The sequence below is a fragment of the Muscardinus avellanarius genome (assembly GCF_963383645.1).
Source record: "Muscardinus avellanarius genome assembly, chromosome: 4".
In the NCBI taxonomy this organism is placed as follows: Eukaryota; Metazoa; Chordata; class Mammalia; order Rodentia; family Gliridae; genus Muscardinus; species Muscardinus avellanarius.
The window spans coordinates 57,744,082-57,816,170 of NC_137789.1; the positions used below are offsets into that span (position 1 = coordinate 57,744,082).

Consider the following 72,089-nt stretch of genomic DNA (forward strand, 5'->3'; position numbering starts at 1 on the left):
GATAAATGGGATGAAAGAAATCTTTATACTATACTTACATTATTCACAAAGCAGAACATTTTACGTTTAAAATACTTTTTCATTCATAGTATCTTTGCCCAACTCATTTCTACTTTGGACCTTGCTAGAATTACATTTTACTCATTTGTCCAGAACACTGAGAATAAGCTGTACTCTCTAAACAAAAATCAAACCCAAACTATTCATCTTCCAGGTTTATAGTTCTGTAGAAAACTACAATAAAGTTTAGATGACGAAAGATGCATCTAACCATGTAATTGTAATTTGTTATCTTTGATTTATTTTGTCCAAGCAGAAATATCATTGTCTAATGTTAAACTATTAGTCTAACTGAAATAAGACAATAATAAAGCTTGTTCCCCCCCCCCAAAAAAAATCAACCTTTCAACTTTGATCAGACGGAGCACCAAAAGGATTGTATCTGTCAAAGCATCTTTGCAAATTATTCCACACAACAAGCATAATTTAGTTACCTGATATAAAATAGGAAAATATATTCAATTTTTATTTGAAAGAAAGCTGAAAATATGATGTCCTTCACCCTTATATAATATATATAATATGCTTCTGATAAATGCCATCCATATCAATAATATGTGAAATGTTGCTGAGAGATCCACATAACTAATCCATTTGTCACCAGGCTAAATAAATCTAATAGTTTCAACTTAATATATCACCCTTCATACCCTAAAAAATTTAGTTAACAGAATAAAACCTCTCAATATTTCATTTGCAAAATTTTTGCAGACTGTTGAGTGATGGAGACTAGAAAGACTATATGGAGGTGTAGTGAGACTTTAAAGAATGGTAAAATAAATTAACTTAATCATCAACCATAATTTCAAGACACTCAATATCCCGGTTAAGTATGAAACAAAAGAGATGCACATTTTGTGTTAATTTTAATGATAAAAAGGGCACAGGAATAAAAACCTGATATTTCACTTATATTGCATAACAAGCTAACCAAACTGGACATGGAGGATAAATCATAAAACAAATCATTTTACTTCTTGTTTCTATGACTTTTTTTCCGATCAGATTTCTGTCTTTCAAATAAGGCTGAGGTATAGTATACTGGTAAAAATAAGAGGCAAACAAGAATAGTGCCAAAGTAACAGATACCCAAAACCGAATACCATGTCAGAAAATGTCATATTAGTAACCATTTATCAGATTAGAGCAGCAGAAGAAAGTTACTTCTAAATCATAATCATTTTAGTGGTATTTGTCAACTTCGCCAAGGTATGGTACTCTGCAACATCATTCTTCATTTGTGAAGTAGTAAATTCATGTCGAAAAGGAAAGGGGGGGATGAGGGAAGTCAGTTCATTCCAATAAATTACCTCTTCAGTTCTTATAAACATGCCCATCAGCACAAAATTGAGAAATAATACTAAGACTAGAAGAGACTTGGTTTAAGTTATGAAGCAAATTAAAATGGAAAAATACAAGAAAATAGAACCAATGGGGTTGAAAAAGCCCCTCACTGAAAATCTGTATTTAAAAAAAATAAAATTAATAAAAATAAAAATAGAAACAAAACTCTACTAGTACAAACTAGCCTGAGTGGTTTGATGGACAGAGTTGATTGGGTCACCTGTCACTAACTTCCATAAGTGAATTTTCTTCATTCATGTTGAAATGGCACATGAATGTAAGCTCTATTAAGGACAAGTACTCTATTTTCATAGGACCCAAATAGTTACTGTATATCGTATAAATAAAAAATATTTTACTTTGATAACTGACTGAATATGTGGGGACTTCATGTAATCCAACCACATGGTTGTTTGCTGTACAGTCCTGTGCAAATATAAAAAAAAATTTTTTTTTTTGCTATAAGGCTTTGACCCTACAGTTTTCACAGCAACATAACTACCATCCAGCATGTACCATATTTCGCAAGCCTTCAAGTTCAACAATCCAAATTGTTGATTCATATGTCCAAATGCAGCATTCTTGAGGAGTATAGTAGGTCATTTAATCATCCAGAGACATACAAACATCTCCTGATTCATCCCATCGAGATGGATCATTCTGATCTTCACCATCATCAACCAGCTCTTCATCAGCGTCTCCTACTTCATTCTCCTCATATTCTTCATCCCGAGGGAATTCTGTATCCTGTCCCTGATCTACACCTTCTTGCCCTCCTGGTTGTGATTTATCTGCACAGTCTACACAAACACCGTAGCGTCGAGATCCATGTCTTATTCCAACACTGGCTGCTAACATGAAGATCTTCTTACACACCATACATTTGTATTTTTTATCCTTTTTATGTACCTAATTAAAGGGGGAAAAATCCAATATAAGGATAGTATAGACACAGTGGTTTTTTTTTTTTTTTTTTTTTTTTTTTTTTTTTTTTTTGCGGGTCTGGGGATGGAACCCAGAGGCATTTGACCTCCGAGCTACACCCTCTGCCCAATTTTTTTTTTTACTCTTTATTTTGAAACAGGGTCACAGTGAGTTGCAGAGGGCCTCACTAAGTACCTGAGGCTGTCTGCGAACCGCGATCCTCCGGTCTCAGCCTCCCAAATGCTGGGATTACAAGCGTGCGCCACCACGCCCGGCTCACAGTATATATCTGAACCATTCAAATGAAACTATGCATTTACTGAGTGAATATAGACAGGCATAAACAAAGTTCAGCATCAGTTCATAAATCACATTCTTTGCTTAAAGCAATTTTAAAGCTATCTTTAAATTTTCAAGTAACTATTAAAATGCTTCAAACTTCACTGACATAAACATAGTTTATCTCAAACCTAAGGTATATTTAAAGTTACTTACCAAGGAATGTCTTTTTACATGTTCTCTTCGAGTAAACAGCTTTCCACAAATATCACAGCTAAATGATCTTACTCCCGTATGAATGAGCAAGTGCCTTTTTAGTGTTCGTCTGTATTTGGCTACATAGCTACAATGAGGGCATTTTAACTTGTTCATGATTAGAGATGATTCACCTTTTAAAAAATTAAAAACAATTACATATTACTATAGGAGGCTTGCTATCAAAACTATCCTTATCATAAAGGACAGCAATTGATAAAAACAGCTTTTTTTTGGGGGGGGGTGCTTGGGATTGAACACAAGAACATGCTATCTGAGTTACATACCATCCCTATTTTAGTGTTATTTCGAAACAGGGTCTTCCTAGGTTGATAAAGAGTCTCGCTACTCACTGAGGCTATTCTTGAATCTGTGATCCTCCTGTCTCTGCCTCCCAAGTACTGGGATTGTACAGATGTGCACCACCATGCCCAACTATTATTACTTATTTTTAAAACCCACAGTGCAGAAATTTGTTTTGTTTTTTCCTTTGGTGGCATTGGGGATTAAACTCAAGGGCTTTCTACTTCAAGCTACACCCCCACCCCTATTTTATTCTTTATTTTTTTGTGGTACTGGGTGTGAAACTCAGGGGCTTTTCTACGTCCAGGCTATACACCCAGACCTATTTTTATTTGGAAACAGAGTCTAATTGCTGAGAGACTCACTAAGTAGCTGAGGCTGGCTTCGAACCTGTGCAATCCTCCTGTCTTAGTCTCCCATGCACGGGGATTCCAAGTGTGTGCCACCATGCCCGGCTTTTATTCTTTTTTTTGAAGCAGGGTCTCACTAAGTTGTGGAGGGTCTCACTAAAATAGCTGAGGCTGTCTGCGAACCACGATCCTCCAGTCTCAACCTTCCGAATGCTAGAATTACAAATGTGTACCACCATGCCCAACTTAAGTTTTTAATTTTAAAAAATAATTTAAGAATTTTGTTGCCGGGCATGGTGGCACATGACTGTAATTTCCACGCTTGGGAGATGAAGACAGGAGGATCGCACAGGTTCGAAGCCAGCTTTGCTGGCTTAAGAGACCCTGTTTCCAAATAAAAAAATATAAAATAGGTCTGAGAGTGTGTAGCCCGGAGGTAGAAGGGTTTCCAGGAACTCCAGTACCACAAAAAAAAAAAAAAAAAAAAAGAATTTTGTTATTTGTTTAATTGACCAATACTTGCCATTTTCCCATGTTTCTTGTTTTGGCCACGATTCTGGCAATAATCCATACTTGAAATCATTGGAAGCACCTGGTAGTAATCCATACTTGAAATCATTTGAAGTACCTGGTATCAATCCATACTTGAAATCATTTGAAGGGCCAGGCATCAAACCATACTTGAAATCATGTGAAGTACCTATATACAATTGAAAAGTGAGTTTGAAGTAATGATGTTAATAAAAATGTCTCTTTCATTAGCATCAGAAAATAGTAAATGAATTTATATCCTTTAGGCATGAATTGAACATCTTAACTGTGAGCTAACTAAATCTCGTTTCTTTATAAGTGTTTCACTATAGTAACAGAAAAGGAAAAACAAGAGATGCCTTTTTTTTTTTTTTGGACAATGAAAGATAGTCCATCAACTGTTAATTCTAGCCTCTGGATTATTTTCAGTGGCTATGAACTTGTCTCTGTTTTTACTGTTGCTATTCCATAGTTGTACTCTGCCCAGTAATTGGATTCTTTAAAACAGTAACTGGGAGCCCATTACAAGTCTACTCAAAAGGCTGCAAGGGCTACCCACCTCATTTTAAAGTAAAAAAAAAAATAATAAAAAAATAAAAACAAAAAAGCTATAAGAAGCTGGGCATTGTGGTGCACTGTTGTAATCCCAGTACTTGGGAGGCTGAGACAGGAGGATCACAGGTTCGAAGCCAGCCTCAGAAGCTTAATGAAGCTCTCGGCATCTTAGTGAGACCCTGTTTCCAAGTTTAAAATAAATAAATAAATATCTATATATCTATATCTCTATATATGTCTGTCTGTCTTTCTGTGGGTGTAGCCTGGAGATAGGAAGCCCCTGAGTACTATCACCAAAAAACCTAAAAGATTTTAAAAATTCCTACTAAAATTACCTGTTGAAGTCCTTGCTTCCAACTCTTCCCTACATATCACTCCACTCCATGGTACCAGCCTCATTGGCTGTTGATTTATGGGAAATATGCTCCCACTTCAAGTCACTTTTTCTGCCTGCAACACTCCTTTCCAAGATACATGTATACAACAACACAGGCTGACTATTCTAATATTTTATTTATTTATTTATTTATTTATTTATTTATTTTTGTGGTACTGGCGGTGGAATCCAGTGGCTGTGGCTTTTTTTTTTTTTATATCTGGGCTATACTCCCAGACCTATTTTATACTTTATTTGGAAACAGGGTCTCACTAAGTTGCTGAGAGCCTAACTAAGTAGCTGAGGTTGGCTTCAAGCCTGTGCAATCCTCCTATCTCAGCCTCCCAAGTGCTGGGATTACAAGCGTGCAACCACCATGCCTGCTCTGATTTCTAATTTAAAAATCAACACAATGTTCAACAAGTTTCAGATTTGGGAACTCTTCTGACTTTGAATTTTCAGGGTACTTTGAATTTTCAGATTAGAAATGTTAACCAGTAAAGTCCATGCAAATAATCAAAGGTCTGCAAAATCCTCAACATCTTAAATATGTCTGGTCCCAAATATTTATAAGGGTGAATAAGTATTTGATAAATAATCTGTAATAAAAATGAAGCCGGGTGTGGTGGTGCACGCTTATAATCCCAGCATTTGGGAGGCTGAGACTGGAGGATCACAGTTCGCAGACAGCCTCAGCTTACTTAGTGAGGCCCTCTGCAACTCAGACCTGGTTTCAAAATAAAGAATAAAACTTTGGGCAGGGGTTGCAGCTCGGAGGTCAAATGCCCCTGGGTTCCATTCCCAGAGTCGCCAAAAACAAAAACAAAAAAAAAACCCCTGTATTTGATAAGTAATCTCTGTAATAAAAATTTCCTCCCATGAACTGCATATTTTAATCAAAGAATGCTTACCAAAATGAATTTCATAAAATTTTGTTTCCTTGTTTTACCAGACACATTGTCCCTCTTTTAAAACTGGAAACAAAGTTAGGATATACTCTCTGGTAAAAGTATCAATACCCAACTAAATAAAATTTTCTCTAAAGTATTTTTTTTTTCTTCTTTTTCTTTTTTTTTGGTGGTACTGGGGGTGGAACCCAGAGGCTTTCTACCTCCGGGCTATACTCCCAGACCTATTTTATATTTTATTTGGAAACCAGGTCTCACTAAGTTGCTGAGAGCCTCACTGAGTAGCCGAGGCTGGCTTTGAACCCGTGCGATCCTCCTGTCTCAGCCTCCCAAGCACAGGGATTACAAGCGTGCGCCACCACGCCCAGCTTAAAGTATTTTTCTTTTTCTTTTTTTTTTTTTAATGGGTCTTGGAATGGAACCCAGGGGCATTTGACCTCCAAGTTACACCCCTGTCCTAATTTTTATTCTTTATTTTGAAAGAGTCTCACTAAGTTGCAGAGGGCCTTACTAAGTAGTTGAGGCTTACCAAAATCCTTGGGTCTCAGCCTCCCGAATGCTGGGATTACAAACCTGTGCCACCACGCCCAGCAGTAAATTACTTTTTAAGTGCACTTCATTACTAGTAATGTGTATCATTTTGTTCTTGAAATATATTCACCCATTTTTTGATGCTAAAAAAAAAAAAAGTCCTCTAGGCCTACATTGTTGCATATGCCTGTAATCCCACTATTTGGGAGTCTGAGACAGGAGGATTGACTTTAACAATTTAGTGAGACCTCATTTCACAATAAAAAAAATTTTTTTAAAGACTAGGAGTGTAACTCAGAGGTAAAGAGTTACCTCTGAGATCAATCTCTAGTAACACACATACATACACACCCTGCTAACCCCACAATTACATATAATTTAACTATAATGTATTATTATTAGGGAGATTAAAAGTTTTCAAAATTCTTAAGTGAGATATTTCCAAATGTGTTAGACATGGTAAGTTTGTGGAGCTCTCAATCAAGTTTCAGTTTCACATTCCTAAAGTTGGGGCTCATATTTCTTATCTAATACAAAACAAAATTAAGCTCTAAAAAAACAAAGGCAAGCGGGGTGTAGTGGCGCACAGGTGTAATCCCAGCATTCAGAAGGCTGAGAACAGAGGATTACGGTTCGTGGACAGCCTCACAACTCAGTGAGACCGTTTCAAAATAAAGAATAAAAAATTGGGAAAGGGGTATAGCTCAGAGGTAGAATGCCCCTAGGATCCATCCCCAGACCCGCAAAAAATAAATAAATAAAATTAAAAAGCAAAGGCTGTCATTCTCACCTTTTGTGTTTCTAATGTCTAAAACATATGCTGTCCAATTATTTGCTGAATAATTGTATCCAGCAAAAGTAAACATGTATTTGATTTTGTGTGTATGGTATACTGGAGATTAAACAAACCCAGAGGCATTCTACCTCTGAACTATACCTGAAGCCCTATATTATTTATTTTGAAATAAGGTCTCACTAAATTGCAAAGGGCCTCATTAAATTGGTGAGACTGGCCTCAAGTCTGAACCCTCCAGTCTTAGCCTCCCAAGGACTGGAATTATAAATTTGTACCACCACACCTGGCTTTATATGTATTTATTTATTTATTTTGTGGTGCTGGGGATGGAACCCAGGGGCATCCTACCTCGTAGCTACACCCCTAGTCCTATTTTTTATTCTTTAATTTGAAACAGTCTCACTGAGTTGCTGAGACTGTCTTCGGACTGTATGGTCCTCCTGTCTCAGCCTCCCAAATGCTGAGATTATAAGTGTGCGCCACCATGCCTGGCTTTATATATTTTTAACTTGTTCAAATTAGAAAACTAATGTCAGAAATCATCTTAGATTTGCTAATATCTTAAATTAAATATTTAATGCATATGAAGATTATCTAAATAATTTAGAAGCTGATAACTCAATGTTAAGAATTACGTGTGTGTGTGGGGGGTGGGGGTGGACTGGGGTTCCTGGAAGCCCTTCTACCTCCGGACTACACTCCCAGACCTATTTTTACGTTTTTATTTGGAAACAGGGTCTCCTAAGCCAGCTCGCGCGGCTTGCTGCGTGATCCTCCTATCTCTGCCTCCCAAGCGTGGGGATTACAAGTCTGCGCCACCACACCCGGCAAGAATTAGACTTTTTAACATATGCATGCACCACCATGCCCAGCTGGGTTCAATCTTTTTTTTTTTTTTTTTTTTTTTTTTTTGGTGATGCTGGGGATGGAAGCCAGAGTCTTTCTACCCCTGTGCTATACTCCCAGACTTATTTTATTTGAAAACTGTGTCTAAGTTGCTGAAACCCTCACTAAGTAGCTGAGGCTGGCTTCGAAACCATGCAATCAAATCCTCCTGTCTCAGCCTCCCAAGTGCTGGGATTACAAGCGTGCACCACCACACCCGGTTGTGTTCAATCTTAAATTAAAAAAAAAAAAAAGAAAAAGAAACAAAAAAAGAAAAGAAAAAAAACTAGGCCCCTAAATTTATTACATCTTTTCTAATTCTTACAACTCAAATAGGTTACTTGAGTGGCCTGGAAGAGGTTTTATCATTATACTCTTTAAGGATCATTAACGTCATTAAGGATCTACTTCAAAATTGCTTATTGTTCAATAATATCCTTCAGGGTGCAGTAGTCTGTGATGGCAAACTAAGGGAGGAATCAATGTTCTAAGACAAAAATTATAAGACCAAAGCTTAAAACAGAAGCAAGAATACTAATATGTAAAAAGTGTAAATGAAGTGAAAAAATCAAAAGTTTATTCTTTTGAGAATGAAGTAAATGGGTCATTTCATGCAGAAAAGATTTATGTGCATGATTTTTAACTTTGATAAAAAAATTCACATAGCCCCATTTAGCTCATTCTTGGACTAGATCAGATATCTAAACCAGAAAGTGAATGCAAAAAAAAAAAAAACCTTCAAAATTCAACACATCTGACCTACAAATTGCTAATTTCAAAGCTCTTTAAATAAATTATTTTCAACAGGAAAAAACTACCTTACAACAGTTTTATAAGTTTTTGTGGCTTAATTTGTAAGTGCATATTGTACATAGAATACTGACTCTTTTTTGTAAGCAGTAACCCTAGTTGACCTCCATCAGCTTTGAAAATAATTCCAAAGCTACAGAAGTTGAATAAGCATCTGTATCCCTTTACCTTTAATAAAGCTTGCTCTGTCACATGTTCTACTTGTGTACAAATATACACATATTTATTTTTGTGGTACTATGAATTGAATCTAGGGGCATTCTACCTCCAAGTCACATCCCAGCTCTTTTAATTTTGAAACCAGGTCTCACTAGGTTGCTGAGGCTGGCCCTGAACCTGCAATTCTTTTATATCAACATCTCAAGTAATCCTTCCTGGGATTACAGGTGCCCTACCACACTTGGCCCTTCTCTTTTACTCAAAACAGTTTTAGAATCTTTGTCTTTATATGCATTGAGATCCTCCCCCTAATCAGGTATACCTGACATAAATTTCATTATTTAAAACTAATCAATGCCCGGGCGTGGTGGCGCACACTTGTAATCCCTGCGCTTGGAAGGCGGAGACAGGAGGATAATCCTGGTTCGAAGCCAGCCCTGCTGGCTTAAGAGACCCTGTTTCCAAAAAAAAAAAAAAAAAAAAAAAAAAGCATAAAATAGGTCTGGGAGTGTAGCCCGGAGGCAGAAGGGTTTCCAGGAACCCCAGTACCACCAACCCCCCCGCCAAAAATACTAATCAATGTCTACAGACATCAGAAATTATACACTTATCTTGAATCAAAGCAAATTAAAATACACTAAGTCAACCACTCTGAAAATTACCATTCTTATTTACTTTACATACCTGTGGAAAGTCAAAAGCTTTATTAAATACCTCTGAATTCCCTAAACAAACTCAGAAACATAAATTTGTATTTACCAAGTTACCAAAATCATCATAAACAAAGCTAATATACGTGTTAAGGGAGAAAAAATTCTATAGTAGGCCCCAGTAAACACAAATACAAATGCTTCCCACTGTTCAAATCCTAATTGCTTTCTTCCTAAATTTTATCTGTACCTACCAGCATCTCCTCCATCTTGACCAGAGCAGGTTTCAGTCAACAAATTTGCATTCATATTCCTATCACCATCTGGCACTGAGAGTAGAGCACTGTCCAAATCTAAAAAGAAAATATAGAAATAATTTATAAACTACAGTACAGCCACTATCCCAAACATTACAATCTTGCAGACTAAAAAGTATTATTGGGTATGTACTAGGTACTATATGTTGAAAACTACATAATATGGACATTAAATCAGAACAAAATTAAGTTAGGTACTAGAATGGCCAGGGCTATTACAAGTCTTACTCATCTACCCAATTTCTTTTTCTTTTTTGGTACTGAAGATGGAACCTAGGGGCACTGTACTTTTCTTTTTTTCTTTTTTTGAGGTACTGGAGGTTGAACACCAGGGGCATTCTACCTCTGAGCTACACCCCCTTTTTTATACTTTACTTTGAAACAGGGTCTGAGTTGCTAAAGGGCCTAAGTAGTATGAGCCTGTCTGTGAACCGTGATCCTCCTGTCTCAGCCTCCCAAATGCTGGGATTACAAGAATGGGCCACCACGTTGGGCAGGGCATTCTACTTCTGATGTACATCCCAGCTCTATTTTTATTTAGAAACAGGGTCTCAATAATTGCTGAGTTTGCCTTCAAACCTATGATCTTCCTGTCTCAACCTCACAAGAACTGGAATTATAGGCATTTGTCACCACACCCAGCTTGATAATTTTTATTTATTCAAAGTATTTGGAAACTGATGTGAAAAATCATGCTAGATGTGTTAATATTGTCAATCATTACTCACTACATATAAAAATAAAGAGATAAAATAATGTACCTAAAACAATATGAACTGGTAATTCTATAGCCAAGATTCAGACATGATTTTCTACCATACGAATATGCACACACTGAAAACAGTAAGTAGTGGGTACTGGTTAGAAATGAACTTTAGAGTTATGTGAATTAAGTGCCAATCCCAGCTGTGTGACTATTTGCCTCTGGTTTCTTCATTTATATCCACCAAAGTCTCACTAAACTGCTAAGGCTTGTCCTCGAACCTGAAATCCTCCTGTCTTATTCTCCCCAAGTACTAGGATTATAGGCATGTACCACCACACCCAGCTGTGCCAAAGATTTGATGTAGGAATTTAATAATGCCAAGCCAGCCAGATGTGGTGGTGCATTCTTGTAATTCCCGCATTTGGAAACCTGATACTGGAAAATCACAGGTTCCAGGACAACCTCAGCAGGTCTCTCGACAACTTGAGTAAAACCCTGTTTCAAAAATATAAATAAATAGGGCTAGGGCTGGGTGGACGCACACTTGTAATCCCAGCATCTGGGAGGCTGAGACCGGAGGATCGCGGTTCACGGAAAGCCTCAGCTGCTTAAGTGAGGCCTTCCACAACTTAATGAGACCCTGTTTCAAAATAAAGAATAAAAAACAGGGCAGGAGATGTAGCTCGGAGGTCAAATGCCCCTGGCCCCTGGATTCTATCCCCAGACCCGAAAAAAAATAAGGGCTAAGGTGTATCTCAGAGGTAGAATACCTCTGGGTTCAATCCCCAGTACCATAAACAAACAGGCCAAGCCAAATGTTAATATAGTGGCTGACACCCAAGTGACAAACTGCTACTGCTTGTAGTAGTAAGTAAAAAAAAAAAATGTACATAACCGACTGGATTATTTCTGTATTGATTCATAAAATGAAGAGATTTAAGTTAAGAGTAGTAGAGAAAGAGTTCAGAAAAGAGGTAATGCTTAAGGAGATAACCTTGATATATAGAAAGCATGAAGAGAGGCATCATAAAAGAAAAAGAAGCATTTAATGAAGTGAATTTTTTTTGCTGCAATCTGTATATTTCCTGTAAATTTGTTCAATCCTACTGCCTTCAGTCAACCAGTAAACTAGTAAAATTATTAGTTGACTAGTAAAATATGTTCCTGGTCTCCTTTTATAGTGTTTACACTATAAAATTATAAATTACATAGTGTTTACACTTCTACTATTTTCCAATGAATGTTCCCAATACAAAAATCGTTAAAAATTTTAATCGTTTGTCACAGCTTTCAGAATAAACTTCAAACTTTTTTTTTTTTTGGTGGTACTGGAAATTGAACTCAGGTGCATTCTGAGTTACATTCCCAGTCCTATTTTATTTTGAAACAGTTTCTTATTCCGTTGAATAGTCTCACTATTTTCTGAGGCTGTCAGCAAAACTGTGATTCTCCTTTTTCAAACTCCCAAGTACTGGGATTATAGGCATGCACCACTATGCCCACCTAGAACTTTAAGTTTAGTTTAGTTTACTATCCAGGCTCTTGTTTCTTACTCTCATTATTCCAACTGTCCCCAAACCTTCTCTACTCTCCCAAAAAAACTTTAATATCTAAAAGCATTTTTAAAATGTCATTGTGAAGCCAAGCATAGTGGTGCACACTTGTAATCCCAGGATTTGGGAGGTTGAGACAGGATCGCGGTTCGCTGACAGCCTGAGCTACTTAGTAAGGCCCTTTGCAACTCAGTGAGACCCTGTTTTTATTATTTCAAAATAAAGAATAAAAAATAGGGCTGGAGGGGTAGCTCAGAAAGAGAATGCCCCTGGGTTCCATCCCCAGTACAACAACAACAACAACAACAACAAAAACCATCCCAGTGAACCTTCTCTTTATCTCCCATTTAGAAGGTATTTATAGTCGGTATCACCACCCTTGACTGTACTAGCTTCCCAGCCTCCAAGATTAAATCAAAAATAAAAACTCTTTGTACATAAGCAGATACTTATTAAAAAATATTTACAGCGGACAAGGAAACTATCATGTATTTGTACAATGGAACATTACAAAACAGTTGTCTTAAAGTTTTAAAAAAAAAAGTCCCAAATCATTGAAAAAATGTAGTTCTAGAACCAGGCATGGTGGCGCACGCTTGTAATCCCAGCATTCAGGAGGCTGAGACCGTAGGACAAGGTTCGTGGACATCCTCAGCTACTTAGTGAGGCCATACGCAACTTGACGAGATTCTGTTTCAAGATAAATAAAAAATATGGCAGGGGATGTAGCTCGGAGGTCATATGCCCCTGGGTTCAATCTCCAGACCCGCAAAAAATAAAAAAATAAAAAATGTAGTTCTAAAATACTGAGTCTAGCCAGGAATGGTGGTGCATGCTTTGTATTCCCAGTACTTGAGAGGCTGAGACAGGATGAGGACTGCAAGCTCGCGGCTAACCTCAGCTACTTAGTGAGGCCCTCCACAACTTAGTTGAGACCCTGTTTCAAAATAAAGAATGTATAGGGCTGTGGGTGTAGCTTGGAGATAGTATTTATGGAATAAATAACTGACCCTCTCATGCTTGTAAAAAAAAAAGTGTTATAAAATTTTGAGATTTTTTTAAATGGATAGAAGCATTTCAAACTGAATCGAATCATTTGCCTTAAAAAATGCTCTGTGCTATTATTGTTAGGAATTAGAAGAGGGCAGGTAAAGATAGACCATTAGAAAGCTATTCTAGCAATAGATGAAGGCTAAGGGTAGCTATGACTGTTGAACAGCAATAGCAAAGAGAGAAAGTAGATCAATTAAATACCTGTGGGAGTAGAACTGGACTTGGGGCAGACTAAATATTAGGAGAGTTGTTAAGGTAATGAGGGAAGTTTCTAGTCTATACTAATGGCAGCAAGAAACCCAGAGGGAGAGGTAGGGTGGACATGAATTTTAGTTATGAACATAATGAGCCTGGCATACCTAAAGAGAGGAAGTATAATATAAAGTGTAAGGTTTTGGTTTTTGTTGGCACTGGGGGTAGAAACCAGGGGCTTTCTACCTCCGGGATATACTCCCAGACCTATTTTATATTTTATTTGGAAACAGTCTAAGTTGCTGAGAGCCTTACTAAGTAGCTGAGGCTGGCTTCGAACCTGTGCGATCTTCCTGTCTCAGCCTCCCAAGTGCTGGGATTACAAGTGTGCACCACCATGCCCGGCTAAAATTGGTTTTTTTATGGCATCAAATTCTAATTCTGAAGTTGGACGAGGTAGCACATGCCTATAACTCCATTGCTTGGAAGTCTGAGACAGAATGATCCCAAGTTTGAATACAGGTGTGGCAATTTCCCACGGCACTCAGCAACTTAATGAGACCCTGGTTTTGGAAAAAAAAAAAAAAAAAGATAGGGCTGAGGGTGTAGCTCAGAGGTACAACATCCTTGGGTTCAATCCCCAGTACTCTCCCCCCCCCCCAAAAAAAAATCCAGTTGTTACCATCAGGAAACTTGTTAGGAATGTAAACTCTAAGGTCTCAACCTAGATATATTAAATCAGAAACTTTGGAGGTAAGGCCCACCTATCTGTATCTTAAGCCTCCTGAAAGATTCTAATGCTTACTAAAGGGTCACTTGATCCTTAATTATTATCTTTTCACTTCAGTCTTCCAAGTATAGAAATTGTGTAATAAAGTATAGATCTGGTGCTTGAGCTGGAAATAAAAGTTTGACTTGTCAGAATACAAATGGTAAATACCAGTGAATAAAAGGTGAGGCCATGAAAAAAAATCAAGTATGCTGAAAATCACAGCATTTAATGAATTAGAAAAAGATATGTCAGGTGTAATGGCGCAAGCTCATAATCCCAGTACTTGGGAGGCTAAGACATGAGGATCGTAAAGGTTCAATGCCAGCCTTAGCTACTTAGTGAGGCTCTCAGCAACTTAGACCCTGTTTATAAATAAAATATAAAATGGGTCTGGGAGTGCAGCCCGAAGGTAGAAAGCCTCTGGGTCCTATACCCAGTACCACACATAGCAAAAAAAAAAAAAAAAAAAAAAAAGGTATAAAAGACTTTAGAGGACAAGTAGTCTGCTTTGTCAATGATGCTACAATTTATTGGCTTCCAACCTGCGTGATCCTGTCTCCGCCTCCCAAGTGCGGGGATTACAAGCGTGTGCACCACACCCGGCTGTACAATACTTTTATTTCCTAAGAACCTAGGAAGTGGATCTAGTTGTGGTGGCGTATGCTTGTAATCCCAGCACGCAGGAGGCTGAGACGGAAGGATCACAGTTTGGGGCCAGTCTCAGCTACTTAGGCCCTCTGCAACTTAGTGAAACTTGTTTCAAAATAATAAACTAAAGCCGGGCATGGTGGCACACACTTGTAATCCCTGCACTTGGGAGGCTGAGACAGGAGGATCGCACAGGTTCGAAGCCAGCCTCAGCTACTTAGTAAGGCTCTCAGCAACTTAGTGAGACCCTGTTTCCAAATAAAATATAAAAAAAGGTCTGGGAGTATAGCCCGGAGGTAGAAAGCCTCTGGGTTCCACCCCCAGTACCACCAATATATATATATATATATATATATATATAAAAAATAGGGCTGAAGGTATAATTTGGAGGTAGAATGCCCCTGAATTAAATCCTCAGCACTACATCAATCAATCAATCAATCTAGGAAGTCACTATTAATCTTTGTGAGAATGATTTTGGTAGGCCAGTGGTGAAAAGTAGAAAGAATGGCCAGTGTTGTAAATATAAGATGACCAACAGAAAAAAATCTTGTAATCTTCTGAGAAATGTGACTTTAAAAGGGAAGAGTATGAAAGAGGACAAAGTGGTAGAAGGTGAAAGCAAACATACCTAACAGCTGTCAGAAAGGAGTCATGAAGAAAGAGAGAAGTTGATATTAAAATATGTCAGCAAAACAAAAAAATTACCAATTTTATAAGATTCCCAGAGAGTCTGGGATCCAAAAGAATAGGTCTTGGTATGTGAAAGGCAGCAGAGACAATCAGAGTAGAGAGGTATGAGAAAGTAAGGATATTCAAGGCTGCTAACTTCTATTTTTTTCTGTACAGTAGAATGCAGGAACAGTAAATAGATTCCTTCTGACTTTCCTTGAGAGCAGGGATATTGTTTATTTTTGTTTTCTCAATTATAACAAGCATAGTAAATAAAAACCTTGAAAAATATTATTAAATATTGACTTGAATATTCTGCCCTTTGCAACCTTTACTGCTAAACAAAAGTTTTATTTAATAGCATGTGAACAAAAATTTCTCAGCCAGACATGTTTCTCATGGACATGGTTGATACACTTGTATTAACAGTATATTTGATATAGGAGGATTTGAGGCCAGCAATTTATCAAGGCTTTACACAACTCAGTGAGGGCCTGTTTCAAAGTAAAAAATAAAACAGCTGAGGATGTAGCTCACAGGTAGAATGCCCTTGGGTTCAAACCCAGTAACCTCTCAGGAAAGAATATTTTCTCAATTTTTTAGCCTATAATTACAATCAAAGATGCTCATAAACTGAAAATATTTCACTAAAATTTAGTGGCTTTTTCTCTGAAGAAAAATGTATTTTACTGTTTTAAAAAATGAAACAAATTAACATGGCTGGCCTCAAATCTGCAATCCTCCTGCCTCTGTATCCCTAGTAGAGGGGATTACAGGTGTGTTCCACAATGGCTGGCATAATTCTTGAATTTTGGGAAAATATCATTATTCTAAAAATGTTTAGAGGTTATTACAGCTCTGTTAGGCAGTTTCTAACACAGGATTTTTCTATTTCTCATATTCTACAGTGGTTTGCTTAAGACTTTTCCTCAACTAGTGTTTAGAAGAGGCATTGCCACTGGGTGTGGTGGTGCACGCTTGTAATCCAAGCATTTGGGAGGCTGAGACAGGAGGATTGCAGTTCATGGACAGCCTCTGCTACTTAGTGAGACACTCCACAACTTAGTGAGACCCTATTTCAAGATAAATAATAAAATATAGGGCAGGGGTATAGCTTGGAGGTCAATGCCCCTGGGTTCCATCTCCAGACCTGCAAAAAAAAAAAAAAAAAAAGGCAATGCCTATCTTCTACCAGCTGCAGCTACTTAGTGAGGCCCTTTACAAATCATTGAGACTGTTTCAAAAAATAAAGAAAAAAAAGCTGGGCATGGTGGCACACTCCTGTAATCCCCGCACTTGGGAGGCTGAGAAAGGAGGATCGCACAGGTTCAAAGCCAGCCTCAGCTACTTAGTGAGCCTCTCAGCAACTTTACATATATATAGCTAGGGGTATAGCTTGAAGGTAGAATGCCCCTGGGTTTCGTGCTCATTACTGCAAAAAACCAAACTGTGCTTGACATAGGAAATGAATATATCAGAACTCTGTTGTAACCGTATTTTCAAGCCGGGCATGGTGGCGCATGCTTGTAATCCCAGCATTTGGGAGGCTGAGACTGGAGGATCACAGGTTCCCGGACAGCCTCAGCTACTTAGTGAGGCCTTCTGCAACTCAGTGAGACCCGGTTTCAAAATAAAAAAAATAGGGCAGGGGGTGTAGCTCGGAGGTCGAATGCTCCTAGGTTCCATCCCCAGACCCGCAAAAAAAAAAAAAAAAAAAAAAAAAAAAAAAGGCAATGTGGGTATAGCTTGGAAGTAGAACACCCCTTGATAAGGGGGCAAGGGGAACAACAACTCTTGGTCATCACCTTTTTTGTTAAAATGATAAGATTACATAATTACTTAGTACTTTGTTTAGGGACAGTCAAAACTCTGCTGCAGAAATTTTTCATTTAATTTAAACTTAGCAAAAAAAGGCTAGTATCTTTGTGTGTGTGTGTGTGTGTGTGTGTGTGTGTGTGTGTGTGTGGTACTTGGGGTTGGAACTCAAGAGGCTTTCTACCTCCAGGCTATACTCCCAAACCTATTTTATATTTTATTTGAAAAAAAGGTCTCACTAAGTTGCTGAGAGCCTCACTAAGTATCTGAGGCTGGCTTCAAACCTGTGTGATCCTCCTCTCTCAGCCTCCCATGCGCAGGGATTACAAGCGTGTGCCACCATGCCCGGAGGCTAATATCTCTTTACAAACAGTAAAATATCTTTCTAAAGACCTATTATGACAGTTTCACAAGTTGACAGCTATTTTTCTGGTTGGGAGCAGGTATATGTATGGCCGTAATATTTCAAATGGCCAGAACTCAACAATTGACTGAGTACAATTTCTCTCTCTCGGTACTGAATAAACTCGGGGAATTCTACCTCGGATCTACATACCCAGTCTTATTTTCAAACAGGGTTTCCACTTGCTGAGGCTGTCCTTAAACCTGCAATGCTCCTGTTTCAGCCTCCCAACTACTGGGATTACAAGTGCGCACCACTAGGCTGGGCTTTCCACAATGGCAGACAACAGTTTCCTCAAAACAAAATTAGACTTTTTACATCCAGCATTAAGTCTGTTCATTTATTATCTCATTTAAATTTCACTAAACATCATATAACAGTAAGAGTATTTTTATCTTCAACTTTAGGGAAGATACTAAGGTGGAATGAGGTTATGTAATAAGCTAGTTAGTAGCAGAGTTCTATACTGTCGATTAACTTTATTATACTGCCTCCAGATGTATTAGGAACACGAGTCCCAGGACCTGGCAGGCAGCAGGCAAACAAACAGGCATATTAATTTGTAACCCTGGAGTGAGAAGTGTATTCAAACCTTCTTTGTGAGTGATGCTTGCTACCCTTTACCAAAGTAAACCTTCTCTCTGCTAAACCAGCATTTATTTATATTACCTTCCCTGTAGTTAATAACGCAAGTTTCAAAATACATATATATATTTTGTGGTACTGGGGACAGAACTCAGGGGCTTTCTACCTCCGAGCTACACCCCCAGCTCTATTTTTTATTCTTTATTTTGAAACAGGGTCTCACTGAGTTGCAAAGGGCCTCACTAAGTAGTAACTGAGGCTGTCCTTGAACCACGATCTTCCCATCTCAGCCTCCCAAATGCTGGGATTCCAAGTGTGCGCCACCATGCCCAGCACTAATTCTCAATATTAAGGGTACCAAGATATTAAGCTATCATTATTCTTTATATTAATACATTCTTGTCTCATTTATGGTAATAGGAATTTTATCCAGGGTTATTCTACCTCCAAACTATGTCCTTAGCTTTTTTTTTACTTTTTATTTTAAAACAGGATCTTACTAGGCTGTTGAGAGTCTAAGTCACTAAGGCTGGTCTTGAACTGAGATCTTCCTTTATCATTCTCCCCAAGTACTGGGATTACAGGCATGTTCTACCACTCCCAGCTCATTTTTTCCTACTTTAAAGCAACTCCTCCCCCTTAGAATTCAGACTTATATTTCTGATTACCCACTTATTATATTTCAAAAAATATTCTAGCTGGGTGTGGTCAGCCTCAGCTACTTAGTGAGACCCTCCACAACTTAGTGATACCCTGGTTTTTTTGTTTTGTTTTGTTTTTGTTTTTGTTTTGGTGGTACTGGGGGTAGAACCCAGAGGCTTTCTACCTTCTGTCTATACTCCCAGACATATTTTATATTTTATTTAGAGACAGAGTCTCACTAACTTGCTGAGAGCCTAAGTAGCTGAGGCTGGCCTCAAACCTGTGCGATCCTCCTGTCTCAGTCTCCCACGCACGGGGATTACAAGCGTGCACCACCACCAGGCCCAGCTCATGAGAACCTGTTTCAAAATAGAGAATACAGCCAGGTATGGTGGCGCACACTTGTAATCCCAGCATTTAGAGGCGGAGAGAGGAGGATTGCAGTTTGAGGACAGCCTCAGCAACTCAGTGAGGACCTTCGCAACTCAGTGAGACCTTGTTTAAAAATAAAAATAGGGCTGGGGTGTAGCTCGGAGGTAGAATGCCCCTGGGTCCGTCCTCAGTACCACAAAAGAATAAAAAAAAGAGAGAGACAGAGAATACAATAGGGCTGTGGATGTAGCTCAGAGGTATAATGCCCTGGGTTCAATCCCCAGTACCACGGGAAAAAAAAAAGAAAAAAAAATCTACTTCTGAGTTTAAAATGCGACCTACAAGCAATGAATGAGAGGAAATAAAAGACTGGCATAAGTTTCATTCTAATAAAATAAGTTCATATAACTTTTCTTCAACTGTAGAATAAGAGCAATATTCACCAATATCACAAAGCTGCAATGGGAATATAAGAAAATAAAATACTAAGTAAATTGTAAAGTGCAATATAAAACCAAGTACAATTATTAAGTAAGGCTGGTCTTGAATCTAGGAGGCAATAAGTGTAGCACCTGCATATGAGTGCTAAATTAAATAAGACTGGGTTGGAAAGAAGGTCTCCCTGACCACTTGCTTCTGGCTCTCAGTATTCTCAATATTCCAAGAATGATGCAGGTGCAAACTCATCTATATTTTCTTAGAACAAATCCTCTTTAAAAGAATAAGATGAGAAGAAATCCGAAATGGAAGCCGGGCGTGGTGGTGCACGCTTGTAATCCCTGCGCTTGGGAGGCTGAGACAGGAGGATCGCACAGGTTCGAAGCCAGCCTCAGCTACTTAGTGAGGCTCTCAGCAACTTAGTGAGACCCTGTTTCCAAATAAAATATAAAATAGGTCTGGGAGTATAGCCCAGAGGTAGAAACCTCTGGGTTCCACCCCCAGTACCACCAATAAAAAAATAAATAAATAAATAAAAAATGGAAGTTTTAGATATAGCCAAACTTCAACTGTACAAAAACTCTTAGGTCAGCTGGGTGTGGCAGCACACACTAGTAATCCCAGTACTTGAGAAACTGAGATAGAAGGATCACGGATTTGTGGCCAGCCTCAGTTACTTAGTGGATCCCCCAAACAATTTAGTGAGACCCTGTTTCAAAACAAAGAAAAAATAAATAGGACTGGGGTGAAGCTCAGAGTTTGGATGTGGGGGTGGGGGGGTGGGGGGGGAAGGTTCAATCCTCAGTTCCATAAAAAGTTGTTACTAAGATCTATTCAACTTTATTTTCATATAAATACACATCAGCATCAAGTTTTCTTCTCTGCAAAGATTCAAAACTAAAAGCAAGAGCTGGGTGTGGTGGCACATGGTTGTAATCCCAGCATTTGAGAGGCTGAGACTGGAGGGTCGCTGTTTGCAGAGAGCCTCGACTATTTAGAGGCCCTCTGCAACTTAGTGAGAAGCTATTTCAAAATAAAGAATAAAAAATAGGGCAGGGGGTGTAGCTTGGAAGTTGAATGCCCCTAGTTTCCATCCCCGAACCTGCAAAAAAAAAAAAAAAAAAAATCGAAAAAAAAAAAACCACAAACACAACTAAAAGCAAGCTTTGTTTTTTTCTTTAGTACTCCTGCATGAGCGCGCGCGTGCGCGCGCACACACACACACACACACACACACACACACACACACACACACACACAGCACCTTTGTCAGTTCTTGTGGCACCCTAGAAACTTGATGTTAGTTTTTCCTTCACTCTCAAATTCACTAATAAAAGCCACTGTCCTTGCCTTAGAATGGGCTAAATTTCTTCTTTGCACTACTCAAAAAAAAAAAAAAAAAAAAGATTTATTTCTGCCATAAGTAGTTTCTCCCTAACAGGTCTCCCGAGTTTACTCCCTACTCAAGTTCATATATAAAACTTTTTAGTCTTAAAACAAAAATATATACAGAATTTGTAGTTAAAAACCTCTCATTGGGAATGGGGATATACAGTAATAGAACACTCGCCTAGCTTACAGGAGGCCTTGGGTTCAAAACAAAACAAAATTGTTAGTAAAACAAAAATTCACAATTATTGCATACAAAAATAACTGCAATGCAGCCCTAACCTACCTCTGCTCCCTATTAGACCCTCCTGTCTATTCTTTTACTCACTTTTTTTTTTTTTTGCAGGTTTGGGGATGGAACCCAGGGGCATTCTACCTCTGAGCTACACCCCCTGCCCTATTTTTTTTTTTTTTTTATTCTTTATTTGAAACAGAGTCCCACTAAGTTGTGAAGGGCCTTTATAAGTAGCTGAGGCTGCCCGCGAACCTCAATCCTCCAGTCTCAGCCTCCCGAATGCTGGGATTACAAGCATGTGCGCCACCGCGCCCAGCTTCCACTTACTCTTAAGTCCTAGCTAACTGCTACAAAAATTCAAGCTCATATTGCCCTTTCTATGAAGCTTTTTCTCTTCTGAGACCAGTTAGGGACCTACTACTGTTCTCTCTGACATAATTCTTAATATTATTTTAACATTTATCACACTGTACCAAATACTTTTCTACACCAAAGCCACCCGTATTATGAATTAGTTCTAGCTAATCTTACACTATCTGGTTACCCCTACTATATGGCTACTGGAAACTAAAAATTCAATATTACAGAAACTCTTATGGAATGACAGTTACAGGGTTTAGAAAATTTAATGCCCTCCTCAAGCAGAAGCCACAATGTTCTTATAACTGATCCACATAAGGTTTCTTCAGCTCCCAGCTCTAGTTGAGCTGCAAAGCCAACACTAAGTGGAGCAAAAGTAGACGTGTGTGTGTGTGTGTGTGTGTGTGTGTGTGTGTGTGTGTGTGTGTGTGTGTGTTTGGGCAGTCTACCTCCGAGACCCAGTCTACCTCTACAAAACCCAGGGGCAGTCTACCTCCGAGCTACACCCCAGGTCCTACTTTTTATTCTTTATTTTGAAACAGGGTCTCAACTGAGTTGCAAAGGGCCTAAGTAGTAGCTGGAACTGTAATCTTCCTATCTCAGCCTCCCAAATGCTGGGATGAGATAGACTATTTCTAGTACTACTATCATCCTTTTATTTTTTGGTGGCGGTACTGGGGATCGAAGTCAGGAATATTCTACCCCCAAGCTAAACTCCCAGCTCTTTTATTCTCAAACAGGGCCTCACTAGGTTGCTGGGTCTCTAAGTTGCTGAGGCAGTTCTCGAACCTGCAGTCCTCCTGTCTCAGCTTCCGAAGTACTGGGATTATAGGTGTGTGCCACTATAACAGGCTTTACTATAATCACCCTTTAAAAATTAAGCATTAAAGATTCTTACTTGATATATATATTTATAGCCCAATGACTATTGGACATTCCTCTTTTTTTTTTTTTTTTTTTGGGTGATGGTACTGGGGTTCCTGGAAGCCCTTCTACCTCCGGGCTACACTCCTAGACCTATTTTTTATACTTTTTTATTTGGAAACAGGGTCTCTTAAGCCAGTGCAGCTGGCTTCGAACCTGCGCGATCCTCCTGTCTCTGCCTCCCAAGCATGGGGATTACAAGCGTGAGCCACCACGCCTGGCTTGGACATTCCTTTTTGAAAATGAGCAAAAGGCCTCTGAACTCCTAATTATAAGTTTCTAGTAAAATAATTTAGTATTTTTGGCTTGTAGCTCATTTTCCGTAACATATTCTATACCAAAATGATGCCTGAAAATCTGGAATACCCTAATACAAAGAAAATGAATCTAGCTCCATGAATCTCCCACATGAAACCCTTGGGGTAACAATAAAGAATGTGAAACTTTTAATATTTTATAAATGTAAAATAACTATTATTTCTCAATAAGGTCTGATTATAATGCTCAATAACCTACATATTGTTTCTGCAATAAAACAAATATGTAGATTTTAAGACATATATTTAGAAATAAACAACTAGTTTTTGTTGTCAAAGAGAATGAAGCAGCAAATTTGAATTTTTAAAGACTCTATGATTTCAGGGTTTTTTTTTCCCCATTAGAAAGGTTGTTTAGGGATATACTTAGGGCTTAAGTGTCAGAATTGGAACCTACTCACCAATCCCAAGTCTCCTTTATCAAAGCAAAGTGCCATTTAAAACAGTTTATATACCAAAAAAGTGGGAGGTCTCAGATCAGATAAGTTTTTTTTGTTGTTGTTTACTTGGCAGTAATAGGGATTGAACCCAGGGGCATTCTACCTGAGCTACACCCCCAGCCCTAGTTTTTATTCTTTATTTTGAAACATGGTCTCACTAAACTGTGGAGGACCTCCATGCCCAGCTGGCCTATGTTTTCAAAACTGTAAAAATGCAACCAGGCATGATGGCACACGCTTGTAATCCCAGCATTTGGGAGGTTGAGACAGGAGGATCACAGTTCATGGCCAGCCTCAGCTACTACTTAGTGAGACACTTTGCAACTCAGTGAGACCCTGTAAATAAAAAATAGGGCTGTGGGTGTAGCTCAGAGGTAGAATGTCCCTGAGTAGCACCAAAAAAAAAAAAAAAAAAAAAAAAGCTTAATAATCCTAGAAATTTGATTGTTTAGAAAGCATTCCAGAAGCCAGGCGTGGTTGTACATGCCTGTAATCCCAGTACTTGGGAGGCTGAGACAGGAGGATCACAGGTTCAAAGTTAGCCTTGGCAATTTACTGAAGCCCTGTTTCAAAATAAAGAATGAACTGGGCGTGGTGGTGCACACTTGTAATCCTAGTACTTGGGAGGCTGAGACAGGAGGAATGCGCAGGTTCCAAGCCAGTCTCAGCTACATAGTGAGGCTCTCAGCAACTTGGTGAGACCCTATTCCCAAATAAAATAGAAGATAGGTCTAGGAGTGTAGCCCGAAGGTAGAAAGCCTCTGGGTTCCATCCTCAACACCAAAAATAATAAATAAATAAATAAATAAATAAATAAATAAATAAATAGGGATGGGAATATAAATTGGATGTAGACTACCTTTGTTCCATCTGAGTAGTCAAATTTAAAAAAAAAAAAAAGAAAGAAAAAAAAGAATTTCAGGATTCTCCAGTGCCCATAAGTTGTACCAAACACCAATTATCCAAAACATACTAAATAAAGTACGAATACTGGCTAGTGTGTAACTATAATTAAAGAGTTTGCTGTAACTAATGTAATAATTCATTACTTCAAACATAAGCCTTGTTAGGAATTTTTTTTAAAGCTATCTAGTTTGAAATTTATTTTCTCAAAATTACTTTCTAGATATTAAATCATATGCTTTAACCAAAAGGCAATTACACAAATTGAAAATGTGAACCTTGCTGTGCATGGTGGCACACATTTGTAATCCCAGTACTTGGGGGGCTGAGACAGGAGAATCACAGGTTCATGGCTAGCTATGGGTACTTAGTGAGGCCCTCCACAACTTAGTGAAACATTATTCCAAAATAAAGAATAAAAATAGCTTGAAGGTAGAATGCCCCTGGGTTTAATCGCTAGTGCCATTAAAAAAAAAAAAAAGAAAGAAAATCAATTGCTTTATAGAATAATCTATTGCCCATTTACTAGAAAATGCTTCAGGAAACCATCCATTATACTACTTGGTGTTGACCATGTAAAATCCCATTCAAAAAATTCCTCTTAGAAATCTGTACCAGAAATAATTTGCCATCCTTTGACAGAAAGAACTGTTATATTTCGTCCTTTTGAAAAAGGCTGCTTAGTATCTCAAAACCAATGAAAAACTAGGGTAAAAGCCAGGCGTGGTGGCGCATGCCCGTAATCCCAGTGCTGGGGAGGCTGAGACAAGGAGGATAGCACAGGTTTGAAGCCAGTCTCAGCTACTTAGTAAGACCCTGTTTCCAAATAAAGTATAAAATAGGTCTGGGAGTATAGTCCGGAGGTAGAAAAGCCCCTAGTAAAAAAAAAAAAAAAAAAAAAAAAAAAATAATAAGGTAAAGCCTGGTGTGGGGCACATGCCTGTAATCCCAGTACTTGGAAAAGTGAAGGACCACAGGTTCCAGGACAGTCTCAGTAACTGCTCAGCAAGACTCTCAAGCAGCCTAGTCAGACCCTGTTTCAAAACAAAAAATAAAGGGCTGGGCATGTAGTGTGGAGGTAGTATGCCTCTAGATTCAATCCCCAGTTCCACAAAGAAAAACAAACAAAAACTAGGGCAACCATATATATATATATATATATATAATTTTTTTTACCTACAACTGACACTCTTTAGCATCTTTGCTTATATAATATTTATTTATATTTTGCTAATTTTTCATCATTTCAAAATCTTTGTTCGAAATAAGGCATGTATAACACAATTATTTACAATACGTGGAAATTGCCAATATGACAGGCTTATAAGTATAAAAATCTAGACTCAAGATGCCAGGTGGAAGCTGGGCATGGTGGTGCACGCTTGTAATCCCAGCATTCGAGAGGCTGAGACCCTGTTTCATAATAAAGAATTAAAAAATCCTAGTACTTGGAAAGGTAAAATGGAAGGATCACAAGTTCAAGGCCAACATAACTCAGGGTAACTTTAGTAAGACCCTGCTTCAAAAGAAAAATTAAAAAGGGTTAGAGGTGTAGCTCAGCGAGAGAATACCCTACTGAGTTCAACTTACCAACTCCCACAAAAAAAAAAAAAAACCAACAACCCAAGTTCTATATCAGCCCACCACATCATGAGGTCAATAATGGGGTAATAGGGGAGGGGGGATGACTGAGGTTCATTATGAAAATGCCACATTGACTATGTATACATAAGTCAATATACCAATATCAATCTCAGTACTCTGTATCGGGGATGGAATGGAGGACATCACGAGGTACTATGTGCGTTTATGTCACTGTCCCTGTATCACCATGATTTACATTATCACGTGAAACTATAATGCTCCAATAAAAGCACATAAAAAATGGGATAATACCTAATTTTCTGATTAAATACAACGGCTTACAATCATAGGTTCCCAAACTTTTTTTGGTGTACTAGTCCCTTTTCAGAAAAACCAAAAAATTAAAAAAAAAAAACAACTCAGTGTCCTGCAGATTTTTTTTTTTTTTTTTTTTTTTTTTTTTTTTTTTTGGGCAGAATTGGGAGGTTGAGCCCAGGGAGGCATTCTACCTCCAAGCTACACCCCCAGCCCTATTTTTTATTTTGAAACAGGGTCTCACCAAGTTGCAGAGGGCCTAAGTAGCTAAGGCTGGTGGTGAACCTGTGATCCTCCTATCAGCCTCCAAAGTACTGAGATTACAGGTGTGCACCACCACGCCCAGCTTGAAATTTTTTTTAGACAAATTTGTATTCCTTTACATTATCATTTTGTCCCAGCAGCCCCTGGGAGCAGTTATCATCTACTTTAGAAGCCTAGGCATCTGTTAATGTAAAAGAACTTATAGTCATTAGTTATTTGTATTTCTACAACTTAATTTCTAACTCTAGATGTTTATCTATCTTATCTGGCTGTATTTAATGTTTCCTATTTTGAGATGGGCAAGATAAGAATTTAAAATTTTTACATATTAGAACTCACTATGACATCATTTTCCCTTGTATTTGATTATCCAGATTTTAGTTTTTGCAAGTTTTAATTATCCACAACCTCCAGAAGTTTTTAATCTTCCTGAGTTCTACATCTTATCAAAAACAATAAAAAATCTCAGTAGTGAGTTAAACAGACAATGCTAGCTTCAAGATTTTAAGGAGAAAAAAATCTGTATAAGATCTCTATCTTAATCTTGATGAGGCACCCAAATAGCAGCTTCAGTATAATATAGCAAGAAAAGCTGGGTATGGTGGCGCAAGCTTGTAATCCCAGGGCTTAGGAGGCTGAGATAGGAGGATGAAACAGGTTCGAAGCCAGCCTCAGTTACTTAGTGAGGCTCTCAGCAACTTAGTGAGACCCTGTTTCCAAAAAAATTATAAAATAGGGCTGGGGGTGTAATCTGGAGGTAGAAAGCCTCTGAGTTCTACCCCCCAGTACCACCAAAATAGTAGTAGTAGTAGTAGTAGTAGTAGTAGTAGTAGTAGTAGTAGTAGTAATAATGATGCAAGAAAGTATTAGAGCTATGATTTGAGTCACAATAACTTTTCAGATGTTTGTGATAAAACTCTAAATTTATTCTTTTTTTTTTGGTGGTACTGGGGGTAGAACCCAGAGGCTTTCTACCTCCGGGCTATACTCCCAGACCTTTTTATATTTTATTTGGAAACAGGGTCTCACTAAGTTGCTGAGAGCCTCACTAAGTAGCTGAGGCTGGCTTCGAACCTGTGTGATCCTCCTGTCTCAGCCTCCCAAGCGCGGGGATTACAAACATGCGCCACCACGCCCGGCTTCTAAATTTATTCTAAAGCCACTTATTTCACTAAAAATTCAGTATTTTCTCAAAAATATAAAACATAACTAATGATGGAGTTCATAAAAATGTCTTTAAGTTAAAGGGGAGTGATTTTATAAAAGACAAGGATCTATTAGTCCAATGGTTAACTGCCAGGTTTTAATGTGAAGTCCTAAATATGAAACCCACCTTTCTACTTTTAGCAGCAGAATGACCTTGGGAATGGTTTTAATCTTGGTAACATAGGCTCAATGTTTTCTGTTCCCTGTATTCACAAGGTGGGAGAAATAGCACTTAGCTTAAGAGAAATAAAGACTTCAGGAGAAATGTAAATGTCTCACATTTGAAGGGATACAAGGTAGATTATAAAGACTGGGTTCAAATTATACTACTCAGGCCAGGCATGGTGGTGCACACTTGTAATCCCAGCGCTCGGGAAGCTGAAACAGGAGGACTGCACAGGTTCAAAGCCAGCCTCAGCTACTTAGTGAGACCCTGTTTCCAAATAAAGTGTAAGATAGGTCTGAGAGTAAAGCCCAGAGGTAGAAAAGCCCCTGGGTTCCACACCCCAGTATGGCACATGCACACAAATATATATACTACTAAAAAATGGCAGAATTAGAAAGTTAAGAAGCTAATTTTGGCTTAATATAAAATGACTTTGAGCCAGGTGTGGTGGCACACACTTGTAATCCTAGTACTTGGGAGGCCGAGACAAGAGGATCCAGGATCGTGTCCAGTCTCAGCTACTTAGTCAATCTCTCCACAACTTAGTGAGACCCTGTTTCCAAATAAAGAATGAAAAATAGGGCTGGGCATGTCACTCGAAGGCAGAATGCACCTGGGTTCAATCTCCAGTACCACAAAATAAGTAAATAAATAAATAGACTTTCTAAAGTATTCAAGCAAAAAGTTGACAGAGGCCTGACCAGATATCTACCTAGCATTTGGCAGAACACAGCACTGAGATACTGATACAAATAATCTCAATGGTCCTTCCCAACTTTAAGGGAGATTGAGATGACCCTGGTAGTTGTTCTGCTTTTAGTTTTCATAATAATCCTATCGTATAAAATAAGCACCATGCTCTTTAAAGAATGAGGTAACTGAAGACATTAATTTGATCATGATCACATAAGTATATTATGTGGTAAAGCTGATTTTCACATCCTTTATGTCTTACTTAATTTGGGCTCTTTTCACTGTTTTAGCAAATCTCAATCTTGACTTATAGTAGAATCACCTATAGAACTTTTAAGGATTCCAGCATTCAGATGGGTATTGTGGTGGGTGCTTGTAATCCCAGTACTTGGGAATCTAAGACAGGAGGATTGAAGATTCAGGGACAACTTCAGCAACTTAGCAAGATCGTTTCAAAACAAAAAATGAAATGAAGCTGGGGGTATAGATCGGAGTTAGAGTGCCCCTGGATTCAATGCCCACTACCAAAAAGGAAGGGAGGTAAGGAGGGACTCAACATTCAGACCACATCAAATATCAGTTAAATTGAAATCCTAGGGAAAAGATTCCACACATGGTCTGTAATGTTCCTGAGTGATTCAAAACTGCAGCCAAGATTAAGGACCATTGTTCTATACCAAGAATTGGCAATAAAATTTCACTGAGACATACCCCACATTCTTTTATTTACATATTGCTTATGCCTGCTTTCATGCTACAGCCAGCAATTCTAAGTACTTGAGCAGCAAAGTGGCCAGCAAAGCCAAATATTTACTGGGTTTAGTCTTTTATAGTAAAAATCTGCCAGGCCCTGTTTATATAACATATTATGCCCTAACAATAATGCCCTTTTTCTTTCTTTTTTTCTTTTCTTTTCTTTTCTTTTTTTTTTTTTTGGTGGTACTGGGGTTCCTGGAAGCCTGTCTATCTCCGGGCTACACTCCCAGACCTATTTTATTTTTGGAAACAGGGTCTCCTAAACCAGCGCGGCTGGCTTCGAACCTGCGCGATCCTCCTGTCTCTGCCTCCCAAGCGCGGGGATTACAAGCGTGCGCCACCACGCCCGGCACAATAATGCTTTTTATTAGATTCATTTTCTGCCACCAATTGATGTTGATTTAGTGGCACTAAAAAGTTGAAAAAGCTTAACAGTTGGAATGTAACACAGCAGTAATACAACCAAATATGAGTTGAAGTAGGTTCAGATACCAAAGTGCTATCAATTAAAAGAATAAAATTATCTCTTATAAGATATGAGATAAACAACTAATTAGATTAACAGTATTTATGATAAACCAAACCCACTAATACAAGGATGGTAAAAAGATGTTGCTAACATAATTGGTACTAGTGCTAACTATTTTCTAAGTATGGTCTGTGGTTGAGGGACTCCAGATAATGGAGAAAAAACCTCAGCAAAGCTAGAATGGAGAGGTAGGAGAGAAAGACGACTGAGGTTGATTAATGGAGGAGCTACATTCGAATGTGTAAAAGTATGAATGCAGCATGGTCAACCTGGACATTCATTGTTGGGGGGGTGCGCCGAGCACTGTCTGAATGTATGTGACTTTCAATATGATCCACATAAAAATAAAAAAAAGGGGGGAAAAGTATGCTCTGTGGTTAAGTTTTTTGCTTTTCTTTCAATTACTCCAATTTCTTTTTTTTTTTAACTCTGAGCTATATATACCCCATTTATTTTATATGAAAACAAGGTCTCACTACATTGCAAAGGGCCTCCATAAGGTTGCTGAGGCTAGCCCAGAATCTGCAATCCTCCTGTCTCAGCCTCCCAAACACTGGGATTACAAGCATGCACCACCAAATCTGGATCATGTGGCATTAATTTTAATAGAATTAGCTCTGACTAATGTTGCCACCTATCAACTACTATATAAAAGATCTGCTTATTCTTTTTGTATGTGTGGGTGTATAGAGTACTGGGAATTGAGCCCAAGCTATATCCCCAGACCTATTTTTATTTTTTTAAACTTTTTTGGTGGTACTGGGAATAGAACCCAAGGGCTTTTCTACCTCTGGGCTATACTCCCAGACCTATTTTATACTTTATTTAGAAATAGGGTCTCACTAAGTTGCTGGAAGTCTCACTAAGTAGCTGAGGTTGGCTTCGAACCTGTGAGATCCTCCTGTCTCAGCCTCCCAACCGCTGGGATCACAAGCATGTGCCACCACATCCGGCCTGTCCTATTTTTATTTTGAAACAGGGTCTCACTAAGTTGCAGAGGGCCTGAGAACTCTGGCTTATTCTTTAAAAGAAAATTTTAGTGTGTGTTTGCAAGGGCTTATGTGTCTGTGTGATACATAAAAGCACGATGGGTATCTCATCATGCAGCAGAAAAATCAATGATGTGTGTGTGTGTGTGTGTGTGTGTGTGTGTGTGTGTGTGTGTGTATAAAATTTTTTGCGGGTCTGGAAGCCAAGTAATTCTTTTTAACAGAAAGTAGTCCATCCTCAGATGATTACCATCATGTAAATCAGACACTGAAAAAGTAGAGTGGGCTGAGTCAAAACACACATTAAATCATATGATAGTGGATGAATCTGAGGTATGCATAGTAAACCTCAAACCCACTGAGCTTCTTCTTCAATTAAAATTAGGTCCAGCCAAATTAAGGATAAAGAAAAATTTCAAATATTCTATTTATACTCCAACAATGGTTGTCCATGTTGTAAGAGATCCTACCATAAATGTGATTTGCTAAGATTCTGCTTTTTTTTTTCCAGGAATAAACTGACGAGAAAAGTTCAGGTTTCTCTCTAAGGTAGAGAAGAAAGATTGCATGGTAGACAAACTTAAAATATTCCACTTTATATAAAATCTGTGGTGAGGACAAAACAGTAGCTCTAAAGAAATTAGAATCATCACATAGTTAGCTGGGCATGGTGGCGCATGCTTATAATCCCAGTACTTGGGACACTGAGAAAGGAGGACTGAAGGTTCGAGAGCAGGCTTAACTTAAGCAAGGTTATCAACAACTTATTGAGACCCTGCTTCCAAATAAAAATAATAAGAGGGCATGGTAGTGTACACCTACACATCTCAGTACCTGGGAGGCTGAGACAGGAGAATCCCAAGTTTGAGGCCAGCTAACTTAGTGGGATCCTGTTGAAGTATAAAATAAAGTATGAGCGTGTAGCTCAGAGGTAGAATGCCCTAGGTTTAATCCCCAAATGCAAAAATAATATAAATTTAAAAAGGGCTGGAGGTGTAGTTTGGCGGTAGAATGCCCTGGGCTCACCCAGCACCACAACAATCTCCAAATAAAAAGGGCTATGATGTAGTTCAGAACAGCTCTTGCCTAGCACGTGTGAGGCCCTAGGTCTGATCTCCAAAGTCCCAAAATGACAAAGTGATTGCATATTACAACTAAAGACTATCTTTTCCAGCACTTGTTGTAAAATAGTGATGAGAGGTTAAAAATGAGAAAAGCCACTGCACGTGCAGTGGAGTCCACGTTTCTTAGCAATATCATTGGTTCCCAACTTAAGATGCCTCAACTTAAAATTTTACAAATTAATTAAAGCCGGGCATGGTGGCGCACACTTGTAATCCCTGGGCTTGGGAGGCTGAGACAAAAGGATCGCGCAGGTTCAAAGCCAGCCTCAGCTACTTAGTGAGGCTCTCAGAAACTTAGCGAGACACTGTTTCCACATAAAAATATAAAATAGGTCTGGGAGTATAGCCCAGAGGTAGAAGGCCCCTGGGTTCCATCTCCAGTACCACAATTACTCATGTTTAGTCAATGAATGTGATATCTGACACTTTATAGTAGGCTTTGTGTTAAATGATTTTATACAACTGTAAGCTAAGTGTTCTGTATATATTTAAGGTAGGCTAGGCTAAGCTATGAAGTTCAGTGGACTAAGTGTATTAAATGCAGTTTTTATTTGGTAGTTTCATCTTATGATGGGTTTACAGAAACAGAACTTCACTGTAAGTCAAGAAGCAACTTTAAACCAGGCATGGAGGCACACACTTGTAATCCCAGCATTTGGGAGGCTGAGACAGGAGGATCACGGTTCGCGGACAGTCTCAGCTACTTTGTGAGACCCTCTGCAACTTAGTGAGACCCTGTTTCAAAATAAAGAATAAAAAATAGGGCAGGGGGTGTAGCTCGGAGGTCAAATGCCCCTGGGTTCCATCCCCAAACCCGCCAAAAAAAAAAAAAAAAAAAAAAAAAAGCAGCAGCAACTGTACATGTAATGTCTGGTTATTAATAACAACTTCTGAGAAACACATACATATGCCTAAAGAAATACCACAAATTTAATGTGTTTAAAGTGATTTTCCTTCTTATTCTATTGTAAACATTAAGAATTATATGTGTATTACTCTATAATGAAAAAATTTCAATTAAAATATACTTTAAAATATGCTTAAAGATAATATCCAACTAGAATTAGAATGAAAACTGAGACTTTTGTATGTACAATATTTACCTGGTTCTTCCTTGATGATTAGGGTCTTATTTTCTTCTGGATAGGCAACAGGTGGCTGCATCACTGAGCAATCTTCTAAATTTGTTTCATTATTAGGTGGTATATTATAAATAAATCTCTTTGTGGTTTGGTTTTTCCTCCTTGTTTTGCCAGTCTCTTGAATTCCCTGGGAGCCCATATTATTCCAAATAAAAACTTTTGTTTGACCTTGAGATTCATTTTCAGCCAATTCAGGAGAACCATCCTGGACCCAATTACTGTCATTCATTTGGTAGTTTTCTATTTGGCCCTCGTTGACATTACAACCATCATTTTCAATTTTTATATTACTTGCCAAATTGGTAAGATTCCGTGTTGCCCAAAAGCTGGCAATTTTTTGATCCCGTGATGAAGATAGACCATCTCTATTAACTGGTTTTCTATTATTATAGTCCACAACTACAGACTCTGGAGCTTCTGATTTAATGCTTATATTTAAGGCATCTTTAATGAAATTTCGGCAAGTTTGAACAACTTCACTCATCTGAAGGTAGCTGGCCACTGTCATCACTTCAATGGCATTTTGGCTTGTGAGCACCAGGTTACCAGAATACAAGAAGTCCAAGATGACTGAAAAACCTTGAACTGCAGCAATATCTAAATGGGTAGTATTGTTTTGGTTAGGGCTTTCTTTGTTTGAAACACAATATAAAGTCTTAAAGAAACGGCTGCCTGCAACCAGGATGTTCTTATGAGCTTTAAAGATTTTCCCGCTCACCACAATGCTGACATCACAAAGAATATCTTTCTTTCTCTGTTCATCTAGTTGTCGAAGAAGTTGATAGCAATAAGAGTTCTCATTTGGCCTACTATTAAAGTCACAGTACCCCTCCTCTGATGGTATTTCTGACTCCTGTAATTGGATGGAAAACAGTATTAAATTTATTTACATTTTAAAGCCCCAACCCAAGGAAAACAAAATTAATCATTAACTTACGTTTTTAAACAGTACTAATCAAATATACCAATTTGCGAATAATCATTATACATTTAAAGACTACAAAGTAGTCATCATCCCAAATACTGAAAGGAATAGAATGAACAGTGGTCCAACCAATTGCTATAAGAAAAATGAAACTCATTTCACTGAGAATCAGCATGATTTTGTTGGTGGTTTTTAAATAAAACCTAACACAATTTGAGAATTATTTAAAACTAAAATGAAACGAATAATCATTTTCTTTTTTTTTTTTTTGGTGGTACTGGGGTTCCTGGAAGCCTTCAACCTCCGGGATACACTCCCACAGGCTACACTCCCAGACCTATTTTTTTTTTTTTACTTTTTATGTGGAAACAGGGTCTCTTAAGCCAACGCGATCCTCCTGTCTCCACTTCCCAAACGCGGGGATTACAAGCGTGCGCCACCACGCCCGGCCCAATAATTTTCTTTAAGAAACTTTCATTTGTGGTAATCAAGTTAGTTTTCTTTATCTCACAGGAAAGCAGAAGTCTCTCTCACAGAGTTATAATATGATAGCATATCACCTATATAACACCATTAAAAAGGTAAATTTTAAATCTTGGCAAACACTGATATCAAATATTTTAAGTCAATGAGATTAATTAAGTCTAACTAATGATAAAGTTAAGACCCTAATCAAATCTAACTAGTGATAACGACCCTCAGGAGAAAGTGCTTCCAATTATAGGAATATTCAGTTATATAATTTCCTAAACAACTTTGAAACTGCGTCATCACTTTAAAGTCATAAATATTATGAACTATAAAGTCAAAATTCCTGAATCCTTATCCCGGTGTGATGGCGCACGCTTGTAATCAATCCCAGCACTTGGGAGGCTAAGACAAGAGGATCCAGGTTCAAGGGCAGCCTCAAGCTACTTAATGAGGCCCTTTGCAACTCAGTAAAACTCTGTTTCAAAACAAAGAATAAAAAAATAGGGCTAGGGGTGTATTTCGGAGGTAGAATGCCCCTGGATTCCATCCCCAGTATCAGAAAGAAAGGAAAAAAAATCCTGAATCCTAAGTCTTAATATATATGAATTTTGCTTGTCAATCACTAAAGTACTTACTATAGTTCCACTTAGCATCACTTTAGGTAAACTCCTATAGAATAAGATTGTGTGATATAATAAAAGTATGGTCTAATTCCAGGATGCTGTCTGTTACCTGTGTGTCCTTAGGCAAGTTACTATGACTCTTTTTCTCTAGTGATAAAGTAGCATTATGAATGTTAGTTATAATTAGTAAATTTATGACTCATTTAGTAGCTAGGTAGATAAGCTTCCTCCAGGTAGAGCTCAAATATCCCTACTACCTTGAATAGTGCTGGGCACACCTTAGTCGTGTTTATTAACTTTGCTCAATAACTGATCTAATAATTTTTCCTTAAAAAAATTGCCAAGACATTTCTTGTAGAAAGGATTACTAAAAATGCTGGCCTTATTTAAGTGCTACAATTTTTCACATTTTATTTGACATAAAATATTAATTTAAATATAGGTTATTCTTATACAATAACTACATGTCCATATGTGGATCTATAACTTATGAGCATGAAGGGAAACATGGAAAGACACAGACTAGTGTGTACACATGATGAAAAGACTAATATGCTTAGAGAATTGATGAAACTGTGAAGACAAAAGCACACAAAAAATTCTCATAGAAACAATATTCTAGATGACTGCACTCCTAAGCAATAACTGCAAAACTACATTTAACCCAATCATGGGTATGACTAAATTATGAAAATATTAGCTTTACTTCTGAATCCTGATCACAGGAGTTTATACATACAATAATCCCAATTCTCTGAAACTAAACCATAATCACTTAAGCATTTTTGTACTATTTCCAATACAGGTAGTGAATGGAAAGAACCAAAATATTAGAATTTTAGAACATCTCAATGTTTAATAGGGATAACGGAATAGTGTAAATAACCCTTCAAATCTTGGAGTGTATGTATGGTCATTACAAAAAGCATGAAAAGCAGAGAATTTTTAATTTTCAAATAATCCTTAGCAGCCTTCCTAATCCCTCCTATAGTAAAATGTTCCATGCTCTATTTTCTCTCCTACCAAAACATTCCACCCTTGGTTAAAAAAAAAAAAAATCAAAATACAAAAAACAAAAAACAAAACTGGTAATGATCATTAGAGCAACCAAAAAAAATCCATTTGAATAAACTTTGAAAATTTTTGCTTCCAGGTGATGAAGGAAAGAATATAAGGTTTAGCCATTTTTGTGATGCCAGGGATTAAGTTCAAGGCCTTATGCATATTCCTGGGCTCTACAACTAAGCTTAGTACCAGTCCAAAGGGGTTGTTTTACTTAACCTAAGTACGATGTAAAATTTCAAAACATTTAGGAAAGAGGAATGAAGATATATAAAGGACTAAGACAATACTAAAAAGCCTGTAATAATTACTGCTACAGAACAAACTTTGTGTGTGTGAGCAAACTGAGGACTGAACCCAGGGAGATTCTACCACTGCATTACATAAATCCCCAGCCCTCTTTAATTTTGAGACAGGGTTTTGCTATGTTACCACATGCTGGCCTTGAACCTATAATCCTGTCTCAGCCTCCCAAATACTGGGATTACAGCTATGTACCAATGTGCCCATGTATGACTTCCTATAAAGCCTTGTATTGTTTTGGGTTTTTTGTGGTCTGGGGATGGAACCCAAGGGCATTCCACCTCCGAGCTAAACCTTCTGCCCTATTTTTTATTCTTTATTTTGTAACAAGGTTGCACTAAATTGTAGAGGGCCTCACTAAGTAGCTGAGGCTGTCTGCTAACCTTGATCCTCTAGTCTCCACCTCCCAAATGCTGGGATTACAAGCACGTGCCACCACACCCGACTTGTATTGTTTACTTGGTCTCTCTTTTGAGACAGACTATTTGAATGAAATTTTATTAATTTGCCTAGGCACCATAGATAATTCTGAACACAAATGAGTAATCTTTCTTTGGTGCAGGCCTGATGCTAAACTTAATTATGTATGTCACACCTGACCAGAAAGCACAAGATTTTGCAGTAAAATTAGGAATATTTGGAACAAAGTCTTAAATACTGAATAAAATTTAGCAGTACAACCATTTACAAGTCAAAAATTGCCTTAAGTTTAAATATCAAGCAGTTCGGCCAGGTATGGAAGCATAACACTGTAATCTTAGTACTTGGGAGGCTGAGACAGGAGGATTACAGGTTCAAAGCCAGCCCCAGCAACTCAATGAGGCTGTCAGCAACTTAGTAAAACCTTGTTTTCAAATAAAAAACTAAAACAGGACTGGGGGTATAGCTCAAAAGTGCCTTTGGGGTTTAATCCCAAGCACCACAAAATACGTTGGCAGTTCAAAACTCCTTAAGACATGTCCTGAATTTTCTGGGCTGGTCCTACCAATTTGTGTAAGAATCTCTGCCTTTATCACACTAAAAGTCCTAATTTTTAAAAATAACTCAAAGCCAGGTGTGGTGCACACTTGTAATCCCAGTATTTGGGAGACGGAGACAGGAGAATCTCAGGTTAGAGGGAAGCTTCAGGAATTTAGTGAGGCCCTCTGCAACTTAGTAAAACTGTTTCCAAATAAATAAAACAGGGGTGGGGTATACCTCAGAAGTAGAATGCCCAGGGTTCAATCCCCAGTACCACACACAAAAAGTAAAAATAATTCAAAGTCTGTCTACAAATATTTACACCCACTCTAACACAAACTATACAAATCAAACACTACGTTAACTGTTAACTATTACTTTCTTATTACTACTGTATAAGAATATCAACATGCCCAGCTTTTATAAGCAACACCAGCAATTATTTTTCACTACTTATTAGAGAGCTATGCTGTGTGTTTAATACAGCTATTAAATATGCCCTTCAACATAAAAGGCTTCCAAAGTCAAGAGTACATGTATTTGCTACAAGGAGATTGTTATTTGAGGATTTGGGTAAAATAGCTAAATATGCACACAGCAGTAATATAAACTGCCAATATTATTTACCAAGCCAAATAAAGAAATCTTTAGTACTAGAAACAAAATCTTAAAATAAATCTGGCATGGTGGCACACACCTGTTAATCCCAATAATTTGGGAGGCCAAGACAGGAGAATCACAGCTTCAAAGTCAGCCTTAACAATGTAGTAGGCTCTCAGCAACTCAGCTAGACCCTGTTTCCAAATAAAACAAAATAGCGCTGGAGTGTGGCTCAGAGATAGAATGCCCCTGGTTTCAACCCCCAGGGCCACAAAAAAAAAAAAAAAAAAAAAAAAAAAACCCTCATGTCCATCAACAGAGGATGGATTTTACTTTATGGCCGCCTCTTCCTAATGTTGCTAAAATAAGACTTTAAGAAAGTGGACATTCAGACCTAAACATGAAGTCCTGAATTTCATTTTGTGAAGGTGCCCATAAAATAAAATCATTGAGGAGGGTATACTATAGGTTGAACTCAGAAACATTTCCCCCAAGATATACTCCACCCCTTTTTTCAGGGTGGGGGGTGTTAGTACTGGGGATGGAACTCTGGGGCCTTCCTTCAGGCTATACCCCCAGACCTTTGAAGAAACAGACTCTCACTAAATTGGGAAGAAGAGCTGGAGGCCAGCTATGAACCTGTAATCCTCCAGTCTTAGCCTCCCAAGTACTGGGATTACAAGAGTGTGCCACCACACCCAGGGTCTCACTAAATTACTAAAAACCTCATTAAGTTGCTGAGCCTGGCTTTGAACTTGTGATCTTCCAACCTCAGCCTTCCAAATGCTGGGCTTTTAAATATGCAACACCAATCCAGCCCCTTTTTTATTTTGAAACAGGGTCTCTACTAAATTTCAGAGTGTGGCCTCAAAATTGCAATCCTCCTAGCTCAGCCCTCCAAATACAGACTGCAGCCATGTATCACCATGCCTGGATAAAATCATAATTTTAATTTGGATGAGGCAGCTGGGCGTGGTGGCACACACTTGTAATCCCAGTACTTGATAGGCTGAGAAAGGAGGATGGCACAGGTTCGAAGCCAGCCTCAGCTACCTAGTGAGGCTCTCAGCAACTTAGCGAAACCCTGTTTCAAAATAAAATTATATAAAATAGGTCAGGGGTGTAGCCCGGAGGTAGAGGCCCCTGGGTTCCATCTACAAGACCACAAGCCCACAAAAATAATAATAATAATTTGGACGAGGCCTTCGTTAGAATCTATTTTCCCAAAATCTACAGAATATAAGTAAAAACCTATTTTCTTTATATTAGTTTTACTCAGAAGAAAAAAAGTCTTACACAGGGCGTGGTGGCACACGCTTGTAATCCCAGCGTTCAGGAGGCTGAGACCAAAGGATGGTGGTTCGCGGCCAGCCTCAGCTATTTAGTGAGGTCCTCTGCAACTCAGTGAGACCCAGTTTCAAAAAATAAAGAATAAAAAATAGAGCTGGGGATGTACCTTGGAGGTAGAATGCCCCTGGATTCTTTCTCCAGTACCGAAAAAAAAAAAAAAAAAAGTCTTAGAAACTTGCAAAATTCTAACTTTACCTATTCATTTAATGAATGCCAACTTCAGCCAGTCTATGCTGGGCTTAGTTCCAAACTTAAAATTATGGCTAGTAGGGAGGACCTTAAGGAACTGAAGAATACAAACAATGGTGTTATCAGAGCAGAGAGACTTATTCCAACGTTAATAGTTATAGGGTTGCTTTTAAAGAAAGCCTTTAAAGGATAGGAGGATGGGAAGATGAATTAGATTCTAAGCAACTAAGGCAGCGTAGGGAAAACTCTACACCCCCTCCAGATGATCTACAGAGCACTCCAAGAATTCTATATTCATTGAAGAACTTCAAAGTGCTCCTCTCACCCACCAAAAAAAACCCCATAAAGTATAAATATGCACTTATGCACATTTTTCAGAAGTAAATGTCCATCACTTTCATCACATTATAAAAGAGAAACAAATCCTTCAGAAGATTAAGAAGCACTGCTATGGGTCCCTTTACAGTGATTTTATGGGAGAAACACGCCCACATATATACAGTTTGGGGGGCACTGAGGATTGAATCCAATGCCAGAGATTTTAGATGCAGAGTGTTAGGACTAGATTGGCAGGTGGAAGATGACCAGCAACAACTAGAGGGTTGACTTCTGAGGACTAAATCTGTAGATATGTATTTATAAAAAACTAGGAAAGATGAAAGGTGAGGCAGAGCCTAGAGAAATATCTGAAAGCATAAATCATCAAAATTTAACTAATAAAAGAAGGGAAGAGGCATGGAGGAAAGAGTCTTCCTGTCATTTCAGCACTGGAGAACAAGATAATGCCAACTAGAAGAGAATACAAACCACTATCCAGTCTCTCTTCTGAGGGGAAGGAGAGAACTTGACTTTAGTTGCATGTTACACAAACTTCCAACAACTTATCTATATACTCAGTCCCTTAATGATAGAAAAAAATGTTTACTTAAAAAAGGTAATATTTGTCAACTTAGAATAACAGTCCTTTAATAAATGAATGAGCAGGAAAGACATTTCCAATACAAGCATAAGCCAAAAGCATTAAAACATCAAAATCTGTATTTTGTTGCAGGAACCCACTGGTATGGTATGTTCAAAGAAATCATTAATTGCTACTTCCAAATCCAAATTTTAGAAAAATTCAAACTTGACTTATAGAATGAGGACAATACAGGCTATAGCAAAGGTAATGACAACACCTACTAGTAGTACTAACAAATTAAAAGATTTGGTAAAGAAATACAAGAAGCTCTCCTTTGCAATCTTCTGATTACCTTTATGATGTCCTTCAGTAATAGCATTCTCTTTGTGGCTTAGCACTGTCCCCAGAATTTCTAGTTCTCTAAATGTATGTGAGGGGGGGGGGGGCTTTCAAGTGATAATAAACATCTCTGTGGTTATCAAAGATATACTTCATTATCAGCTCACTCCTGAAATTCTAAATCCACAGATGCCCACTACAGAACTACCTCTAAATAACTCTTAACTAATTTGATTGTGATTCTCCCCTGCTTAAAACCACTATTGTTGCCTATTTGTTAAAAAAAAAAAAAATGCAATCTTCAGAGTATTGAAACGAGATCCACTATGACCTGGAATCCATCTAGTTATTGGAACTTAAGTGTTTGTCCCATTCAAGCAAAAAACTATCCATTTCTCTCAGATACATCAAGACAACATTCTAGCTGGGCTTGGTGGCATATGCTTGTAATCCCAGTACTTGGGAGGCTAAAACAGGAGGATTGCAAGTTTGTGGCCAGCCTCAGCTACTTATTGAGGCCCTCTGTAACTTATTGAGACCCAGTTTCAAAAAAAGATTTAAAAAATAAGGATGGGGATATAGCTCGGAGGTAGAATGCCCCTGGATTCCACCCCTAGTACCACCACCAAAATAAATAAATAAATAAATAAATAAAGACATTCTTCATTTTCCTCATGCTGCTTCCAACTGCAATGACAAAATGCCCTCCCTTCTTTGGTCAATGCCTATTCATTTAACACATGTAAGTTCAAGAGCCAGTTCTATAAGCTTCTTCCAATCTTTGAAGGCAGAACTCATCACCCCTTCCTTTAGTGTCTTGAGTGTGCCCTGAACATACTTCCACCATGGTATCTGTATTTTATCATCATGTTTGTCTCTTCTTACTAGACTACAAGTTCCTTGAGAGCATAGAAAGTCTTATAGGTTAACCTATCTCCAGTGTTTTCCATTTACCTAATATTGGTAAATTTAAGTAAGGAGAAGCCAATCAATTTTCAATATGGCATCCAACCCAAAATTTCAAAATCAGAAGGGAAATGAAACAGATTTTACTAAGTCAAAGATAATGAATAGATAATTATAAATACTATTATACAATGGTAATCTAATGGGCCATGTGTTCATCCTTGTATCTATTTCTCTTTCCCAAGGTCTTTCAGACTTTCTTTCCTACATTGCTAAAAACCAATGAACAAAACTTTAGGCCCTATCCTTGCCAAAAACAAAGGGTGATAGACCCACCTCACCTTTGTTTGCTCTACCTGACATCAACATAGTCCAACCAGTAATTTCAATCAGATCACTAGTCTGAATTCACTATTTAGTTTCTGAAAAGGTAAACTAAACTTACAATAATAATAATTTGGGTGCATGCTGTAGGCTTAGTAAACTGAAAAGAGTTGACAAAATGAGTGACTTAAGCAATGAAAATTTCACAATTGGGTAGAAAGTGGTTTGAACCAAGAAACCATGGTAATAACTGTAATTAAAGCAATTTTAGAGTCCTCTGGGCCAAATGGTCAAATCCTGAATGAGCTAATCATTGGACTTCACTCTGAAGATATAGTCAGTTGTTACTGAAAATAAAACTATATAGATCCTAGGTGGGCATTGTGGCACATACCTATAATCCCAGCTACTCAAGAGGCAGAGGCAAAAGTATCATAAGTTCAAGGCCAGTCTGGGCAATTTAACTAAACCCTGTTTCAAAACAAAAAGGGATGGGGAGATAGTTGTAATAAAGTACTTGTGTGGTATGTGTAAGGCCTTAATTCAACCCCTAACACTATGAAGAAAAAGAAAAGAAAATCCTATAGATCTCTAGCACTCCCTCCAAAAAAAAAAGAAAACCCTATAAATTATCCCTCACATCCTTATAAATTTAGGACAACTCTGACATAAAGGCTCAGAACATAGATTCTGAATGCATGTTTAAAAAGACCCTCCCAAAGTCAGGCATGGTATATACCTGTACTTCCAGTACTTAAGAGGATGAGACAGGAGGATTGCAGGTTGGAGGCCAGCCTCAGTAACAATGGAAAGATCCTCAGCAATGTAGCAAGACAGTTTCAAAACAAAAAATAAAAAGGGCTGAGGGTTTACCCTAAGAGACAGAATGCCCCTGGGTCCAATCAACCAACCACAAAAAAAAAGACTCTCTCCAAGAGCAGTCCTTAGTAACTAAGTTCTAATTAAAAGGATAGCATAACTGGATACAGTGGTATATGGCTGTAGTCCCAGCTACTTGGGAGACTCAGGCTGACTAACTTGAATTCTGGAGTCTGAGGCCAGCCTGGATAACAAGATGGGATTGGCGACTGAATCCAGGGCCTCTTTACATGCTAGGCAAGGCACTCCACTACTGAGGCATATAGCCAAGCCTTCTTCTTTTCTTTATTTATTTTATTTTGTGTGTGTGTGTGTGTGTGTGTGTGGTATTGGGGATTGAACCCAGAGGCATTCTACCTTTGAACTATATCTTAGCCCAATGTTTTTATTTGGAAACAGGGTCTAGAGAGATTAATGAGTCTCACGACTTGCTGAGTCTGTCTTAGAACCTGCCATCATCCTACCTCAGCCTCTCAAATACTAGAATCACAGGTGAGCACAACACCAAGCACACAGCCCTTTATAAAAGTTTTCTTTTGAGAAAGGGTCTTCCTAGCCGGGCGTGGTGGCACACGCTTGTAATCCCCACGCTTGGGAGGCTGAGACAGGAGGATCACACAGGTTCTAAGCCAGCCTCTGCTACTTAGTGAAGCTCTCAGCAACTTAGTGAGACCGTTTCCAAATAACATAAAATGGGTCTGGGAGTATAGCCCGGAGGTAGAAAGCCTCTGGGTTCCACCCCCAGTACCACACACACACAAAGAAAGGGTCTTCCTAATATTGCCCAGGCTAGCCTGGAACTTGAATCCTTGCCTCAGCCTCATCTGGGATTACAGATGTAAACCACCTGATCCAGCAGAATATCAAGACTATTAAGAGTATATTTAGAGCTGGGCATGGTGGCGCACACTTGTAATCCCAAGTACTTGGGAGGCTGAGACAGGAGGATGACAGGTTCAAGGCCAGCCTCAGCTACTTAGTGAGGCCCTCTGCAACTCAGTGAGACCCTGTTTCAAAATAAAGAATAAAATATAGGACTAGGGTATAGCTCAGAGGTAGAGTGCCCCTGGGTTCAATTCCCAGTACCTCAAATAAAAGGAGTGTAAATAAATATTCTTGGTCACAACCAAAAAAATTAGCCACGGCTTTTCTTGTTTATAGAAAACGTGAAAAATAAAAGTAACCCTTGCTGATATACTAAGAGATGCCCAAACTCCTCTAAGAAACCAGACTTTCTTAAAGGGAAAGGCGGTAGGGGGCAGAATATTTGCCTAACATACACAAGATTTGATGCCCAGCACTTGTCCCCAAAAGCCACAGTATTACTGATAATGAAGACAATAAAAGGAATGAACTACCTCTAACAAACAATTCTTTTTTAAGATTTTTTTTAAGAGAAAGCTAATGCAAGATATTCTTTAACACTAAAAACAATTACATGATGTTCAGAAGTAGGCTCAGAATGTTCAGATTCTAATGGCCTAAAGTCTAAGGTATCAAAAGGAGAGATACCTTGCTCTTTAGATGCAAAGAGATTCCATGAGGGAAAGTGGCTTCAAAACTTATAAAACTGGTAACACTGATACATAAGGTACCAGACCACATTAAAAAAAAAAAAAAAAAAAAGCCGGGCTTGGTGGCGCACGCTTGTAATCCCCACGCTTGGGAGGTGGAGACAGGAGCATCCCACAGGTTCGAAGCCAGCCGCGCTGGCTTAAGAGACCCTGTTCCCAAATAAAAAACTATAAAATGGGTCTGGGAGTGTAGCCCCGGGGGGGGTGGGGGGGAATCTTGAGGCTGAGGAATATATCCCAATGGTTGAGTTAGTGAAGGCCTGGTTTTATCTCTAGCATTGCCTAAGTAAAAAGGTGATTAAAAAATTTTAATATTGCGAAAGGTAAGCTACCTGCAATAAAAATGAGTGAAAACAATTACTAATTACCAAGCAATTATGTCTTCACATATACTTTATAATGTAAGTAGATTAGAAATTTACTAACTTTCCTAAGAAACAGGATTAGGACCCAACGCCCTGACCTTGAGCCCAAGAATGCTCTTACAGGCTGTGTTATACTGCCTCCCACAGGTAATCAAAGGCTGCAGGGCAACAACAACAAAATGACCTGCTTAAAAGGACTAAAATCAGAAACTTGTCACTCATATTAACAAGACAAAGAGATTTGTAGATGGCACTTGAGATAACAAAATATCCCCCAAACTGAAAGAAGTTAAAGATGAGGATGGGTTTTAAGTGGAAACAAGATATAACCTTAAGATAAATAGGACTTACTAAGCTTACTAAAATTTTATTCAGCTGGAAGTATTGGTGCATTCCTCTAATCCCAGTACTTGGGAGGCTGACACAGAAGAATCACAAGTTCTAGAGCCAATCTCAGCAAATTAGGGAGACCCTACTTCAAAATTAAAAATAAAAGCTGGGTGTGGTGGCACATGCCTGTTATCTCAGTACTTAGGAGGCTGAGACAGAAGGATCCCAGGCTCAATGACAGCCCCGGCAAGTAGTGAGATTCTCAACCTAGCAAGACCCTGTTTCAAAATAAAAATTAAAAAAAATAAATAAAGGTGGGGTGTAGACCAGAAGTAGAATACGCTTGGGTTCAATCCCCAGTACCACACATACACACAGAAAATACACAAAAAGGCCTGGGGTATAGTTAAGGGCTAAAATGTTCCTGGTTCACTCCCCAGTACACCCCCAAACACAGAGTTTTTGTTTGAAAAAATGGCCGACCTATAGGTTATTTTCAACAGGGGAAAGGGAATAGTTCAGAGGTCAAGATGAGAACAGGTTTAAACCAAGAATGAATTCTGCGATACACGCATTCTAAGAGTTACACCCACACTAAGTCTACTCATAAGGTTTTCCAACTAATTCCCCCTTCCTCCGATTTCAGGTTCACTAAACAGCTAATTATAATTTGCCCTCCCATTCAGATTTGCCTACAGGGAGAGACTATGTTGATAAGAATAAATGGCCCACTGTAGACTTAGAAAATCCATTCCAATTGTCTTTTTAAATTTTTCTAAATAACCAAGCCACTATCATTCGGAAAACCAAGTTTTTATTTTCACAAATCCCCAGCCTTAAGGAATACATTACTTAACCCTTTAAAATCTTAAGATTGTCTTTGTAAAATGGGAACAAAGACAAATACTTTGCAGAGTAGTCAATGTAAATGTGTGCTTGGCACACAGAAATACAAGAAAATGTTTAGTTCTATCTCATTTTATTGCCCAAGCTCACAGAACTAGCAACTGCAGAAAGCTGAGATCTGAACCCAGATTTACTCCAAACCCATTCTTTTTCCATTACAGCATTCCTTAATAGGTTCTAGTCTCACTTGTCACTGGTGATTTAGGACAATTTACTTAACCTTTCTGGGTTTTATACCTTTAAATGGCCTTCCTTCTAGGACATGGGCAACTAAAATGTGTGCAAAACCCAAAAAACTATTCCATTCCCCCCTGGAATTTTAATATGCAAATAATGCCATGCTTTAAAGTTAAGGCCCTAATTCTGAGAAACTTTTATGCTGTGTCTGTGGGGTTACTAGTATACCTAATTAACTTCAGAATTAGGTGTGCTGAAAGGCAGGATAGCTCTCATAAACACCACAGTAAAGGACTAATATCTGAGCATTGACTTTCTAAAACTCATCGACCGGCTACTAATACAAAAGAATGAATCTCACCTACTAATAATATGAGTTGTTCCAAAAGCCAGAATACAAGGACTGATCAACATCTGCTTGACTTGAAAAGGGTTATCAAAAACAGTTACTATCTTTAGACAAAAAAAGCACTAATATAAGGATTAAAAACACACAGCCTGCTTTTTAAACTAAAGACACGATTTTCAGAGAACTTGGTACCGATTCCATACTGTTCCAAATCAACTACTTGATAATAGCTTCACATTAAACACACCCAATACTGTCTAAAACACTTCGTGTAAACTTTACAAGAAAGTTTTTGAAAAATAATAAATATCTCAGACCAAAAGCCTGGGTACAAGTGAACAAATAAAACTACAATAACTTACCACAAGCAAGCCTTAAGATTTAACAATTCCAACAGAAATGAACATAATTCATAAGAGAAAGACATGTTATTCAAATAGCTTCTTCTGCTACAGCGCTCATATTTCACATTATCTTAGTCTGATACAAGAATTTCTTCGGGTGGATGTTTTCCTGATAGGGGCAGCGTCAAAGCTTAAGGAAACTAATCCACTCTTCACAAAGACTTGCCAGATTTGACTTCCTCTAGCACACTGAATGCCTATGACATACCGCGGCTTCTCTAAAAATCACAGCTAATAAAAATTTCTGACCCAAAGTTAATCTTTACGTTAAAACCTTCAACCTCACTTTCCTAAGCTTTCTTACTGATTCAATCTGACAAGCACTCTCGAGTCGAAAAAACTAAAACAAATTCGGCGCGACGGAGGGAAAATTGACATTCCATCTCCTTTCCCCAACACATAGACAACTTTTGAAAAACTTTGTTTCCAGGCTTCCTAGTCTTCCACCCCCACCCCCAAACTCTTCGTACTGGCTCTCAATTGGAACGACGCCTTCACCCGGGAAAAGGGCTTTAAAAGCCTGATAAGGCTTTCTCTATAAAAGATCGAAAAACGCAGGAGCAGGATATACCGTACCTGGGCGTTGGCTTCGTGGAGTTTGTGCTCGGTAGAGACGTGGTGCCTCAGGAGCAGCGTTTTCTTATAGTTGCGGGTCCCTCGCGAAAGCTCGTCGTGCCCCGCTTGGGGAAGGTCCACGCTTCCCCCATCCTCCGGGGTCTTTTGGCACCAGCCGCAGAACATGAGGCCAGTATCCTTGGAATAGCGCAGCCAGGGAAAGTCCTTGAGCCAGGAGGTCTGAAAGGAGCACTGGAGCTTCTGCATTAGGGACTTGGGCCGCGCGAGCGGGAAGTGCTGGACAGTCTCTCCTTCGCCAGCTCCCACACCGCTGCCCTCCACTTCGTCCCCGCCATCGCCGCCCGACCGCCTGCTGCTGCTGCAGCTGCCGCCTTCCGCCCCACTGCCGTCGCCCAGGCTCGCCCCCTCCTCCTCGTCCTCGGTGCTGTCGCTCAGGGACGCGCCGTCCTGCATCAACTCCTTCCCCTCCAGCGCGTCCAGCTCCAGCTCCGCCGCCGCCGCCGCCGCCGGCCCGCGCCCATTGAAATGCCTCAGGGGCCACGCCGAGGTCTCGGGGCGGCCGCGGCTGCTGCCATTGTTGCCGAGACCCCCGCCGCCGCCGCCTCCTCGGAAGGCCAGAGTCCGACGGTTCCTCTCGGCGAGCAGGGGGCCCCCCGCGCCGCCGCCGCCGCCCAGCGAGGCGGGGCCGGCCGCGTCCTGCGGGAGCGGCGGCTCCGCGGCGTCGTCGGCGGCGGCGGCCTCCGGGTCCCGCGGCTCCGGGCCCTCGGGCTGCGCCTCCCCGTCGGCCCCCCGCCCCTCGGGCTGCGGAGGCGCGGGCTGTCGCGGCGGGGGCGGCTGCGGCCAAGCCGAGGCCTCCCCGCCCGCGGTATTGTTCGCCGCGCCGCCGCCGCCGCCGCCGGCGGTGACCAGCCCGCCGCCCCGGAACGCCAGCGTCCTGCGGTTCATCTCACTGAACGACATGGCGCGGCCCGGCTCGCGCCCGGCCTCGGGCCCCGTCCCGCGCGCCCCCGCCCCGCCCGCCGGTGCGGGCTCGGGCCCCGCTCCGCACGCGCCCGCCGCTCGCGGCGTCCTCCACCCCGCCCTCCCCGGCGCCGGGCAGCGTCCCGCGCGGGGCGGCGGCGGCGCGGGGCGGGCGGCGCGGGGCGGGCGCGGGCCGGCGCGCGGGGCCTGCGAAGTTGCGCGACGGGCTGCGGAGCCCCGCCGCGCCCCCGCGGCCCGAGCCGCGCGCGCACGCACCGGCCCTCCGGCGGAGGGCTCCCCGCGGCCCCGGCGCGCCGAGCAGTGCCGCCGCCGCCGCCGCCGCGGGCCGAGGCGCAGAGGGCAGCGGGCGCTAGGCGGCCGGGCCCCGCCACATAACGCACCACAATGCAGCCGGCGGAGCGCTTCCGTCCGACCAGGCCCCGGCGGAGGTCGAATGGCAAATGAACAACGGACCGTGCGCCCACAATGCACCGGGGTAGCAGCCACCGCTGGAGGGGAGAGGGTGGGGGCGCGGGGGAGGGGGCCGGGCCTGGCCGCCGCTGGGGTGGGGGCGCGGGCCGCGGGGCGGGCGGGGCGCGGCCGGAGGAAGTGGGCGGGCGGGCGCGGGCGGGCCGGGGTCCGGCGGGCGGCGCGGAGGGCGGGCGGCGGCCGAGTGTCGGGGCGCCGCCCGCCACGACTTCACCTGGGACTCGGGGAGGACCGCGGGGCCGCGCTCCAGCCTTGTCATCTGCCGCGGGCGGGCGGCGGCGGCCGGGGAAGTGAACTTATTTTGTTCCTGGACAAAGCCCGGAGCCGGCGGCACCCCGGGCCCCCGGGCGAGAGGCATGGCACGGAAGGCGCACCGCCCCGGTGTCTTATTGCTGTGATGAAATGGAAATTTAAATAAAAGGTCGAACACGTGCGTTCGCCGGGAAGTATTGACATGAGTGTTACATCACCAGCAGCCAATCAGATAACTCCAGCCGTGTTTATACTTCTACAACCACCTTGTGAGTATTACAGTATGTCATAACGTTATAAATATTAGGCAGGGTTTTCCCCGCAGCCGGAGGAGGCAGCTTACTCCTGCGCTGTGCGCGGCTCCCGAAGACTGCGCAAAGACAAGAATGAATGGGGAGGACTTTTTGGAAAACTGTTGACATTGCATATGGAGTGTAATGATTACAAGAGATTCAGCCCGAAATGAAGCTCCCATAATTATAATAGGAGTCGAGTTATTAAGAAAAAGACTTTTCCAACTTAGAGCCCTTCTACTCCCTACTTAGTTTTTTTTTAATATGCGAGGTTTAGCAAACACAAACGAATCTGGATTTATTCACTAATTTGCAGTGTAAAGTAAATCACAAATTGTTTTTGCTCACGCTTATTCTATGTTAGAAATAAAAGATCACACGCCTGTGAAGGGCTTTTTCTTTTAAGAAATATGTTTATTAGAAGTTGACTCACAAGCATATATATGTTCAAAATAACAAAAAGGGTATACATACAGCAAGGTAATTTGTACACCAATGTTGTGCACTACAAAATGCATAAAAACGGGGAAATAATGCATGAAATTTTTTGTAGATATTTTCTAGTAGAATATATTATAAGCTTTACCCTCCTATATAATAATATTAATGTAAAACTATGTATGTCTTATTTGTGTGGTACTGGGAATGGAACTCAAGGACCTCCTACCTATGGGCTATACTCCCAGACCTATTTAAGTTATTATCTGGAAACATGGTCTTGCAAAGTTGCTGAGAGCCTCACTAAGTAGCTGAGGCTGGCTTTGAACCTGGCTTTTCAGAATACTGGTGTTACAAGCATTTGCCACCACGACCAGCTACGACTTCCGGCTACTATGTATATTTTATAAAGAACACATATTAGCCAGGCGTGGTGGGGCACACTTGTAATCCCAACATTTGGGAGGCTGAGACAGAAGGATCAAGATTTGAGGACAGCCTCAACTACTTAGGCCCTTTGCAACTCAGTGAGACCTTGTTTGAAAATAAAGAATAAACTGGGTGTGGTGGCACACGCTTGTAATCCCAGCATTTGGGAGGATGAGACAGGAGGATCTTGCGGTTTCTCAGACAGCCTCAGCTACTTGGCGAGGCCCTTTGCAACTCAGTGAGATCCTGTTTCAAAATAAAAGAATAATTAGCAGGGCGTGGTGGCACAAGTTTGTAATCCCAGCCTTTGGGAGGCTCAGACGGGAGGATCGCTGTTCACAGACAGCCTCAGCTACTTAGGCCCTCTGCAATTTAGCAAGACCCTATTTCAAAATAAAAAATATACAATAGAGCTGGGGTATAGCTTGAAGGTAGAATGCCCCTGGGTTGGGTTCCCAACACTGCAAAAATAAAAATAAAAGAATAAAAAATAGGGGCTGGGGGTATAGCTCTGAGGTAGAGTACCCCTGGGTTCCATCCTCAGTACACAAAAAGGAAGAAAGAGAGAAAGGAAGAAAGGAAACATGTTGATTTTTAGGCCCTTTCTTCTGTTTTTACAATAAGAACAATATTCAGCCGGGCGTGGTGTCATATGCTTGTAATCCCAGTACTTGGGAGGCTGAGACAAGAGGATCATAGGTTCATGGCCAGCCTCAGCTACTCAGTGAGTTCATCAGCAACTTAATGAGATTTTATTTCCAAATAAATAAAATAGGTCTGGGGTATAGTCCAGAAGTAAATGGTCCCTGGGTTCCATTCTCATTATCAAAACACACACACACACACACACACACACACACACACACACACACACACACACTATCCAAAGCTGTGAATGTATGAGGTGAAATATGGTATGTTTTTCGAGATTAACTTTTAAGAGCAAATTTTCCCATATTAAAAAATATCATTTGAGCCGGGCGTGGTGGCGCACGCTTGTAATCCCTGCGCTTGGGAGGCTGAGACAGGAGGATCGCACAGGTTCAAAACCAACCTCAGCAACTTAGTGAGACCCTGTTTCCAAATAAAATATAAAATGGCTCTGGGAGTATAGCCCGGAGATAGAAAGCCTCTGGGTTCCACTCCCAGTACCACGAAAAAAAATAAAAAATAAAAAAATAAAAAATAAAGAAAAAGTATCATTTGTCTTAATGTTCTTTTTTTTTTTTTTTTTTTTTTGCGGTACTGGAGATGGAATCATCCAGGGGCATTTGACCTCTGAGCTATACCCCCAGCCCCTTTTTTTATTCTTTATTTTGAAATGGGTCTGAGTTGCAAAGGACTTCACTAAGTAGCTGAGGCTGTCCTCCAACCGTGTTCCTCCGGTCTCAACCTCCGGAAAGTTGGAATTATAAGTGTGTACCACCACGCCTTGCTTGTCTTAATGTTTTTAAATGAATTTCGCACATGCATGCAGATTCAGACATATAAGGATCATATAGATTTATTCAGAGCCACTTTCACCATAATTCACTATAATTTTAGTATAAATTAGCACAATTAAGCTGGGCATGGTGGTGCACGCTTGTAATTGCAGTACTTGGGAGCCTGGGACAGGAGGATCGCAGGTTCGAGGACAGCCTCAGATACTTAGTGGGACCCTCTGCAACTTAGAGAAACCCTGTTTCAAAATAAAGAATAAAAAATAGGGCTGGGAGTATTGCTTGGAGGTAGAATGTCTCTGGGTTCAATCCCCAGTACTGGAAAAAAAAAAAAAGAAAACAATAAATGAATACAGTTGTAAATTGGACAAAATTATTTGTTCTATCTTACAGATTAAATACGATTCCAGTGCCAGGCATTGTGGTGCACGCTTGTAATCCCAGCGCTTGGGAGAGACAGGAGGATCACACTGGTTCGAAGCCAGCCTCAGCTACTTAGTGAGGCTCTCAGCAACTTAGTGAGACCCTTTTTCCAAATAAAATATAAAATAGGTCTGGGAGTACAGCCCGGAGGTAGAAAGCCTCTGGGTTCCATCCCCAGTACCACCAAAAATAAAAATATAAATAAATAAATAAATAAATAAATAAATAAATATAATTTCAATGTAAAGAAAGATGCTAGTGTTATCCTACAAAAAGGCTTGGGCTTTATTTTTCTAATAATAAGCACATTGTCACCCATCTATATTGTCATCTGCCCACCAGTAATTGAAATTTTGATACAGGTCCTCAGATTGGCACAGTTTGTAGATTTTAGTTGTTGGAAAGTTTGAGACAGTGGAATCTATGACCTGGACCTAATTTGTCCCCTGGAAGAATGAGAATTCTGCCTGCTGTGCAATGTATATAATACATGCCCTTTATGGAAGAATGTAACAATAATACTGTTCCTTGTCCTCATTATGTTTTTTTTAATTCTAGGCATTTTGCAAATAATACACACTTGTTTTAACCACCACAGCCTCTTCTTCAAAAAACAGGTGTTGCCGGGCATGGTGGAGCACGCTTATAATCCCAGCATTCGGGAGGCTGAGACTGGAGGATCGCAGTTCTCAGACAGCCTAGCTACTTAGACCTTCCGTAACTTAGTGAGATCCTGTTTCAAAAATAAGAATAAAAAGTAGGGCTGGGGGTGTAGCCCGGAGGTAGAATGCCCCTGGGTTCTATCCCCAGTATTGGAAAAACAAAAACAAAAACCAGTTACACTGGGCGTGGAACTACACACCTATAATCCCAGAATTTGGGAGGCTGAGATTGGAGGATCTGGTTTCAAGACCAGCCTCTGCAATTTAGCAAGACCCTCAGGAACCTTAACAAGACCTATAGCTCAGAGGTAGAATGCCCCTGGGTTCAATGCCCGGTATCACAAAACAAAACATAAATCAGGAGGTTACTGAAATTTATTGCTTATCTGAGATGGAGTGGAAAAAGATTTTATTTCTACTTTCAAATTTGTTTCCATTCCAAAGCTGTTCAGGTTAAAATTTTGCTTCCTCTTATCTGGTATCCCTGAAACACAATAGGTACTGTTTCAATTTATGTTACTATAACTATATTTGCCTTCTAATGATGCTAGAATCAACCAAAAATCTTTGAATCCATAATGGTATTGTTTCAGGACTTAATTTTTTCAAGCATATTTCTTATGTTTTATAAAATCCATGTTGTCTTCTGTCTGGACTTATGTTTCAACATGTACTGTTTGGAAAAGAGTAACACTAACTTCAAGTGATAGAAATAAATGTCTTAGCCGGGCGTGGTGGCGCACGCTTGTAATCCCCGCGCTTGGGAGGCAGAGACAGGAGGATCGCGCAGGTTCGAAGCCAGCCGCGCGCGCTGGCTTAGGAGACCCTGTTTCCAAATAAAAATGTAAAAATAGGTCTGGGAGTGTAGCCCGGAGGTAGAAGGGCTTCCAGGAACCCCAGTACCACCAAAAAAAAAAAAAAAAAAAAGAAAGAAAGAAATGTCTTAAATTCTAGGCCCACGGAATGAGTGTGTGTGTGTGTGTGTGTGTGTGTGTGTGTGTGTGTGTGTTCGCACATGCGCGTATGCACGCGTGCCCACCAGTGTATCACTACATGTATGTTTATATTCGGTTCTCTTCCCCTAACCCTGAAAGAAGATTGGAAGCTCTGACAGAATCAGGAAAAAACTTAGGGGATAGTAATCACAAATCTCTGAGAATACCCTGGAACAAGGGAACTTTGAAAAACAGAAGGGGATCTCCTACTCTGTACGTGAAGCTATTAGGAATTCCCCCACCTCTTCCAGTCTCCTATTAGCAAGCAGGGATTTGTTCTCCCCACTATCCCCTATATTTGCTGCTAGGGTTCTACCATATTTAAGGGAATCCCCCTTATGCTTACTAGGGGAACCCCTTTAGAATGGGGCATCCCCAACCAATTTGTCCCCTAATTGCACTTTAGGTTGTGCCAAGCAGCAGGAGGTCAGGTTAATACTAGCCCATCATAGCTCTATAACGACAATCAGCTCCTCCACACCTGGCTCGGCTGATCTTTAATGGTCAAACTGATCTTTACTACCTTGCGCTTCTGTCTGTGGAGTTGACATGGATCATCCACCAGAATGAAGTACAGAAGGATAGGAGACCCCCATACATTCCCAAATCCTCAGGCCTAGCCTGGCACAAAACAGGCAAATAGTAAATTCTTATTGAATAATTTATTACATATTCCCTTAGAATCTCAATCTGTTTGGGTAGACAATCTTATGTTTCCTCTTTTTTTTATCTAAGTAAAAATTACAGTTTAAAGTATTGAGTTAATATTTTCTTTTTAGCCGGTCGTGGTGGTGCAAGCTTGTATTTTTTTTTTTTTTTTGCAGTACTGCACCACCATGCCTGACTTAATATTTTCACTAAGAGTAATAATCAAGCCGGGTGTGATGGTACAAATTTGTAATCCCAGGATGTGGGAGGCTGAGAGGAGTCCTGGTAGTGGTTTGTGGACAGCCTCGGCTACTTAGTGAGGCCCTTTGCAACGCCTCAGTGAGACCTTGTTTCAAAATAAAGAATAAAAAATAGGACTGGGGGTGTAGCTCGGAGGTAGAATACCCCTGTGTTCCATCCCCAGTACCGCCAAAAAAAAAGTAATCATATAGTTGAATGTGAATATTATCAGTGTAGCTTATAGTAAATTATGATCAGTTTATATAATCTTATGAGTTAAATCAAGGTAGGAGCTGGGCATGGTAGCAAACACTTGTAATACCAGTGCTTGGGAGGATGAGACAGGAGGGTAACAGGTGCCCGGCCAGCCTCAGCTACATAGTGAGGCCCTCCACAACTTAGTGAGACCCTGTTTCAAAATAAAGAATAAAAAATAGGGCTGGGGTATAGCTCAGAGGTAGAAGGCCGCTGGGCTCAATCCCCAGTACCACACATACGCACACAGAAAGAATAGGTCGGAGGTAGAATACTTCTGGGTTCAATCCCTACTGTACCCTCACACATAAAAAAAAGAGGCATTGCTTAAAACTGGCACTATGGCATGTGCCTGTAACCCCAGTACACGAGAGGCTGAGACAGAAAATAGCAGGTTAGAGGCCAGTCTCAGCAATTTAGGAGGACCCTCAGCAACTTAGCAAGATCCTGTTTGAAAATAAAAAATACAAAGGGCTGAGGGATGTAGCTCAGTGTTAGAATGCCCCTGAGTTCAATCTTTAGTAACACACACATATCCAAAAGAGATGCTTGAGAGCTTTGATTCTTCTACCACCTACACTAGCAAAACAGACCTGGTCCCTAGAGTGTGTGCATAAATCCATATATGATTATAAACATGGAGGGAAGTTTAAAAGGATGTTACCAAGTAGGAATGATGGCACATACCTATAACCCCAGTACTCAGGAGGCTGAGACTGGAGGATCTCCGGATCAAGGCCAGACTCAGCAACTTAGACCCTCTTTCAAAATTAAAATAGGGCCAGGGGCATAGCTTAGCAGTAGAATGCTTCTAGGTTCAACTTTCAGTACCAAGAAAAGAAAGGAAAAGAAAAAAGAAAAGATATTCACTAGAATTGAGGCAATAATTATCTCAGTAGTATTTCCGTTTTTAAAAAAACTTTTAGGCTGAGCATGGTGGTACACACTTGTAATCCCAGGACTTGGGAGACTGAGACAAGAGGATCACAGGTTCGTGGCCAGCCTCAGCTACTTAGTGAGGCCCTCCGCAACTTAAGACCTTATTTCAAAATAAAGAATAAAAAATAGGGCTGGGTGGGAATGTAGCTCAGAAGTAGAATGCCTGTGGGTTCCATCCCCAGCACAACAAAGAAAAAAGAAACTTTTAAAATATATTTTCATTAGTCTTATGTTGAAAAATATAATTTACATTGAATACATAAAAAAGCTGTTTAGGAGGGGGAAAATGTTAACGATTAACTTTAGTAATCAATTACGTGGTTTTTTTTTTTCAGGACTTTTTGGGAAAAGTACTGTTCCTTCTTTTTCTCCACTTCCGGTGAACTGGTTTTGCCCGCCCCCCCCCCAAAAAAAAAAATAAACACAGAAAATAAAAACCAAAAGCCATGGTGTTTCTTTTCTGAGAAAATCCCAGCACTTTAAAAACATTATTTATCTTAATCTCGAAAAGCTTAACTTTACGTGCATATTTTCAAGGAAACATCTCTTAAGATGTATACCTCACACCCGCCCGTCCTTCAGTCCATTCTCTGCAGAAGCCAGTAATCTGTTCAAAATGCAAATTTGATCATGTCACCCCACCCACACTCAAGACTCCAGATCCCTTCATGCCTGGAGTCTGCATATTAAAACACCTTAACAGTGTTCTCAGTGTCCAGCGAGGTCTTGCTGCCATCTACGACTGCACCAGCCTCCTCGGTTTCCTCTCTGGGCCGGACACTCCTCCAGAGCCTGGCTTCCTTTCATTCTTCATGTTTGCTTGATGCAGGCCTGGCCTTTATACAAACTGAACCCTGTCTGCAGTGTTCTTCTGTCCCTTCTCCTAATTTACCCACATTAATTCTTAGACCATCCATACTCCCAACATTCAAATATTGTTACAGCCAGGGATGTTACTAAGTGGATAGAGTTTACCTAGCATGCCTTACGTTATAGGAACACCCCCAACAAAGCCTGAGGTCCCAGTAACTGCCCCCCCAACACACACACACACTGGAACTGACATCCTGAGCAATTTAGCAAAATCCTCAGTGACTTAGTGAGACCCTGTTTCAGAATAAAAAAGTGAAAAGAAAAAAGGGGGGGCTCAGGGTGTAACTGGGAGAAAGAATGAACCTGGGTTCAATCTCAGAAGGAGAAAGGCGGGAAAGGAGAAGGTAGAGCAGGAAAAAGTGAAAGACACCCTATTTCAGCTGGGTTCAATCCCCAGAGTGAAGGAGAGGAGGCTGAACGAACCCCGGTTGCAGCTGGGCATGATGGTGCATGCTTGTAATCTCAATAACAGACTGAGACAGGAGAGAATCACAGGTTCAAGATCAGCCTCAGCAATTTAAAGAAACTGTTTCAAAATAAGGACTGGGAGTTTAGCTCACAGGTAGAATGCCCCTGCATCCAATTCCCTGAACTGAACACCTACATGCCTCCACCCCACAGGCACACACAGAAACCCTGTTTCAAAATAAAGAAGAGCTGGGATGTAACTCAGAACTCCCCTGGGGTTCACTCCCCAGGAAAACACACATACACACAAACACACAGACACACCCCTAATACTCTGTTACAGATTCTCTTCTTTAACTCTCCTTCACAGCCACAGCTTTTAAACTTGTAAAATTATTTGATTACTGTATACTCACTCTCAAACTGGAAACTCCCTGGGGACAGGGACCATTTCTGGCTTTGCTCAGTCCTGTGTTTCCAGCATCTGGAAACAGTGACTGTAACATAGCAGACAATCAATACATAGGCTTTGTCAAATAAATAAGGAAATTTTTTTTTTTTCGGATCTGGGGATGGAACCCAGGGGCATTCGACCTCCAAGCTACACCCTCTGCCCTATTTTTTTATTCTTTATTTTGAAACCGGGTCTCACTGAGTTGCAAAGGGCCTCACTAAGTAGCTGAGGCTGTCCGCGAACCTCGATCCTCTGGTCTCAGCCTCCCAAATGCTGGGATTACAAGCGTGCGCCACCACGCCTGGCTTAATAAGTGAATATTGAGTATGCAATTTTTTTCCCATACTGGGAATTAAACCCAGGGGACTCTACAACTGAGCTATTCACCCAGCCCTTTTTTTTTTTTTAATTTTACTTTGAGAAAGGGTCTAGCTGACTTATAAAACTTATGAACTTCCTGCTTCAGCCTCTTGAGTTGATGGGATTACAGGGGAAGTGTAAGTAAGGCTGAGTATATATAATTTTTTTTTTAAGGTATGGGGATGGAATCCAGGGGCATTTGACCTCCAAGCTACGTCCCCTGCCCTCTTTTTTTATTCTTTATTTTGAGACAGGGTCTCACTAAGTTGCAGAGGGCCTCACTAAGTAGCTGAGGCTGGCCACGAACCACGATCATCCAGTCTCAACCTCCCAAATGCTGGGATTACAAGTGTGTGCCACCACGCCCGGCATGAATATATAAAATTTTGAGCGTTTTCGCTAGGTACACAGAACATTGAACTCATGTAAAAGACTATAGATCAGATTTTTCTAAGTAAGCCAATAAATAGAACCGAAATGTGTTATAGTAGATTTTAAGTGTTGATATTAAGTTTGCATGTTATATCATTTATTTCTCAGTGTGCAATTGTAGAAAGGTTTTGAATTTTTTTTTTTTTTTTTTTTTTTTTTTTTTTTTTTGGTGGTAATGGGGGTGGAACCCAGAGCCTTTCTACCTCCAGGCTATACTCTCAGACCTATTTTATACTTTATTTGGAGACAGGGTCTCAATAAGTTGCTGAGAGCCTTACTAAGTAGCTGAGGCTGGCTTCGAACCTGTGCAATCCTCCTGTCTCAGACTCCCAAGCGCGGGGATTACAAGCGTGCGCCACCACACCCGGCCTGAAATTTTTTAAAAATGTAACTTCTGAATAAAAATTTCAAATATCCGGGCGTGGTAGCACACACTTAAAATCCCAGCATTTGAGAGGTTGAGACAGGAGGATCTCATTCACATCCTCAGCTACTTAGTGAGGAGGCCCTTTGCAACTCAGTGAGACCCTGTTTCAAAATCAAGAATAAAAAATAGGCCTGGAGGTGTAGCTCGGAGGCAGAATGCTCCTGGGTTCCATCCCCAGCACTGCAAAAAAAAAAAAAAAAAAAAAAATTAGTCAAAACTAGGGCCAGGCATAATGGCTCATGCCTGTAATCCCTGTAATTGGGAGGCTGAGACAGGAGAATCACAGGTTCATGACCAGCCTCAGCAATGTAGCAATGTTCTTAGCAAGTTAGTAAGACTCTGTTTCAAAATAAAAAATAAAATAGGGCTGGGAGTGTAACTCAGGGTAGAATGCCCCTGGGTTCCATTCCTGGCACCCAAAACAAATCTTACTAGAACATTAAAAATACTTGAAATCCAGGTATGGTGACCACATGCTTGTAATCCCAGTACTTGGGAGGCTGAGACAGGAGGATCTCAGGTTAGAAGCCAGCCTTACCAAGTAGTGAGACTCTCATTAACATATCAAGACCCTGTTTCAAAATAAAAAAATCGGGCTGGGGGTGTAGCTTGAAGGTACAATGCCTCTGGGTTCAATCCCCAGTACCAATAAATAAGTAAATTAATATACAATGCAAAAAAGCCATGTAAATTCATGCTTTTGCTTTAAAAATTCTAAATTCAAAATTTAATGTTAGCTAACCACTTCGGGCTACACTCCCAGACCTATTTTATATTTTATTTGGAAACAGGGTCTCACTAAATTGCTGAAAGCCTCATAAGTAGCTGAGGCTGGCTTCGAACCTGGGCAAGGGTGCGCCACCATGCCCAGCTCTCTATTCTATTTAATCACAAATAGCTCAATATATTCTGAGGAGATGTAGTAATAAGGTAAAATACCTCTTTTGAGCTGGGCATGGTGGCACACACCTATAATCCCAGTACACTGGAAGCTGAGATGCTAGAATCACAGGTTTGAGGCCAGCCTCAGCAACTTTGTGAGACCCTGTTTCAAAATAAAAAAATAAAAATAAAAAGGATTTTGGGATATAAGAGAACCCCTGGGTCCAATCCCCAGTACCAAAATATAAAATAAAAAGCCTGTTTTGTATATATGAATCATACAAAATGGATTCTTTTTATAATATGACTTGATATGAGCTACAAAGAATGGGAACCGTGGAATAAGGGTTTGAGGACAGCCTCAGCTATTTAGTGAGGCCCTTTGCAACTCAGTGAGACCCTGTTTCAAAATAAAGAATAAAAAATAGGGCTGGTGGTGTAGCTTGGAGATAGAATGCCCTTGGGTTTCATCCCCAGTACTGCAAAATAAGTAAATTAAATAAATAAATAAAATTTTGCGTGGAAGTAGAAATAAAGGAAAAATGGAAACTTTACAACTGTTCATATACTTTTCACCTAATCATGATGGATATCAAATAACAATTGTATTTAAACTCCATTGCATAGATTTTCTAAGATGATATAATTTAGTTATGCAGGGCTAATATTTACAACATGCTAGATATGACACTCATCATAACAATTTGAACATATGGCAAAAACGAGTGACCATATTCTGAAGTTGTATCTTTTTCTGATGTTTTTAGACTTAAGCTATAGTTTTTGAAGTCATGACATTAATAGATGGTAACGTGTGTGTGTGCACGTGTGTATCTGTGTGTTACTAGTGATTGAACCACCCAGGGGCATGCTACCTCCACGCTACACCCCCAGCCCTTTTTATTTTTTGTTTTGAAACAGCAAGTTCTCTCTAAGTTGCTGAGAGTCTCATTATATTGCTGAGGATATTCTCAAACCTGTAATCCTCCTGTCTCAGCCTCCCAGGTACTAGGATTACAGGTATGCACCACCACACCTAGCTCAGATGGGAGCTTTTTAAAAACTTCTTTGTTGTTCTCCAAAACGTTTTGAAATTCTCTTTAACTCAAAAAATCAAACCCCTAAGAGAATCATGGACTTATTGAAATGTAAAGAGGAATATTTTATTTATTCATTTACTTATTTATTTTTATTTCGTTGTACTAAGGATATAACCCAGGCCATACACCTGAGCTATACACCCAGGCCAATTTTATTCTTTTATTTTGAAACAGGATCTCACTAAGTTGCAGAGGGCCTTACTAAGTTGCCTAGGCTGGTACAAACCTGCAATCCTCTTGTCTCAGCCTCCCAAGAACTGGGATTGCAAGCATGTACACCATGCCAGGCTTTAAAGTGGAGGGGTTATTGTGTGTGTGTGGTGCTGGAGATTGAACCCAAGGGCATTCTACCTCCAAGCTATATCCCCAGCCCTATTTTTTATTCTTTATTTTGAAACAGGGTCTCACTGAGTTGCAAAGGGCCTCAAAGGAGCTGAGGCTGGCCACAAACCATGATCCTCCTGTCTCAGCCTCCCAAATGCTGGGATTACAAGCATGAGCCACCACTTCTGGCTAGGAGCAAGCAACTTAATGACATTTAAAAACAAAAACAAAAACTTCTACTGTCTGTCAAGCATTAGAATTTAGTGGATAAATAAGATTGTCCCAATTCTCAAGAAACCTATTTCATTGAGGAGAACACTCAAATTAGTAACTATAAAGACTAAGTGGCGCACACCTGTAATCCCAGCATTCAGGAGCCTGAGACCAAAGGATCGCGGTTCGAGGACAGCCTCAGCTACTTAGTGAGGCCTTTGCAACTCAGTGAGACCTGTTTCAAAAAAAGAATAAAAAAATAGGGCAGGGGATGTAGCTCGGAGGTTGAATACCCCCGAGTTCCCTCCCCAGACCCGCAAATAAACAAATAAAGACTAAGTATTAGCCGGGTGTGGTGGCGCACGCTTGTAATCCTAGCGCTTGGGAGGCTGAGACAGGACGATCGCACAGGTTCGAAGCCAGCCTCAGCTACTTAGTGAGGCTCTCAGCAGCTTAGTGAGACCCTGTTTCCAAATAAAATATAAAATAGGTCTGGGAGTATAGCCCAGAGGTAGAAAAGCCCCTGGGTTCCAACCCCAGTACCACACACACACAAAAAAGGTCTCAGTATTGATAGAGATATGTGCAAATTGCTATGGAAACATGAAGGACTGCTGCTGGTTTGAAAATTAAATTGTTAAGGAAGATAGTCTTTGCAGAGTTATATGGTACAAAATGAAATTTTCCAAAATAAAATTTACCTCAAAAGTAAGGAAATTTTAGCTGGGCCTGGTGGCGTATGTTTATAATCCCAGAATTTGGGAGGCTGAGACAGGAGGATCAGTCTCAGCTACTTAGCAAGGCCCTTTACAACTCAGTGAGACCCTGTTTCAAAATAAAGAATTTTTTTAAAATAGGGCTGGTGGGGTGTAGCTCGGAGGTAGAATGCTCCTGGGTTCCACCCCCAGTACCAAAAAAAAAAAAAAAAAAGTAAGGAAATTTTAAGGGGTTTAGTGTGTTTAGACTGTAGGAGAAAGGCTTGAGGTGTGAGGTGAGAAGGAGTGATCAATATGGAATGATCAATAGGGAATTTACATTATTATCCTGATAGCAATGAGGGAGATAGAAAGGTTCTTTAACAAGGGAATGACTAAATCAGATACTTTTCAATTGCATCATTTTCCTTCATTCGAATTACATGCTCAACAATCAACTGGATCTTTAATTTAGCCTCTGTGTAGATTCATTCACTAGAAAGAAATTCCCTTTGAAAACAAGGTATTTTAGACAGGCGTGGTGGCACACACTCGTAATCCCAGAGCTTGGGAGGCTGAGACAGGACGATCACGCAGGTTCAAAGCCAGCCTCAGCTACTGAGTGAGGCTCTCAGCAACTTGTGAGACCCTGTTTCCAAATAAAATATAAAATAGGTCTGGGAGTATAGCCCATATAGCCCGGACGTAGAAAAGCCCTTGGGTTCCACCCCCAGTACCACAAAAAGAAAACAAGGTATTTTATCTTACCAGATTTGTTCTGTTAAAAATAATGAAATTTGGTCTCTTCTAAATTTGATTGGTTAGAGGTAATATCGAAGAATTTAACATATTTTAAATATAGTGGTCAAATATAGTGCATACTTGAGCTGCATATCTGAGACTTGGGAGAATGCAACAGTTATTTCTACCTTTTGAAGTCTTGCCTAAGAAGCCACTAAGACTTGGAAGGACTTTCTCTGTAGTGCTCAGTAGGTTATATATCCATCAGTCTTTCACCTTTCAGACACACTGAGCATTCCATAGTCATGATAGCAGTAATTTCATAAGTGGTGGCAATTATACTTAAACAATTTTGTACAGGGGATTGAACCCAGAAGCATTTTATCTCTGAGCTACATCCACGGCTCTTTTTTTATTTTTTATTTTGAAACAGGGTCTTGCTAAGTTGCTGAGGCTGGCCTTGAACCTATGATCCACCTGCCTCCCTGAAGCTGAGATTACAGGCTCGCATCACCATATCTGGCTATACTTAAATTTTTTTCTTTTCTTTTTCTTTTCTTTTTCTTTTTTCTTTCTTTCTTTCTTTCTTTCTTTCTTTCTTTCTTTCTTTCTTTCTTTCTTTCTTTCTTTCTTTATTTTGTGGTACTGGGGATGGAACCCAGGGGCAGGAGCACTGTACCTCCGAACTATACCCCCAGCCCTATATTTATAGTCTTTTTTTAAAAAAAAATTGAAAAAGGGTCTCACTAATTTGCAAAGGGTTTAAGTAGCTGAGGCTATCTGCGAACCATGATCCTCCAGTCTCAGTCTCCCAAATGCTGTGATTACAAGCATGCCGCACCTCGCCCGGCTCCTCTTTTTTTTTTTTTTTTTGTATTAAGGATTGAGCTCAGAGGCATCCTACCTCCAAGCTACAACTCCCCCACCCCCAGCTTTCTTATTTGGAAATAGGGTCTCATTAGTTGGCAGAGAGCCTTACTAAGTTTCCCAAGCTGGCTTTGAACTCGGGATCATCCTTTCTCAGCCTCCCAAGCACAGGGATTACAAATGTGCACCACCACATTCAGATCTATACTTGAAAAATTCTTAACACATCTTCCAGAAATAAAGGTAAAGCTTCTTTCTAAATGTTTCTGATAAACAATATAAAATTTCTCTCCAACACTGAGCTACTACACTCAAGGCAAGAGCCATGAAGAACAGCTATGCAGTTGCACCTCTGTTCGTGAACAGGTGGGCCAGAGAGTGTGGGTGGTACCTCACTAAGTACTTTTGGAGAAACTGCTTGAAGCCTTGGCAGTACTTAGAGTGAGTCAGTAATACTATGGTAATACTGTAGGAACACTACTATGGTGAGTCGGTAGTATTCTCTACAATACAAAAACAGTCAACAGAAGCTAGGTAGGCAAGTTGTTTTCCTGTTGGTCAAGTGAGGTTCAGGTCATTATTTGTCTTGGTAAGTTTCTGGATGGAGCTATATTTCCCCAGGCCAGTCAGAACTGTACTATGTGAAGTTATGCCTCACTGGTCAGTGGAACAATTAGGTTCATTGAACAAGTACAATTCAGGTACAGCGTACTTTTTTCTTCTGTTTCAGTAACCCGACCTCACAAATGTGGGCTTCTGTTGTTGACTCTTAAATATTTCAGGATTTTCAGGTTTGCTCAAGATACATAAATGATCAATTCATGATTCGGGGATCTCTTCCTTTTCAAACACTCCACATTATTTTAGCTAATACATTTACATCTACAAAGACATTCCCAAATGATAGGTATCATTAGCCACATATTTTTACTATAGACTTCAGGCTTTCTTTCTTTCTTTTTTTTTTTTTTTTGTGTGGTACTGGGGATGGAACCCAGGGGCCCTCTACTTCTGGGCTACACTCCCAGACCTATTTTATATTTTATTTGAAGACAGGGTCTCTTAAACTAGCTGAGGCTGGCTTCGAACCTGCATGATCCTCCTGTCTCAGCCTCCCAAGCGCGGGGATTACAAGCGTGCGCCACCACGCCCAGATCTAGACTTCAGTATTTCTTTGTGTGTGTACGTAGAGGAGATACCGGGGTTAGCCCACGGGTATTCTACCTTGAGCTACACCCCCAGCTCTATTTTTATAAAAATAAACGTTTTTATTTGAAACAGGGTCATACTAGATTGATGAGAATTTCACTACTTATTGAGGCTGTCCTAAAACCTGTGATTCTCCTGTCTCAAACTTCCAAATATTGGTATTACAAGCATGTGCTACGACAACCGGCTGAGACTTCAGTATTTGTATTGTGATGTCTTGTACAAATTATTTATGTATTTATTTATTTTTGTGTGGTACTGGGGATTGGACCCAGGAAACTCTACTTCTCCAGTCCTATTTTATTATTTTAAAAAATTTTTTGAGCCGGGCATAGTGGTGCACACTTGTAATCCCTGCTCTTAGGAGGTGGAGACAGGAGGATTGCACAGGTTCAAAGCCAGCATCGCTGGCTTAAGAGACCCTGTTTCTAAATAAAAATAAAAAAGTATAAAATAGGTATGGGAGTATAGCCTGAAGGTAGAAGGGCTTCCAGGAACACCAGTACCACCAAAAAAATTAAAAAAATTTGAAACAATATCTTATTTAGTTGCAGAGGGCCTCACTAAATTGAGACTGGCTGCAAACTTGCGATCCTCCAATCTCAGCCTCCCAAGTACTGGTGTACCAGCACACCCAGCTAAGACCCTGGATTCCTCATTTGTAAAATGGAGTTAATGATAAAATGGAAGTAACTTCATAAGTTTGTTGTGAAGATTTAATGAGATAACATAGGTAAAGTGCTTAGCTTAGTGCTTGGTAACTATAAACAAAAAAATTAATTTATTTAACATATTTAAATATTTTCAGCCAGGCGTGGTGATACATGCCTGTAATCCCAGTACTTGGAAGGCTGAGACAGGAAGATCAAAGATTCAAGAACAGCCTCAGGAAGTAGTGAGATTCTTATCAACCTAGTAAGACCCTGTTTCAAAATAAAAATAAAATAGGGCTGGGGATGTAGCTCAGAGATAGAATGCCCCTGGATTCAATCCTCAGTACCAATAAAAAATTTTTTATACTTATCAGATACTCATTTAGGTACTGCCAATAAAAAGATGAGCAAGAAGAGACATAGTCTAGGAGATGCATATGTCAGTTACCCTGATCTGATCGTTATACAATTGTATACATGCATTGAAATATCCACGACAACCAATTAATCTGTAAAAGCGTATGTCAATTTTAATTTTTTAAAAATGAGAATCAAAAGAATAGACCCAGTTTCTGCTCTCATAAAGCTTACAATTTAATGGAGAAGGTTGACAATCAACCACAGAACGACTGCAAAAGAAGGGAGGGGAGGGGGGAAAAGAGAAAGAACATGGAGTGTGTAGCAGAAAAGGACCGACGCACACGGACTATTACAGAGATGATGCAGACTTGGACTAGGTTGAGATTGGTAAAGGCAGAGACACTGAGCAAATGTGAAAGCCAGTTAGGAGGGTAGGATTATAGAAGTTAGTGATGGGTTTGGTATGGGGATGAAAAGAACAAAGTAGCCAGGTGTGGTGGCGCATGCCTGTAATCCTATGTACTTGGGAGGATGAGGCAGGAGGATCACTGGTTCACAGCCAGCCTCAGCTACTTAGACTCTCAACAACCTAGTGAGACCCTCTTTCTAAATAAAAAATAAAAAGGGCTAGGGTGCAGCTCTTAGGTAGAATGTCCCTGAGTTTAATCCCTAGTACCGCACATAACACACACACACACACACACACACACACACACACACACACACAAACACACACAACACACATACACACAAAATAGTGTTGAGGATAACAAGTATGATCAGAAAAAAAAGTTGGGTAAAATTATGAGTTTGTTTTTGGAAAACTGATTTTAAGGCTTTTTGGACACAGAAGGACATGCTAATTTGGTCAGAGCTCCTAGGCATATATAATATGATATAGAATATACATATATGGTATCACATATGTAAATATAATTATGACAAATATATAATATGTATAACATGTAATATATAGTATATCACATTATATGTATAACAAATATATAATAAATACATAATTATATAACATGCATAATGTGTGATATTTATAGATATATACTTTATATCATGATCACAGATGTGTATAAATGCTCAAACACACATATGAGTTATCTGCATAGAGGTGGTGAGTTATTCAACTATAAGATGGGGATGTTGATTCTTCTTCATGGGGATGTAATAAAAATTGAGTTTGAGCCAGGCGTGTGTTGCACACACTTGTAATCCCAATACTTTGGAGGCCGAGACAGGAGAATTGTAGGTTCACAACCAGCCTCAGCAACTTAGCAAGATCCTGTTTCCAAATAAAAATAAGATGGGGCTGGGAATGTAGCTCAGAGTTAGAATGCCCCTAGGCACAAAGAATTGAGTTGGAGATGATATATGTAAAATAACAAGTATAATCTGAATAACTGGGCTGAACTAAGAGACAAGGGACAGGTACTGGCACCAGTAGTACAGGAGTAATTTAGAAATGCTTGAAATGATACTATGAAGGGTGTCAGGTGAGCAGCAGGCTAATCTAGTGGGATATATAGAATAGCCTGGGATACACCACTTTCAAGGCTTGATCCCTAGACTCTGCTTATTAGCCAATTAATGAAGAGGTTTTCTAAATGAGTAAGTATTAAATCTGAACCCTGAAAAGACTCTTGTCAATGTTAACTACATTATTATTATTAATTATTATTATACATACTGGGGATTGAACCCAAGGGTATTCTACCTCTGAGCTAAACCCCCAGTTCTATTTTATTCTTTTTATTTTGAAGCAGAGTCTCACTGAGTTGGAGAGGGCCTCACAAGTTGCTGAGGCTGACCATGAGAGCCTGTGATCTCCCTGTCTCATTCTCCCAAGTACTGGCAACTACAACTTTATTTATTTATTTATTTATTTATTTATTTATTTATTGGTACTGGGGATGGAACCTAGGGGCATTCTACTTCTGAGCTACACCCCAGCTCTATTTTTTATTCTTTATTTTGAAAAAGGATCTCACTGAGTTGCAAAGGGCCTCACTAAGTAGCTGAGGCTGGCTATGAACCACTACCCTCCTGTCTCAGCCTCCTGAATGCTGGGATTACAAGTGTGTGCCACCATGCCTGGCTACAACATTATTTAAGAAGAGCTTACTTGGAAATTTGTGAGCATTTGTTGAGGGCCATTACTATAGCTTGGTAAGGTCAGGGAGAAACTCCTAGAAGTAGAGTGGAGCATAGAAGTGTCTACAGGGGGGGGAAATGGTGTATTCAAAGGGGGATGAGAACTCTGAAAGACAAAGAGAAGCCAGGCACACTGCCTCTCAGGAGGCAGAGGCAGAAGGATTCCAGTTCCAGGCCAGCCTCGGCAATTTAAAGAGAGTCTGTCTCAAGATTAAAAATAAAAAGGGCTGGGGCAAGTAGTTCAGTGTTGAGTGCCCTCAAATATAAACAGGATCAAAGAAGTGAATTATCTTGGGAAGTGACAGGAGGTGATAGTGGATAATCAGGGAACAAATGATGGAGAGCAAGTAAGTGACAGAAATGAAGAATAGAAGAATTTTAAGCAAGGAAATAACAGAATCAGACTTGCTTTTAGATACAAAGCTTCCGGCCATCATATAAACCCAGAATGGAGTTAAAGACCTGGAGAGACAGGCGTATCAGCTCTGATGCTACTTCAGGAGAATAAGCAAGAGACAAAAGCACGATGTCCAGCAGCATTCAGAGAGGTGTCTAACCGGGGATATTTAGAGATACATTTGGGAATTATCAACTTATAGGAGGTAAATAGAATCAGAGCAAATGAAATAAACTAAGGATAACATAGAAAGTGAGAAGAGACAGAAAACTTTAAAAAAGAATGCTGCGAGATAGCATCATTTAAGAAACAGGTGAAAAAGAGGATCCCAAGACGATTCCACACCCAATAATCCTCATTTTCAAAGGTTCATTTTTATATCTAACTTGTACCTTTTGTGCTTTAATCAAAGTCTGTTTCTTCTGTTCACTCTCCCGTTGAGGTAGAAAGCAGCTGTTCATCATCTCGTATATAACAACCCTTCCTATGCTTGAATACTGTTATCAAGAAACCTAGTAGTCTTTTCTAACTTGGGCTAAATCATTTCTAGCTCCTATTTTTCCAACCCTTTAATCATCTCTGTGACTCTCTGTTGAACCCCTTCCAATTTCTCTACATCCCTCTTTAGATTGTGGAGTCTGTAGCTGGATGCACCCTTGCAAGAGTCACTTTGGAGATCATGAGAGAATTTTCTTAAGTTTCTTATTTAAATAAGTTTATGTATCTCAGTGACATGCTTGGATTTGCTTCATGTTAAATACAGGATTTTTGGTGAACCAGTTTATTTGGGTTACTTATGTCTAACACTAAGTAAGTGTTTTTGTGTGTGTGTGTATATGAGTGTGTGTGTGTGAGTGTGTGTGTGTTGAACCAGGAGCATTCTACCTCCAAACTACACCCTCAGTCCTGTTTTTTTATCATTTATTTGGAAAAAAGGTCTCACTAAGTAGCTGAGACTGGCGGCAAACCTGCAATCCTCCTGTCTCAGCCGGGATTACAAGCATTCGTCACCACACCCCGCTAAGTTTTTGTGTTTACTATTAGCCTTAAATCCCTGTTGTGACACTTCAAAAAGATAATTTTCAATCCCTAGCTGGTGGATGAAATAAACCGATTTGCTTCCGAGCTCATGGATGCCAGTTTGGGAAGGCAGCAAGAGCTTTGCATGCCTCCATGTACTTGCATAGATGACATAGGTTAAGAGTATGTTCTTGTTCTCTCCTCCTCCCTTTACTTGTATGAACTGTAAGATCAGATTTAAACTGTTCACACGAAGTAACTGTCCTTATTTCACTTACCTCGCTGTGTTGCTCACTATTCCACCGCGAGTTTCCTGTAGAAGCATGATCCTGGTTATCTTTGTTTGTTGGTTTGTTTGTTTTTTATTTTGAGACAATCTCACTATGTTGCCCAGGCTGAACTCCAACTCCTGGGCTCAAGCAATCCTCCCAGCTCAGCCTTCTCCCAGCTTCTCGACGTACTTTTTATCTCAAGGAGAATCACATTTATGCCTGCCCTAAATCAAGTGTGAAAAGCTGGGCATGGTGGCGCACGCTTGTAATCCCCGCGCTTGGGAGGCTGAGACAGGAGGATCACGCAAGTTCGAAGCCAGCCTCAGCAACTTAGTGAGGCTCTCAACAACTTAGTGAGAACCTGTTTCCAAATAAAAAAATATAAAATAGATCTGGGAGGATAGCCCAGAGGTAGAAAGCCCCTGAGTTTCACCCCCAGTGCCACCAAAAATAAATAAATAAATAAAGTGTGAAAAAGAAAGGCCTTGCCCAGAAGTGGCCCTGGGTTTCTTGTTTGTCGGCTCCAGTTGATTGGTGCTGACATAGTTATTGATGAAGAGTGTGATGGTAAGGATTCTGAGGCAGAGTCCTGACTTACCAAAAAATGCCGTATGTATTGGGATGGTTAGAACTGTGAACTGTGGCAGCAAATTGTTTTCCCTGGACATGGCACATAAGAGAGGAGATACAAGTAGCCCATGCTTGCCATCAAAAGGAACAATAAGCCAGGCATGGTGGCACACATCTGTAATTCCAGCATTCGGGAGGCTGAGACCCGAGGATCGCGGTTCACGGACAGGCCCTCTGCAACTCAGTGAGACCCTGTTTCAAAATAAAGGATAAAAAATAAGGCAGGGATGTAGCTCGGAGGTCGAATGCCCCTGGGTTCTATCCCTAGACCCGCAAAAAAAAAAAAAAAAAAAAAAAAAAAAAAAAGAACAATAATAGTAAAAATAAAATAAATAAATAAATAAATAAATAAATAAATAAAACAAAAGGAATTATATCTTCATTTCTTGACAGTGCATTGGTCCAAGACTACTGGGTCATTCCTATGAGAAAGAAACCAATACTTTGTGTAGTTTATAGACCATAGGAAGGTCTTTTCTCCAAAAGAAAATCTTGGAGGTCACAGCCCTACTGAAAAATCTACTCACCCACTCATTTTGCCCAGTTGAACAGGTCTATTTTTAGTAGCTCTTAGGGTTCTAATCTTCATGGTTGCCGCATATGGTTCTGAAATGTCATTACAAGAGTTTTTTTTTCATGGTTCTTTCCTTGAAGCTGCTCAGAAAAACAAATATTTTTTTTTTTGTACTAAGAACTGGACCCATGGAATTCTACCTCTGAGCTATACCCCTAGCCCTACTTTTATTTTTTGTTTTGAAACATGGTCTCACTAGGTTGTTGAGAGTCTCGGTAGTGCTGAGCCTGGCTTTGAATCTTTGATCCTCCTATCTCAGCCTCCCAAGAACTGAGATTACAGGCGTGTTTCACCATGCCCGACTCAGAAAATAATTTGATTTAACTTAGAAGTCAGCACAAAATAATAGAGGTTGTTTGATAGTTTTATTTTGTGGTACTGGGGATTGAACCCAAGGGTCATTCTACCTCCAAGCGACACCTCCAGCCCTATCTTATTTATTTTGAAACAGCATCTCACTAAGTTGCTGAGGCTGCCCTTGGATCTGCCAGCCTCCTGTCTCAACAACTTCCCAAGTATTGGGATTACAGGAGTGCTCCACCCTGCCGAGATTTTTGTTTGTTTGGAAACTAATCAAAGAACTCAGTTGTCACTTTCAAAAGTTCTAGTGGCACACACCTGTCATCTCAGTACTTAGGAGGCAGACACTGGAGGATCGCGGGTTCAAAGCCAGCCTCAGCAATTTAGTGAGGCACTCAGCAACTTAGTGACACTCTGATTCAAAATTAAAAAATCAGTCTAGGAGTGTAACTCAGTGATAAAAGAAGAAAACAAAGTCTATAGTTAAGCTCTCTAAAAGTACAACTTCGCAGTGAGTTGAGGAAAAAAAATTCTCTC

General features: G+C 40.0%; 1 protein-coding gene across 2 annotated transcripts; it reads right to left on the minus strand.

Moving 5' to 3' along the window:
• Positions 1-2,007: 2,007 nt before the first annotated feature.
• Positions 2,008-48,693, minus strand: ZBTB10 (zinc finger and BTB domain containing 10; the record flags this gene model as incomplete). Of its 2 annotated transcripts, none has more annotated exons than XM_080694644.1 (6): positions 2,008-2,313; positions 2,824-2,996; positions 4,039-4,143; positions 9,971-10,069; positions 33,182-34,073; positions 47,734-48,693. In XM_080694644.1, the coding sequence occupies 6 exons, from the start codon at positions 48,691-48,693 to the stop codon at positions 2,008-2,010; spliced, it is 2,535 nt and encodes an 844-aa protein (XP_080550770.1). The 2 variants fall into 2 exon arrangements, with proteins under 2 accessions (XP_080550770.1, XP_080550769.1); XM_080694643.1 differs by having other exon boundaries at positions 4,039-4,215.
• Positions 48,694-72,089: the final 23,396 nt, after the last annotated feature.